At 39.6% G+C, this 53,082-nt stretch overlaps 1 protein-coding gene across 1 annotated transcript; it reads right to left on the bottom strand.

The window, feature by feature from the left end:
• Window positions 1–3,380: 3,380 nt before the first annotated feature.
• Window positions 3,381–36,750, bottom strand: LOC146449808 (uncharacterized). The gene is made up of 11 exons (XM_085101071.1): window positions 36,629–36,750; window positions 27,736–28,085; window positions 16,959–17,123; window positions 15,633–15,746; window positions 14,841–14,963; window positions 13,619–13,715; window positions 12,774–12,992; window positions 11,975–12,351; window positions 11,469–11,636; window positions 8,936–9,046; window positions 3,381–3,512 (listed from the first exon to the last, which is right to left on the bottom strand). Exons 1-11 carry the CDS (start codon window positions 36,699–36,701, stop codon window positions 3,381–3,383), a joined length of 1,929 nt encoding a protein of 642 aa, XP_084957197.1. The 5' UTR covers window positions 36,702–36,750.
• Window positions 36,751–53,082: the final 16,332 nt, after the last annotated feature.

Here is a 53,082-nt window from a genome sequence, read left to right as displayed (position 1 = left end):
AAATTGCTTATCGAAAGTTCGGGTGAAAATTCGCTCTTGAATGAACGTCCCAAATTGCTAATGCTGCAAATAGGAAACAAGTATCCGTTTGATGCTTGTAAGAAAATGTTTAAACGGAGCCTTTTAAAAGAGTTGACTCCATTTAACGCTTTGGAAATTACCGTAATACAGTAGTCTTTGTGAAAACGCTACATGCAAAAACGGCGGCTTTCCCTTTACTAGTTATCATATAGCGACGGCCGACGTGAGAAAAGATCAAGACACAGGATATGATTCTTAGAAAACGCATTCTTGACAAAATCAATTCTTCTTCTGTTTCAACTCCGGAAATTTTAAGGACTTCGTTGTGATGTTTTGTATGCTTGTTACACTGCTTGAGTGGTGTGACGGAAGTTCAGGAGCTAGCGCATTTGTCTGCGCCGCAAATTCCTCCGACAACAGTAATAAACGAACAGGACATCGCTGTTCTGTATGTCTGTAAACTTGCCCAACAATAGCCCTTTTTTTTAGAGATACAGTCGAACCTGTATATAAAGGCCACCCTCGGGACTTGAGTAACTGGCCGCTTAATACAGGTGGCCGCTTAATACAGGATCATTAAAAATACTCACGGGGCGTGGTCTAATGTCAATTTTAATGGCGTATCATACATAAAAAACTTCATGCAAGGAAACAATAGGACAATCAACACTCTTTCAAGTGATCAATACCTTAAAGAAAGTTCAGTGTCAACTTGTAACTTAACGGTATAATAATACGTCACATTGTGTAAAAGTACTATACACTGATAAATTGTTCTCTACTCTTCTACGGTGTACAGGGCTCTATTTCTATGACTTACAGTTCACAGTTGTTACGCTCAATGTTCAATGTGACATGGCTGAAGTACAAGTTAATTAAAGAGGAATTTCTTGCTAAAGAGTGAAGCATATTCAAAACAAACATTTTTTTACCGTTCGTGATATGGTACTGTACTTCAGCACATTGCGGACATCTGAAAAGCGGTAACTATATTAAACGGCCGAGTATCAGCTTACAGTAGCTTTGCACATGTTATTTCTTTATAGTGGATCGCATTTTAAACACAATAAAATACCGCATAAAATAACATATGGCTTAGTTTCCATTCAACGGTGGCCGCTTAATACAGATAAAAATAACAAAGAAAGACAAACATAGACCTGCCGCAGGGTGGCCGCGGCCGCTTAATAGAGGTTGCCGCCTAATACAGGTAACAAAAACAGCGTTTGTATGAGCAAACAACCGTGGCCGCTTAATACAGGGCCGTTATATATACAGGTTCGACTGTACAGTCGAAACTCTCGCAAGCGACCACCTCGTGAATTGGGAAAAGTGGTCGTAACTAGAGCTGGTCGCTTTCGAGAATGTACTCTCGTAAGCGACCAATACTAAAACAATAGAAGCTGGTCCCTCACCGGAGCTGTAATCATAAAACTTTCTACCTCGGTCTCGAAGTAACAATCTTGATCCATTCGTAAACCGTCTTGAATTTGAGATTCGAGATCTTTTATCTACGAGGATATTTAGGCAGTGCCACATTACTGTAAATGTGACCACGAAGAAAATAGTTTTGTTTAAAAGTTGCCGCAATAAGTGTCAGAATCTTTAAGTGGTCGCTTGCAAGAGCTTAAGGACAAGGGAAAAGACCAGTTGTTAATTCCCAATAGTGGTCGCGGTCGCTTATGGGAGTGGTCGCTTACGAGAGTTTTTGATTACAGAGTTTAAGTGACAATTCAAACGGGGTTTCACAGTGCTGGTCGTGACTAGAGCTGGTCGCTTACGAGAGTGGTCGCAAGGAGAGCTTCGACTGTATGGAAAAGTAGGTTTGGTTATTTAGAGAACGATGCAATATTGGCTTTTCGTGGGAACAGTTACTTTCGATTCGCTAAGGATGAAACCTTTTCATCCTTTATATAATTAATTTTTAATTATTCCAGGTTCTATTGCTATTAAGCTACTTTCTATTTCTTCATTGGCCTGGAAATCTGGCACATAGTTAAGTAAGATATTTTAAAATATGCATTATTTAAATCCAGGGATGTGAATATCTGTTTGCTATTGCAGCCAAGTCACTCGTGCGTGACACAGACTGCAGGGAGCCGGAGTGAGGTTTAATTGAATCCTGAGTTTTTTTGGTGTTTGTTCGTTTGTTGTAGCCGTGTAAACAATATTTAACATCAACACATTTTTTAAAAACTTTTTAAGGGTTTAAAATAGCTTAAAGCCTTTTTCATACAACTTTGACCGAGGAATTAATTTATTCTACAATGTCTTGTTTTGTAGAGTTAAAAATTTCAGTGGCGCTGAATCGTAATTTTTTCAAACTTTGATCGGCGTTCGTGCAAAACTTCTGCTAGATCCTAGAGAATTTAAACCGTTCATCGAAAATGTAATGACTGCACTGTCTTTCGTCAAAGTATCATAGGATTTCAGTCACTACCAGTCAGCTTTTTTTTTTCTCGCTGAATTTGGATTATTTTAGACTTTTGCCTGATAGAGAAAAGTATGTCTATATCACCTGAGCCCAGTTCGCTCACAAACGAGCAGAAATGAAAAAAATTCTATGGTTTGACCGAGGAAGTATTAATGTATTAAATTATACTAAAGAAAGATTCACAGCTATGCAAATGTATGTGCAGCGAGAAGCTAAAAAAAGTAAAATTTCGAGTTCGCGCGCGATGAAATCCGAGCTTCTGGTAGGGTGACCGTTTTTCGTGGTTTTTCTGCTGTTATTTGTAATATTTCAAAAAAACTAACCTTATATCCTCTATTTACTTCCGTAGGCCTTCAAACTGGCAAAGAATGGGCGAAATCGATTTTTTGACCGTGGCCACATTTTTCTTAGTTTTCTTCGATTTTTTATTGACTTTAAGCAGTTGCGAAAAGAAAGCCTGAAAAAAAAAAAAAAAAAAAAAATATCAAGCTTGAACGGGATTCGAACTCATGACCTCCGAACCCAACTCCAGGTTGGCTTGATAGCTCAGTTGGTAGAGCAGTGCACCGGCCTCGCAGAGGTTATGTGTTCAAATCCCTTTCAATCCTCAATTTTTTATTCAGGTTTTCTTTTCATAGCTGCTTAAGTTGCTTACCATCTGCGAGGATATTTCTTCTATTTGAACAGGAAAATGTGGAAGACACTGTAAATGAAAATTCTATGGACAAAAATGATAAGCGAGAATACCGTATTTTTCGATAAAAACGACGCACGCTGTAAAGGTCAGACATAACTAATGCGAAAATGGGAACTTCTTCAAGCCTTGACTAACTTTTCTTAAGCTTAGGTAAGCAGTGCTGAGTAAGTTGGTATAGATAGTAGAATTTAAAAAAAAAAGGGCCTAAGTCTGTTTTAACGTGCACTCTTAGAATGTACCTACCTCAATCCAGGTTACAATTCCATTACATTCTGGTTTAGCATTTTCTTCGCTAGTTGAATGTTTGGCTGTTAGTAGCACCGTCGGATACTTGGTGTAACTTCGATCAAACCTCACATCCTTTAAACATAATAGCACCGGTCAGTTTCGTATACTCGGCTCTGTACTGCAAGGTACGGCCCCCCTTCTTTCGCTGAATTTATTTAATTGGGAAATAAACTGTGCAAAAGAAGCATGGGATCCAAACTTAAACAAAAGACCCAGTTTACGAAGCCAACTAAATATTTATTTAATCTGTAAATCGTAGAAAATTGATAATTTCTGAGTAAAAGTGGAAACGGTGTAATATCACGTACATGCGTGTTGCAAGATGAGTCAAATCCTGCGTTGCGATTGGCTACCCGAGCAGGCAAGAAGGAGCTATCTATCCGTTCATTCGGCTTCGCAAGTTTAGTCTACGAACACTGCAAGTTTTTTTTTTCTTTGTTTACGAGTGTTGAGTCCGGAAAAGTACCAAGACCACAGGCATAAACACAACATGATTTAATACGATCGATTCATACCGCATGCACAAATCAATGCACAACAACTCCCTGATCGCTATCGTCGGTCAGCGGTCAGTTAGGACTTCATGTTACTACATCTTCCTTTTTTTAAACTTAACTAAATGTCAATAAGCACATCAGTTCCACAGTCATAAATAAATACTAATCTTAGCATTGCTCAATAAGTCTTTCTGGTCTTCTAAGAGCTCCTTTTGGTCTAAGGCGGGTCAGCAGCGGTTTAGGCTGTAAGGGCTCATTTACTGCTTGTTGGTCCTCAGGGACAGGCAGTTCTCCGAAGTCTTCTTGCCCCTCTGGGCTCATCTCTCTTGTTGGTGGTGCTTCGTGACTCTCACAGCCCTCATTCTGGGGTGAGGCTGGAGGCCTTCCATCAAGAACTCTTCGTGTCATCCTCCGGTTCCTTCTCACTTGTCCATTTGAGGTCTGTATGACTACGGACCTTGGAGATTCGTGTTGTGTAATTACTGTCCCTTCTGCTTTCAGGTCAGGGATCCAAACGCGGTCACCAGATGACAGCTCCTCTCCATCTACTACTCTGTGCCTCCGGTCATAATGGAACTTCATTTTTACTCGGTATTCCTTCTCTTTTCTTCTGACGTGATTATAGTTAGGGGTCTCTGGCTTCAGCTTATCTGGGTGACAGGGGACTCTAGTACGTAGTTTCCGACCCATGCTTAATTGTGCTGGAGAGTAACCGTGATGCAACAGAGTATCTCTGTAATTCAGGAGAGCCAAGTATTCGTCACTACTCTTATTTAAGACCATCTTCATAGTTTGGACTGCCCTTTCCACTTCTCCATTGGCCTGGGGATATCTTGGAGAAGAGGTTACGTGCTGAAACTGCCAGTCAGTGGAGAAGGCGGTGAACTCACGTGAATCAAACTGGGGGCCATTGTCGGTAAATAAGATGTCTGGAATCCCGTGACGACTGAAAACCCTTTTAAGCTGCAGGATAGTCTGGGCAGAGTTCACATCCTTGGACACTCGACATATCTCTACATCTCTTGAAAAGTAATCTACAGCCAGGAGGTAATGTTTATCCTTGTGCTGGAAGAAGTCTACGCCGACTCTGCTCCACGGTCGATCCGGAAATTCAGTACCTTTCATTGGCTCAATGCGTTCTCTGCGATATTTCTCACACATGGCACAGTTTTGCACGACATTTGTGATGTCTTGGGAGATCCCGGGCCACCACACCGAAGAGGCCGCATTCGCACGCGTTTTGGTAATCCCTTGATGACCATCATGTAGACGCCTTAGCACATCCGCTCTTAACCTTGGAGGTATAATGATTCGTTGTCCTCTCAGGAGTAGCCCGTTGTGAAGGGATATGTTGCCACGCTCACTCCAGTATTTAGCTATTGGCCCATGGACTCTTCGTTTCTCTTCCGGCTACCCATGCTGAACATACTGCATCACGGTTTTGAGTGTGTCGTCGTTCTTCAGCTAAGAACGTATCTTATCTAACCGCTGCTCCGAGGCAGGTAAGGTTAGTAATACAGCATTCACATAGCACTCGACTTCGTCATGAAGGTCCTTCCATGCCTTGAACTCCTGGGCTTTACCTTCCTGGGGGGATCGTGACAATGAATCAGCTGTGTACAGGAGTTTACCAGGAACATGCGCGATGGCAAAGTCAAACCTCATGAGTCTCATCCTGAAACGTTGTATGCGCACCGGAAGCTCGTCTATCAATTTAGTGGGAAACAAAGGAATCAGTGGCTTTTGATCTGTTTCTACTTTAAATCTCATTCCGATCAAGAATTCTAACCAGTGTTCAAGTGCCCATGTGATAGCCAAAGCCTCTTTTCAAATTTGGGCATAACGACGCTCTGTCTCAGTCATTGATCTGCTAGCATAGGCCACTGGCCTCATTTCGCCGGATGGCTGCTTCTGCATAAGAACTGCACCTATTCTAAAACTGCTGGCATCAGATGAGACCATGGTATCCTTTTCTGGATCGTACAGTGCAAGAACTTGCTCGGATGCCATGTCTGCTTTCAACTGTTGAAAGGCCACTTGTTGGGCTGGGCCCCATACCCAGGCACTCTCTTTCTTGAGCAAGTCTCGTAAGGGTTTCGTCTTCTCAGCCAGATCTGGACAGAACTTCATTAGGTGGTTGACCAATCCTAAGAAACGTCGCAGGTCTGCAATGTTCTGGGGTTCTGTCATGTTGGTGATAGCTTTAACCTTTGAGGGATCTTTCCTGATTCCTTCACTGTCAATGATCTGGCCCAAGTGTTGCAGCCTGGTTTGAGAAAATAAGCACTTCTTAAGGTTGAGCGTGAGTTTCCTCTCCACTAGCCTGTCAAGGACTCGCTTAAATCGCTGATCATGTTCCGCTTGGTCTCTTCCAATGACTAGAATATCGTCCATGCGGCACTTGACCCCCTCTATTCCAGAGAAGTCTTTATCCAACCTATTCTGGAAGTACTTGGGAGCTGATGATATGCCGAAGGGAAGACGCTTAAACATGTAACGGCCAAAAGGCGTAATAAAGGTCGTTAGCTTGGCACTTTCTGGGTTTAGGACTATCTGGTGGAACCCTGAGTTAGCATCAAGCTTGGAGAATACTGATCCTTCTGTAAGGCGTCCCAGCGTTTCTTCAACTGTTGGCATTTGATAGACTTCTCGGCGAACTGCTTGGTTAAGCCGTGTGAGGTCAACACATATCCGTACCCTTCTGTCGGCCTTTGGCACTACCACAATCGGCGAACACCATTCTGTCGGCTCGTCTACTGGTTCAATAACATCCAGTTGTTCCATACGTCTGATCTCTTCCTGCACCTTTTTCATAAGTGCCAGTGGTACTCGCCTGGGAGTGGTCAGACAAAAGGGTGTGGCCCCTTCCTTTAAATGAATTGTATGTTCACCCTCCAGTTTGCCGAGGCCTTGAAAGAGTGTTGGGTACTGCTTGATAATGTCCTCCTTTGTCCCTGATCGGAGTGCATGGTTATCAGGCGTCAGATGAACAGCATTGACACTGTATGTCCCTGGGATTTCATGGATAAGGCCAAGACTTCGGATGGCAGGTATCCCAAGAAGCAACTTGGATGCCCCTCTGACTATGAACACTTGTTCCTTGATGACTGTTCCAGTTAGAGTGAGGTTCATGACTGCACATCCAAGGGTCGCCAGAGGAACATCCCCTGCTCCGAAAAGTTCTCTGTCGGATTTTGAAAGCGGCCCATATGATGACAAGTAGATGGCTTCAGGCATCACAGACACTTGTGCTCCTGTGTCAATGCACCATGTTAGCATGTCTTGGCCTTGGACCTTGAGCCGGACATGCCATCCGGCGTCGGACCTACCGGTTTGAGGGTTTGCAGCTGGTTCTGATTTGGAAATATTGGAACATGTGGGTGTGGTTACCCCTCCAACAAATGTGGGGCTTAGGTCATTCTCAGCTTTGAGAACCTGGTTGACTTTTACACTCTTACATATGATAGGGAAATGCCCCATTTTATTGCATTTGCTGCATCGTGTATCTGCGGCTGGGCAGTTTCTCCTTCCAGGGGGGGTGCTGGCGGTTGCAATAACTACAGTTTCGGCCAGCTGTTTGGAAGGGCTTCCTTTTAGATTCTCGCTGGTTCCTTTGCTCTGTAACTTGATCAGAGTTAGGGCCTGACCTGTTCCCTCGCGGTGTGACACTCTCAATATCTGCAGTTTTTGATTCTTGTAACTCGCGTTTTGTTGCTTCCTTCAAAGACAGGATCTTTACCGCCTTTTCGAGTGAAAGGGCTGCTCCTTCGTCATAGAGCTTTAGCTTGTAATTGTCTTCCTTGCAGGAAAAGGTAAGTTTGTCTCTGACTGCTTGCTCACAGAAATCGGCTGGAAACTTGCACTCGGCGGCCCTTTCTTTGACAGTCACGACCCACGAATCAAAGGTCTGCGTCGGCTCTCGTTTAAGGTGAATCCAAAATTTCTCTCGCAGCATGAGTTGAGGGTCCCGTTTCTGAAAGTATTCATCAAACTTTGCCGTAACGGTCGCGTAGTTTTCGGAATTTTCGGCTGGAAGTTTGTCTTTTCCTCCCGCGGGGTCGTCACGCTCGGGTAAGTAGGTAAAATTTGAGTAAATCTCCAAACACGGCTCGCTGATGTGGTTTAAAAGCAGCCCCACCTTCATTTCATCGGGTTTCTTTGAAGCTCCAATTGCCTTGAGGTAAATTTCGAATTTTGTTTCCATTTCCCCCACGAGTGAGCAGGATTTCCCGTCGAAATTTCCAGCGGTTCCGGCGGTCTGGCGAATGGCATGCTTTCCGCCATCTTGTTTGAAACCACGTGCACTTTGACCGATTAAGCCGTCTATTCGATCGTTTCTTCGACTGGTATGATCTCAGCAGCTGAGGCTAAAAGGAAGATCTCGCTTCTGACACCATGTTGAGTCCAGAAAAGTACCAAGACCAAGGCATAAACACAACATGATTTAATACGATCGATTCATACCGCATGCACAAATCAATCCACAACAACTCCCTGATCGCTATCGCCGGTCAGCGGTCAGTTAGGACTTCATGTTACTACAACGAGCAAACGAGCAATAAAACGTTCCGAAATCTTCCTTGCCTGAGGAAAAAAGGGACATGAACTCACCTCGGTGCAGTGTAAAGTTTGTTTTTACTCCATTCAGTGTTCTGTTGAATCCGTGAGTTTATTTGTTAATTTTTATTTTATTTAAAATGTTCTGACGCTTACACTGAAGTTTTTATAGATCTTTCTAACTGGATATCCAGAATCCAGTTTCTGGAGCGTTTTATAAAACTACGATCACCTAATAAAAATCGGCCAAAGAAAGCGCTTTTAAGGTAAAAACAACTTGCCTCAACTTCTCTTATTATTATACATTATTATAATTCTTTAGAGTGTGTTGAGGTATTTGCCTCAGGCTTTACTGAGTGACGCCTGAAGTGGATTGCGTTAACTGTGTTTCATTTCCGTCTTTCAATGAATAATGTTTTTTGTGAAGTTTGTTATACGTACCTTGCAGAAGGCAAAGTTTTGATTCTTAGAGGGCAAGTTCCTGTTTTGAAAGCTGACATCATTATGTTCAGAAAACAGCGGCCGATGGAGGGCGTTAAACGCCAGCCAATTCTGAAATGAAACAAAAATCAGCGATTAACGTTATATGAAACTGAGCTTACAAGACAAGACTGTGAGGAAATAGGGGTAATATTCAAGACGTAGCCATCACTCGGCCATACAGAAATAAAAGAGTAATGTTTTATGGAATCATTCGACCATACAGGAATAAAAGAGTAATGTCTTATGGAATCTTCTGCTATCGTGTGACAAATCAAAGGCTCCTGTGGGCCAACTCGAGAATGCAGAAGTGGTAACCTTAAAGCACTACAAGGCTTAATATTGGTCCTTTATTATTCTGTATTCTGTGCCTCTCAGATTTTTAGCCGTTACTCTCAGCAAGATTGCATATAAGCTGCTTGAATAGTTTTGCATTCTTTAAGAAAGCTTTTAAATTTTGAAAATTGCTTGGAGCCTTTGGAGTGGTTGGCTTTTAAAGGCGAAAAAGAAATAGAAATAAATGAGTCTCCGTTATCTCGAAAAGTTTGAACCTTGGACCATCCGCCTCAAAAGGCAGCGCACCGTGCCTCTGCGCCACATAAGCACGACTTTCAAGGGAGGCGTTAATTTTCTGTATTTAATTGTTGTTTCGGGTGTAGAGCTATTTGGCACCCGAGCCGCAGCGGTTTTAACAGGTAAATGAATTCGGACTGGCAAAAAATAATACTCGAATTAGCACGGAACACCCTTAGACGTTTTTCCATCGTATTTTCTCCTTCCATTTTGCGCGAAATCCCTGTTGACTTTAGCGAAAATCTTGATCTGCTTGAGTGGCTTTCAACATGTCGCTTTTCTCTTCAAAATAATAAAAAGTTATGAAGGCCTTACATCAGTTTTGTGATCTTAAGGCTATTTCTTTTCATTTCGAATCCCAAAAAACGTAAAATTTTATAATTGAAGGAGGAGAGAAACTTAAGCGAGCCGTAACAGTACGCCATATTTGAAAGTTTACGACCCATCGACCTCAACGGGCATTAAACTTTACTCAAGAGCCCAATGACTGTTTCATCGCCCATCTGTTGAACCCAATTATTTTGTTTAATCTGTGTGCGTTGTTCAAATGGAGACCTTTCGATTTTAGTTCTAGTACGAATGCAAGATTGGGTTGGATTCCTCCACGCTCCTTTCCGTTGATTAGCCACACATACAGACAGACAGACAAACAGTAGATCAAAGAAACAATATCTGTGTGACAGCTGATCATATTTGAAGTACGCAATGACTAGATTTGGAAAGTCGTAGTTATACTAAATCTAATGCTTGCTTATGGCTCTGGATTCCTCGAGGAACATAGGGCCGCAACGACACTCCTCCAACGCACTCGGTTTTGGCTCGTCCTCTTCAGTTCGGCCCACGACATTCCGGTAGACTTCGTCTCGGCTTCAATGCTTCTCCGCCAGGTCTGCTTCGGGCGACCAACTTTGCGCTTCCCCTGTGGATTCCAGTCTAAAGCCTGTCTGGTGATGTTGGTTTCAGGCTTCCGCAAAGTATGGCCAATCCAGCTCCATTTTCTCTTCTTGATTTCAGTCTCCATTGGGGTCTGATTTGTTGTTGCCCACAGCTGTTCGTTGGAGATAGTCTCTGGCCATCTGATGTTGAGGATGTTTCTGAGGCATCTGTTGGTAAAAGTCTGAAGTTTGTGGGTGCTGGTCTTGGTCACTCTCCACGTTTCTGAGCCATAAAGCAGGACTGACTTCACGTTGGTGTTGAAAATGCGGATCTTGTTGCGGAGTGAGAGGGCTGTTGATCTCCAGATTGGTCTCAAGGTGTTGAAGGCGTGTCTGGCTTTGTTGATTCGGCACTTGATGTCTTCGTCTGTCCCCCCGTCTTTACTCACGACGCTGCCCAGGTAAACAAACTTGTCAACTTCTTTGATGTTCTCTTGGTTTAGCTGTAGTGGATCTTGCTGCTTGTTGTTCACTCTCATGGCCTCAGTCTTTCCAATGTTGATTTGGAGTCCAGTCTTTACTGCTTCTTCTGCCACACGACAGAGCTTCTCTTGTGCGTCTTGATGCCTATGGGAGAGAAGGCCCAAATCTAATAATATTTAATAAATTAAGTACTTAATTATTAAGTAATACTTAAAAAAATTCCCCTAACTCGGTTCCTAAACTCAAGATAAAGAGAACAGTTTTCAATTTGAATATGTAATAAGGTTTGGGAGCATGGAATGGATGACATCAAATAAGGTGCGATAAACGCCAGGAACGAGTAAAAAAACAACAACACAGGCTAAGAATGGATTGGATAAGATTGGATTAGATTACATAACAAACAAGGTTTGACATCAGATAATGTGAAGTGATGAAATGGCATTACATAAAAAGGGTTGATGATGGTGCGGGATAGGCTGGCATGGGATAAAGAGTCGAGAACCGAAAGAAAGTATTAATGGTTCGCAGTGTGGCAATTGACCTACCACACTAATACTTACCACAGAGATGTCGTCATGAACTCCTGCAAAGTTTTGAAGTTCCCGGATACAAATCTTAAACGAACTGGCCGAGACGTCTTCGAGCCATACAGTCGCTGCATCATGTTTCAAACTAGATCTTTGGTGCTCTGCTGTTACGAATATCGTCGGCGAAGCAAGAAACTTCCCCTACAAAGTTTAAAGGTAACAGGTAATAGAGCTTGATTGTTTTTTGACACGGATGAATAAGGTAATTTGTTATTTCAAACAAAACTAGTTTTGACATGACGCATACTTGTGTTCGATAATTCTTTTTAAGCTGTAGTTGTTTAATACTTCATTAGCATGTTAACAATCAATTCTTAGTGCACCGAGGTGCAGAGGAATTTCGTAAACTATCACCTGGGAGGAAGCTAAATCTTAATTGCAGGATCAATTAAACCAATAAATGGAAATGTACCTTTAAGAGCGTATGACCTTTTTCTAGGCTAGAATGGAAAAGGCACAAATGCTGTGAAAGCACTCACGTTTGGCATGGTCACTGTCTGACAGCTGGTGCCTGTCCACCAACGAGAAAACTTTTCCTCTCCAGCCACTCCACCAGAGGGGGCACCCTGGTAAGCGACCCAGTCGACGGTAGCAAAACTATCTGCTGGGTAATCATTCCTGCCTGCTCGAGTTACACAGGCGGTAAACTGAATGTTATTAACGCTTTCAACCCACGGTGTAGTGGCCTCATGAACAAAGGCTGCATCAGAGTAGTTTACATGGTTCACGGTAAGCTGTATGAAAATTTTTTGGTGAGGGTAAAATATGAACGGTTCAAAATAAATGGTTTCACACTGATCTTCCGCCCAGGATGGATGGTTTTGAAACTGGTGTCTTCCTTTCTGCAGTGGAAAGCCTGCAAGTAAAAATAAATTCAGAAACATTGAAAAGGCACTTACAGTCCATTTCAACTTTAGAGCAAACAAAAAATTGCAATGTTGCGAGGTGAATAAGCGTAAATACGACTGATACTTCTAAATTTAAAGGTCTTGTTTTTATGTATTTATTTGTTTATTGTTTTTTTTTTCTTTGCGCGTTCATGACGAATTCTTTGTCTGTGTGAAAAAACACGGCTTGGGGTTTGAGGAAAATACTACACCAGAACGTTTTGAGAGCATAAATTAAAAAAAATGAAATACTCTCAGTATTGCATGAAAATCTCTTTGTGGGGCTGGCAGCCCTCTCAACGCTAACTGTATATCCACTCTGCTCGAAGAATAGAATACAGGCGTGGTTCATCAAATAACACTCTCGGAGTGTTTAACTAAATCAGCATACCTGTGCAGCTTCCAGGGTGATATTCTGTATAGTTTCCACGTGTGTCACAAATCTCTTTTTTCAATAAACACAGGTTTCTGAAAGTGCGTCCGTCAGAAGCGCACATCTGTTCTTGGTATGATGGACAGCTGCTTTCACATACACAGGCAAATTGTTGCGGGGACGAAGCTTCGCAGTGACTGTAGTATTTGCAGCTAACGTTATTACAGGGATCAAGATCTTAAAAAGAGTGCAAAAGAAAATGAGAGACGTACAACTTATAATGACCTTTCACCATTAAAGGACAATTAGATTATTGCAATATTCGTTTGATGGGTAGGCTGGGTAGGTCAAAGATGTAAAAATACCGCTTCTAATGGATAATTCCTTTGAACATTGTGCATACTGAAGAATATAAGCTGAGTGTTGGTAAATGGACTTCGTTAAAGCTGCGCGATTGATGATAACATAAAACGCTGACGTGTGTGTACATGTTTAGCTGTGGATATGCCTTCACATTTCCTCCGATCCTATTTTTAGGCGAAAACCAACCCCCGTCTGGCCAAGGAAGGCGCCGAGATATTTCGCATAAGAAAAGTTCAAGGGCGTTCAAAAACGGGAGCCTTTACTTAGCTAAATGGTCCTGATCCAACACCGATGCTCCTCGTGAGACATTTGTACTCGTTAAACTCGACTCCCCATTTTTCTAAAAAATCTCATTACTTTAGGTGTTAAAATGGTTCCTTGTCCTTTTTTTAATCAAACTGGCTTCAGTTGTATTGATTTCTCTGAACTTTCTATTTCATTTTTGTCAAATCACGTCCCCAAACCTAAATACAAATTAGCCACCTTTTTTCCACAATTACCTCCAACAACCAGGTAGTCCACGGCTACCCTGCTTCTCTGACCATCATATCCAGCATAATCTTTAATGCACACACGAAAATGGGTCTTAGTTACCTCCTGCAACAGATATGATCATGCGTAAGTGATCTCAATGGTGTGAATTACATGTAATAGCCTGCAGTATAAATACAATCGCTCAACTATTGCAACCAAAATAATTTATACGATCATTTTAATAGTTTATTGTTACCATAAATGACGCTCGAACGTCAAACTCAATGCTTGACTAAACTGTAACGTTTTTTTTTTTTTTTATGAAAGTTGATGAATGTTTACTGTTAAATTTATTGCAGGCAGTGAAAATTTTCCACGAGGGAGACTTCACGTATATAGTGAACTGTACTGAAAGGTTCCGACCAAAGGGGTCCTTATGTTACTTCTTATCTCCTTATAGTATACGAAAGAATAACGAGCCTCAAAATTTAACTATTTTAAGGGGGTCGAAAAAACAGACCCCGAAATAAAATAATAATTAAAGGTTAGAAAAAACATTTTCTGAAGCTCAAAAAAACGAATTGAATTTCCTGGTAGAAACTTGAAACGCAAAATAAACAATTGCCGCAAAAAAAGCCAAGGATTTTATAATACCTTCTAGCTATAAGAAATGTGTGCTTTTTTGGTTGTTTGGTTGTTAGTAAGTGTTGGTTTAGTTTGATTTGTTTGATGTACGTAAAAAGAGCACCATTTCAGTGAAAGTTAATGTGTAAGAAAATTGCGGCGAACCTTTCATTTCAAAACAAAAACAAAACAAAACAAAAACACTGAGTATTCCCCGGGAACTTGCACTGTCAGGTGCTGAGTCTTTGGTTACATTTATTAGAATTCTTTCTCAGATAATCATTTTGTTTCTTGTTTTCATTAGCTTAATAGGCTTCTAAAGTGTGACGTCACAAATATTAGAATTTTTGAAATTATGGGATTTGCCGGTGTCACCGCAGCATAACAGAGCAAAATTCTCGCCCCAAAATTGAAACAACGTGCTGATTTTTGGCAAGTAGGCATTCTTTATCATGCTCTTTCCAAATATACTAACAAATCCCACAATTTCAAAAATTCAAATATTTGTGACGTCACACTTTAGAACTCTATACAAAGGTTATGATCTAGAAATAAACATTTTTATTTTATTGACATTAGAATTGACGGGATCGTGTGCTTCAATATTGTAAAGGAATTTTCTACCTCCACCCAACTGCTCAGTGGCCCCTTAATTGCGCACGCTCTGTTGTGGGTCTTAGTCCCGTTATTGACTGAGGTTGTGAGTATCACTGGTGCCATGTAAAATGCTTTTAGAAAGTTGATAGTCTGCAATACAATAACAATAACAATGATTACCATGACACTTACAACTCGTATTGTACATTTTTGTATTTATTAGCCCTCATTTCATTATTGCCGGCTTTCACTGTCGCGCCATTGCCGTGTGCGTGAAAAAAAAAAAAAATTAAAACCGCGGCATTCCATGAATGAAGTCAACAAATTGACATGTCATAGATGATAAGTATCAGGTCTATATACGTTATACGTTGAAAACAACCGAACGATTGTTGAAAGCTTATACCTTTTTACTTAACCAGAGAACGTTTTAAAATTTTAAAACAAATGTAAAATTGTTCAATGGAAGGTTAGCCAAAGTTTTTCAATTTTTTTGGGAATGTAGAAAAATCGATTACGACACCACTCTATGCTTAGTTTGTCATAGACTCATTCTTAAAGGACTCGTTCTTAAAGGGTAAAAATGTACTTTCTGTCCTACGCTCTGACAAAAAAAAAAAAACACACCGCCTTGAGACAAAGGGAAAACAGTACTTTAGGGAAAAATATTCCATTTTTTGTGACGAACAAATAGTTTTGAAACCAAAAGTGAAAGACTCTTTTAGAAATAGTAAATAAAACAATAGGATTGGACAGTAATAGTTGTTCAGGGCAACTAAATTAAAAAGAAAACACACAATACATATTATGGTGACATACTTTACACAAAGCGTAATTGTCTTGGGCAGTTGGAATCTCGTATTCAGAAAAGAGAACCTTTGAAGACTCTTTAGCATCCCAGGTCGACGGAAAATGTTCATATGCCATCCAGTTCTAAAACCACATAAATGATAAACCGTACAAGTCAGAAAAACTTAGAATTATAAAACCTAGGGGAGAAGTATTTATAATAGTTTGTTTTCAGGGTTTTAATTATCAGTAAACTTGAATAAAGTTATACCGTCTTACGCTATCTAGTTTGCGCGTGAACCCTTTAAGGCTCCAACAGCATTAAAGTTATGGCAACGAAAACTAGAGGGTCAATAGGACGTCCGAGTATGTCTCTCAGAGGCTGGAAAGTGGTGAAATCACATGACATGGAAATTGCGTTATGATTTCCAATCATGGACCATTTTAGATTTCTCATCAACATCATCATCAGCCAACTGTACTGCAGTGGGTCACTAGCTTTCTCCACGCCTTCTGGTCGTTTAGCATGCTTCGAATCTCTTCTGGCGTTGGCGGGTGTGCCTGGCTGATTACGCTGGCAATTTACTGGTGAAACATCAGCTTTGGGCGACCGGGCTTACGTTTGCCATGTTTAGGGTGGAAAAGGGCGTACCTGTTGACCAATTCTTTCCCTTGTTTCGTGAGGATATGCTCTAAGAAGTGAAGCTGTCGTTGATGAATCAGCTGGATGAGCAGATCTTGTTTCACTCTCTTAAGGACTTCTTCATTCGAGATGAAGTCCATTCTCTTAACACGCGGGATTATTCTACAGCAGCTGGTGGTGAAGCTGTTGAGTTTGTCTTAAAGCTTTTTCGTTAATGTCCACTCTTAACATCCGTAGAGAAGGATCGATAGACAGTTTGATTTTAAGCTCCACGGGGATAGTTTTGGATGGCCACAGCCTCTCTAGCTTCCAGAATGCTGACCAGGCGAGGCTAAGGCGCCGTTCATGCGTAGGCAAAAAGCCATTGGCCATCGACAGACCATTCCTGGTCGAGGTCCTTGTTGGTAATCAAATGTTGTTCTTGGATATCAATTATGTCGATACTTTGTTCACTGCAGCCAGTTATAAGTTGGTGAAACTTTCCCTTTTTCACTTTGGATTTCTAGTCTTGCCAAAAACTTTAAAAAGCCACCAAAATTAACAGACACCAACAAAATAACGGTAAAACGACCAAGCACATTAAAGGCAATGAACAAAAGTTAATAACGATAAAAGATAAATTTTCTTGTTATAAAATTTGAAAGTCCCCTGGCAAGCAGAATCCCCCCCTCCCCTCTTGTTAACCCCGTTTTAATTATAATTTATTCGCATACCACTTTAAGGTTACTGTGAGGTCCATCAAATGTTCTTGATTCTCGTAAGCAGACTTCAAACTGTCTACTGGAGATACTTTCTATCCAAACATCCATTGCGTCTTTCCTTTCATTAAGAGTTCCATGCTGAACAGTAACATGGACTGCAGGAATCGTTGAAAAGGCCTGTACCAAAAAAAAAAAAGTAACAAATAAATAGTATTTAGAGGGGACGACATGGTCCGTAGCTAATCATAGACACGGATATCGAAGACGTGATCAAAATGGACCAATCAAAAAGCCGGATTTTTAAATTCCATTTTAGCGCCATCTTTAATACTGCCAAGAACTCTGGTCGAGTTTGGAAATAATGAATGTATGGCTTCACGGATAATTTATGCCGCTTGGTCAGTAGCCAAAACGGCGCTTCCTTTACGGTGGGGTAAAAATGATTATAATAAAGTTCCGATATAACGTGCGTTCTGATTGGCTGCAACACCGTGCTTTTTCAGATTACAGAAGCACGGCATAAAGGTGTAACGCCATCGCCCCCTTAGTAAAATGGCCGACCAATTCCCGAACTTCTCTCTCGGGGTTTGTGACACAAGACACGCGTTACAAGTAGTTCAAATCTGGTACAATAACAAGCATCTCGGAGTCAACTGACTTGGAGGAAAACTGATAAAGGAAATTTCCCAACTGGTGTCTCTGTCAATAATTTACACCAACCATAGCATCAGAACGACTGCAATCTGCAATTAAGTACCAGCCACAAGCTTTAAGCAGTTTCTAAGTGTCATGTTAATAACGTCCAGCTTTTCATGAGCCACAATTCGGCTAGATTTCATTAAACATTTTTCTTTTCGACCCCGAGTTTTAGACTGAAAAACTATAAAGAAGCACTCGTGTTACATTCGAACTAGATGTATTTTAGCCTATCTCAGTTTGTGAACTTTTATTGGGGGATTGTTTTCCCTGTGCTCACGTCAATCTAATTGTATGCTAGGTCCCAGGAACTAATGTGTGGTTTCAGTGGAAGCATTCATGGATTTTTTTTTTTTGTTGTTGTTGTTTCTATTCTTTGGCGATGGCGACATTAGCACTACTGTCATCATCAAGAGAATCACAGTCATCGCTGTCGGGTAGGGGAAATGTTTTAGAGTGGACGTTGGGTATTATTTGCCAAGTCTTTCAGGAAATGTGCTATCGTATTTGTCAAGGGTTTGTAAAAACCAAACATGTTAGTTAATTTTGCGTGTCCACTGTCTTGGTCACATTATATACAAACATCAAGTCGCATTAAGTCTCCAATGGAATCTGTTAATGGCGTTAAAGTTCAATAGTCAGGGTGCACAGTGAATTCATTTATGGGAGGGTCCATATCTTTGTTATCGATGTCGTTGACGTCAACTTTAATCACATCAAAGAATTGAAAGTCTTACTGATGGGAACATGAACCAGATTGATGGGTTGAAAAATGTGCGATTTGGTGGTGTGATTTCTCGAGGCATGCTTTGTAGACGTTTCCAATAATTTGGGGTTGCACTAAATCTGAATAAATGAACTTGTGTTTGTGCTCTTCTCCGGGTCTGGTCAGTCGTCTTTTTTCTTCCGGTCGATTTCAATGTTTGTTTTACTCAAATGAGGTCCAATGAGATATTGGGTATGCATTAAGGACTTTTAGGGATTGCTAAACCTTTAACGGCTAGGCTAGGAACTAAGCCTCCACTTTTATCCGCGAGGCCCAGTGGTTTGGCAAAATCTCGGGTGCGACTGAGTCTCATGTTCTGGGCATATCCGCAATGACACCGATCATAGAGGTCCAGGTGTGATTGGTGATTATCTTTCCATACGCCCCCTCGTTCCATCGTTTTAGCACATTGCTCGTTAAATAAGGCTAAAAAGAGTTCTTTCATGATTCTATCTCAATATATATCGATTTTGGGGTGAGAGATGTTGACCAAAGCCATTTCTCAGCCTTTTCCCGTAAACTACAGAAAGTAGGGGAGTTCATCAGTGAATCACAAGGCCCTTCCCCTTTTGAGCCCCTCGTTATTCACAAGGGTCACGTAAATGCCCATGGTTCTAATGATACACACAGACCTCTTCCTTCTTTTCATCTCTTTCTCATTTTCTCTCATTTTTTTTTTCATCACAACATCACATTAACATCCGTAGATTTGTATCTAGATCAACATTTTAACATCTGCATTGGTTAAACAATAATGTGGTTTCCAGGATAAAGGACTCAAGCTAGATGTATTTGAAACGTGTATATATTAAATCGAAATCTGAAAACCACCGAAACTTGGAAGGAAAAACAAATATATCGTTCCGTGTGCATAAAAAATACCGTCTTTCAGAATGATATGTATGGGAGCCGTATGAACGCACGAGTGATGTTTTGAAAGTTTTCATAATTGCACGAGCCGTAGGCGAGTGCAATTTGAGAACTTTCAAAACATCACGAGTGACCATAAATCACAAAATGCCCGAGCAGGCTCAAACTATTTTTTATTTATTATATTCTCAACAAAATTACTCCATCGCACTACTTTGCATCCCTTATGTACTACAAAAAACACTCCAATGGGTTCCAAAATGCTCACATGTTTATTTGAACCAATCAAAAAATGTAATGTTGTGACAGGTAAATGAAGCGTGAAGGTTTTGAAAGTTTCTCAAAAAATATTACAACCCGAACTCAAAGGCTAAACTTCAGTTATTGAAAGCGGCGGGAGTACTTAAGCCCGCTGATCTGTTTTCAAATGTTTGATCTCAATCAGCTACAGGGAATAATATTCCGACTTGTAGACTTTAATGAACTGCATTGCCCCTGAATCACGTTAAATGTGACTTGACAGTTGTGAAAGTTGCTCACCTGCGTTCACCCGCTTGTTTTCACTTGTTCACATGTTGAAGTCGTCGAAGGAGAAGAACACATTGGTAGACCAGGAAAACTGCTGGAGGCTGCTGACCGTGGAGTCATGCTGATAATTTTTGAAAAATCTATCGCTGTTCCTTCTCACTACCTTCATCGTGATCGTTAAGAACCTTTTCACTTCGTGGCCGGTCACCTGGATTATCGACTGACTCTCAACGCTTACCTCTCTGAGTTTCTTCACAACTGTCTTCCTTGCGGTGTGGTAAGTCAATTTCTTCTTGCTTGTTTCCAGAGCTGTGTTCTTGACGACGCTTTTAATCATCTTGTGGATGCTGTTTACGCCGAGCCGCTGCTTCTTGTACCAAACATTTGTTTTGGGATTTTCGACTTTGGCAAGGTAAAAAGGACGTTTGTCTCGCATCTTTTGAGGACGTCTACTAAAGTATTGTTTCAGTAACTCAACGGGACATCTCTGACCACCAGCAGCGACAATTTTTGGCAGAACACTACAATGTTTTGTGTTCAGTCCTCCCTGCCTCGTCTTTGTAGGATTTTCTTTAAATGTGACGTACTCTGTGCCGCTGTCGTCTACACAAAAACTGAAGTCCTCGATTTCCATTGAATGGTGTTCCTGTCTTCCCCTCAGGCCAAAATGTTGAGTCAAGATCCACCACATCGTCTGGGAAAGAACTCTTGGACTGCAGTCGCCGAGACTTTGTTCACTCCATAGCTTTTTTTCTTCTTCGGCTGTCAGTGCATTTGCGGCGTTGGGTCTCTTGCCTTTCCCTTGTTGACGGAGACACTTCACTTTTCCTTCGAGTACCAACTTCGACTGGTAAAACGTTCGGTTTCGTTAAATAGAGTACTTGTAGTCATGCTCTTTTAAAAAGCGGTCGAGGGATGTTAGCATGGATTTTAAACTCTCAGGTTCGTACTCAAATCCGTCTTTTGTGCGTATTTCTCTGTAGAAGATTTCCAATATTTTATCGAGTTGTTCGTGCTCGTATTCTTCCATTTTTATGTTTACTTTTCGTTGAGTCGCCCATGTTTGCCAGACATTTAACCAGGTCTGTGTAGCTTTCAACGTGTTTCTGTTATTCGCATTTTCTTTAAGTTGGTCAATGATGTTTTGGTTTGACAAAGCTAATCGACTTTCAGCCATTTTTTATAATTTGATGTTCAAATTTGGGGCTTCCCCGGTTTTTCCATGGCAACTTCTCTGCATTGCACTCTATAACATATTTATGCATTCATCATTGACCAATCAGAAACGCGATATTTTGTTCAGTATATAATAAGGCCTGTTTATCTTCGAAATAACTTAAAATAGCACTGGATTCCAAGTGGTGTGGGGCAACCACTCTTAAAATAAAAAATAAATAAATAAATAAATAAATAAATAAATCACTTTATTAAAGTGTCAATGTATTTAGCGCAGAACACTAATTGGGGACACTTTCCAGATCGGATTGGAATTTAGAAGTGTTGGTTTTAGAGGAGACGGGAAAACCGGAGTACCCGGAGAAAAACCTCTCGGAGCAAGAACGAGAACCAACAACAAACTCAACCCATGTATAACGCCGAGTCCGGGAATCGAACCCGGGCCACAATGGTTGGAGGCGAGGGCTCTCACCACTGCACCATCCCTGCTCCCCCAAGTATTCAGCAAAAGTCGTCTCACCGCATGAAGGGCATTAAAATTAAATAAATCACTTTATTTCAGTGTCAATGTAATAAGCGCAGAGCTTTAATAGGCGACACGATCCAGATTTAGAAATGATGGTTTCTGAGGTAGATGGGAAAACCGGAGTACCCGGAGAAAAACGTCTCGGAGCAAGGACGAGAACCTGAACAACAAACTCAACCCACATATAACGCGAGTCCAGTAATCGAACCTGGGCCACATTGGTGGGAGGCGAGTCCTCTCACCACTGCGGCATCCCTGCCCCTTCTCCTCATTGATGATTTGAAATACATGATTTTCAAGTAAATAAAATGTACAATTGTGGTTGCACGTTATGAATCCCTATGTAAAGTGTGCAGGTGAATTCCGTGATTATTTCTATCAAGGTTTTTTAAAACAAACATGAATTTGTGAAATTTTGTCCAAAACTGCTCAAAATTGAGCATCACCAGGTCCCATGATTGCACATGTTACAAAAATGAATGAGGAAACAATCTTTCTCCCTCCATATGGACTTAATATTTCTTTAAGTCTATTTTAAGGGATTTTCTGTATGAGTCTGCATGGTTCTTGAAGGAAAAAAACAATCGAGTAGATTTTATAAAAGTGTTGAATTCTACGTACGGTACTTTTGAGTATCAAACTCTGAGTTGTCACTTAAAAGAGCTTACAAAAAAAAATTAAGCACGGGAGCTTTAATTAGAGAAGTGTTGATGGAAGTCAAAAAGGGTTTCGTAGTGTCGGTCATAACTTAGAGCTGAAGAGAGCGGTCGCAAGGAGCGCTTCGATTGACATTCTTTTGGTATATATTGCGAAAACAATATATATTGCCTTGACAAAATCGCCGCAGTAATCCAAAATTAAAAGATATCTACGAGCTGGTATAACAAAATCCACAAAGTCATTAAGGACCGTATATACCTTTTGATCAGTGCAACAATGAACTGAAATTGTTATGTAGATGCAAGATTGAGTATAATCTGGTCTCTAATTGAGATCCAAATGGTCCTTGATGGAAATCTGTCATCCTTCCGATATTACGCCGATTCTGAAACTTGTGACTACTGCTTTGCAAAAGGGGGAACCCAAAACCTACACGAATTGATTCTTGTTTGATAATAGGGTTATCAATTATTTTACAAAATGCGTTGCGGTCCGGACTTCTCTAGATCCAAAATGAAGCAAAAATAAAAGATGTTTAAAGAAATTAAAACCATTGATAAAAATTAGATGTTAGAAGTGGCTTGTATCCTTTGGGGGGTACGAAAACAATAATCATTGCATTGTCGCAAATCGTCATGGTACGTCAAAGCTAAATGATGCAGATAAGTTGGTTTTCAACAAGTCATAAAGTAATTGATGTCCATAAACACGTGACACGTGATACATGAATGACCTTGGATTGTTGTGTTCATACCTAATGAAGGCATGAGCGGTCTTTGGTAATAACTTTCTGACAAAAGGTTCAAACCTTTCAAAATGTCGTTAAAAGTAATATTGATCCATACCGCTCGATTTGGCTCATCGATCACCAATTTATTGGATGAGCAAGTGAAAAAGAATTAAATAACCATCTATTCTATCCACATTTAAATCCTTGAATATGATCGTTAAATCATTTGGGATCACATCGTCAACTAACGTATTGGCAAAACCAGCATTCATCACATTTAAATGATTGTCGTTTATCAATTGCATGACAAGGGCCAGGTAATGAGAGATGACAAAATTACTCATCAGCACAGAATGAAGACGCAGGAGCTGTGGCCACTAAGGTGCGAGAAGTGATTGTCTGTAAAGTCCGCACGTACTGAGAGTTTCCTTCCATTGCTTTTCACATCGAGAGTGAACATGTTGGTTACAGCAACACAACCAGATGACGTAAGAACCGCAGGTAGTAAACAGCTCGGCGTACAAATCAAGAAAAATTTAATTATGTGTTGTTTGGTGGTTCTAATCGCAATTGCTTGCTTCGTCTGAGGCTGGCAATCTTTGTTGACAAATTATTAATGTCCTTTATTGCTATGGCATTTGGCAAGGATAAATTTAAAGGATGTTCAAAAAAGGATTTCAATGAACGAAGGTATACCCAATTTTAGACAGTTGGCTCGGTGGTTTGGAGGAAAACGAGGAGGCATTATCGCGTTATATGATATCATGAATGATAGAAGCAATGGCAAACGGGTCCTCAATTAATCTACCACAGATTCACATCATCGAAATGCAACCATCTTTTACTTGTGTCAATACATACTTCCTACGGCAAATATGCAAGTACAATTTCCAGAAATGCTCACTAGGTCATAACCTTTAAAACTCGTTGATCAATAGCATGTACGCTATTAAGCACTGTAATCCTTTCTAACTGATTAAGAAGACGTTCTGCAAATCTATTTTGAAGCCACTCATCAACCCTACTGACATTTAGGGTTTGATTTATTCCCAACATTGACTAACATTTAAAAGGAAATTTCCTAAGGAGCGAAGTTTTTACAACCGTGTACAAGCGATGATCAACGTATCTTATACCACGGACGAGCTTTTGCAACAGTATCAGAGAGATGGAGATCAAAATTCCAAGATAGTCTCATGCAAAACATTAAACAAAACCTTAGAGTTCCTAATATTTCGTCTCCGGAAGAGTATGATGAATTGTCACGAAAACAACATCCAGAAAATATCATTCGCGTTTAATTTCGACACCCATTGGTGCCTCAACGAGTAGAACAAGAACCTCAACTTGCAAATTATCTCACGCGGGTGTCAGTGCCATTTTCATTAGTACCACTCCACCCATGTCAGGAAGTCAAAGCGATACGGACTGGTTGCAAGAGTGGCCAACACCAACTGTATCGATCTCTTCGCATGCAACGGGAGGACATTCTGGAGGCGGAGGATGGATCGCCTGAAGCATTTTCACCCAGTAGAAGAGAAAATAGCGTAGACGAGAAAGACTACAGTAAAGAGAATAGTTCCACCCATGGATCGTCCGGAGAAGGTCCATCCAGCGGATCACCCGGAAGGAGGTCCAGCCACCGGATAACTCCAACTTCCAGTGACACCCCTCCAAGAAGAAATAGACTACAAAGACGCATTCTTTAAGCGAATGTCATGAAAGAGTCAGATTGATTAAATAAAGAGAAGTTGCACAATTTAAGATCCTCAAGGAGACTTGTAGCCAATGGCACTCACACAAACACCATCACAACCACCTACAAAGATGATCGTTATAATCCTGAAATCACCTGCACGTCATTTTCTTCTCGTTGAGATGGATATGGATCGAGAGAAAGTGGAATAAGAAGCAGCAATCTATTGGCGGCTGGTGTGAGAGGTAGTGGCGCACAGCTAGGTCTACGATGCGGACGAGTGTAAAAAAACCCTTGTCATTGATAAAATATGGTGAGAAAAACATTACCCAATCCATAACTCGTGGTCGTCGACGAACTCTTGCTAACAAGACTTTTTTTATCAGTACAGAGAAGCGATGCCTCCCATATTACTCAAATCCGGTCAGGCCTTGCCTTTAAAAGTAGCTGCGTTTGTATAAAAGAAAGAAGTCGTTAAAGAGTCAAAAACAAAAACAAGACAAGAAAGAATACGGCGGAACTTGCCGTTTTTTCGGCCCCTTCCAAATTCAGCCAACATGCGTCAAAGAAATGATCTTCTTCGTTAAGCCAACAAACATCAAATCGACTCCATGAGCAACATGATTATGAACTTACTGAATCACAACATGCTAGTGAAAATCGCCAGACTTCATCTACATTGAGGAGCACTAAGAATGTCACCCGATAACTGGAACCTCGCGCAAACTCGAACCAAAATCGAATTCCCCTGGATTTCCGTCATACGTTTACCGCTGTAATTTTACCCTCGGTAACTCGAACTTGCAGCTAACTCGAAGCAATTTCTGTTTCCCTTCAGGTTATTTTCTATAAAATTTTACCCTCGATAACTCGAACCATGTTTGTCAAGACGTGACAAAGAGCACTGTAGGCCAAAACATTGCATATATTTAGAAGGGGCCTTAAGTTTCAGTTTACTTTAGGTTTCGCTGGTTTAGGGTACAGTAGCCCGACGCTGTTCTCTTTGAAACCTGCAAAGTTCGCGGTACTTAGTCTTCTCCTAGTGCCTTGATTTTTTTTCACGTTACGTTAAGTTCTGATTTATAAATTAGAAATATTGTTCCATTTCTTATTTGTTTTTCTTCTGGACAATAGTGTTGACCCAGCGTAGAAAATCTTGTAGTTTGGGTGGACATTCTTTCAACTTAAACAGGGAAATATAGTATTTAGAATATAAGCAACACAAATTAGTCTGCATTTTGTATTCGAGTTATTAGATTTTAAGCTCAGAGCTGTACCGAGTTGTAACAGGTTTTTCTTTTCGCAATAACTTTGCTTGACTACAGCCTTGGAGACAAACTGATCCAGAATGACTGACTTTTTGGACATTCCCAGAACAAATGTATCAGTTTTTCTGTTTTAGAAAGTTGTTAGTCGATTGTCTTCTGTGTAAAAAGTTAAAATTGAAACCTTGTGCTCTTTGTACATTGGAAGGATAATTGTATAAACAGTTTTCCAGTTGATCGTTATATTAATATCCCCAAGCCATTTTCATTTGACATGAGGGTAATCTTTAACGAGGAAGCCAACATCACGAAAGTGGTTTACAGAAGGGTCCTTTTTTTAACACTAATTTCAAGTGTGACCTGTGCAAGCACATCGTGACCAATGGACTCATCCACAACAACCGATTTGCCTACTCACACATTGAGGAAGCAGAACGCGATAAACCCCACCAGGCAGAGAAAATCACCCACACCTGTCGTTACAAGAATGATGAAGAAAAGATAGATGATCATTTGTTTCTGTCAAAGTTATTTGACACGAGTCAATCGGTCATGTCCAAGGTGAACAAAATCAAAGCCCACAGGCTAACGTCTATCAGAATGCGAGCGCCAATCTGTACATCAATCAGTGCAATCTCCTGGCGTGGGACAGTCAATTCCTATTGGCAAGTAACGGCATCAAAAGGAAACGCGAGTGCATTTTTTCTGATTGAATGGGCCACTCTCATGACGATAAAGAACAAAAAAGGAGACCCACCCACACTTGTATCACCCCCTTGGTCCAGTCTACCTGGCTGCCTTATAAAAAGGAGAGAGAGACCCAAGCTAAACGAGAACAAGCTAAAAAAAAAAAGAAAACTCTATTTGGACATGGTACACATCATGCGTCATATTACCCTGGATTGAAAGAAACAAGCTAGACTTGATGCGCTCTCAGAAACCTGGACCAAACGACACTGGGTCAAACACCAACTCTTAAAACGCTATATCAAACCCTCTACTGTGTACCCAGATTTCAGACTTACGAGAGACAATCACATAGTGGTCATCCGTTGCCATACGGAGAACTTGCTAACCCATAACTCTGCTGTCATCAACATGGAATATACCTACAGCTTCGTCCACGCCTGGTACCGATGCCACAGTTAGGACCCAGCAGCCGAACTAAAGAAATCATTATCCCAGCTTACTGAATGTGACCTACTACTCAAACAGTCTCTTGGACTGTGAACACAACAGTATTGTTATTGCTTTGTTTCACGTTAAATTAAAAGTTTTTTATCGTTTCTAAACGCCGCTTGGCTAATGAACCCACCCACCCATGACGTGAAGCATATAATATCTACAAACTCGGCCCGAGTCCTTTGCGTTATCCAAGATGGCGCTATAATGTAATGAGAAAATCTGACTTTCCCATTGGTCTATTTTGATCACGTGTTCGAATTCAGGCTCTGTGATTGGCAATGGACCATATCGATTCCTTTTAATACTATTTATTCTTTTGAAACAATAACATTCTAGATGGATTTCAAATTTAGGTTGCCTAAATTTAGAAGTTAGTTTGCTGTAAAATCTATTTGAATTGACCTCTGGAATTCAATTAGTTTTCAAATAAAAACGCTTCTAGGTGCTCAAGTTCAAATCAGGGGAAGCTTATTAGCTGCCTTGATTGAAGAAACGAGCATTCGGAGGGCGGTACATTCCATGATAAAGTGGCTCCTTCTCTTGTTCTGAAGACCTGTTAGGATCCGCAAATGCAATTAAAACACGACTGGTATTGCTGAAGGTATCCAGTATCACTTTAATTTCCTAAAGAAATATTACTGAAACCAAACAAATAGAATCGAAATAATTATAACATAAAATAGGATCTAACCTGAGAAAACGAAATCTGGTTGCATTTTGTCCCAGTCGTAAAGAGAGTAAATCTTGTTTCCCCATGTTGAACGCCTGACTGAGAACCCTGAAAAGCGAACCAATCAATGGTGATGTTGCCATGGGAGCCCTGACCGCCTATCACAACACACGCCTTGAAACGCCTGATTGTGATCTCTTCAACCCACACAAGAGCAGAATCGTGGACTTGGGATGATTCGTTGCCTTGATTAACTGATGCAAAGACTCTCACGGGAATTCCACTGGAAAAACTGCCGCCAAATGAAGCATATTCGCAATGGTAAGCATCGTTCCCCGCTGGTTGGATGTCAATTTTCCCTCGCTCAGCTCCTGTTGAATAAAACAAAAAAAAATTTTAACCAGCTAATTTTCCTTATCAATCGGTCTATTAAAGTGCCTATCATGATCACCCTTACACGGTTTTAATGAATTTCAGAAATATATGCATGGCTAAGACCCTTTGCGAAGAAACAAATCGTATTCCATGTTTCGTTTTGTTTTTATCAGACGACAAAATCTCCCAAAATAGGCCGTTTTCCACAATATTGAATACAAAAAAGAGCAGTTGAGAGACTGGGAACTAACAAGCTTGTGACGTCGACCCGGTATTTCGGCCACAGAGCATTTCTCATTTATCACTACATTCTCTCTGGTAGGTGAATGTGCTGCCTTCTCAGATATGTAGAAAGGTATAGTTCTGCACGCTATACCCTTCGATAATGATGAAGAAAGGATTGGCAGAAAGAAGTAGATCGATTTCGTGAAACAAAAAGCGGGCTAAATGGGAGTTAAACCGGAAACTCGTCAATATGCTCCAAGCACTTCACGAACGATGACTTCATGCGTCGTTTCTGATTTATTGATGAAGTGAGTAACAAGCCAATCATCCCAAGACTGAACGAGATCGGGAATGATATCGGTAAAAATGTAACGCCAACTGCCCATGCTAAAGGGGTGACTACAAGTCCAGGTGTACCGATTTCGACTAGTGCCAAACATCACCGCGAACGAGCGGTAAGAAATGTTTCCTTTTTTTTAAGCTTATAGTACAGCCAAAACAAACCTACTGAGATAGTAAACTTATTTAAATTAATAATTGGTCTGGACTCTCAAGAATGCGAAGAGGCGAATTGGGCCTTTTACTTCTGAGAGTGCTGTCTGTTGGCGAGTGGATGAACGGCTACAATGACATGATAAAGCTAGTTCTTCTCCTTTCTCAATTCCACATGTATAAATTTGAGAGTAGGCTTTCCAAGGAGAATGCATCATTCTTTTTAAAAAAAGCTTCAGTCTTGAATTTGTCTGTGAAGAACGAGGTTAAGAGTCAATCGAACATGTCGGTCGATTGACATGTTCGAAATACTGCTCCAAAAGGTTGGCTTTTCTTAACTGGAAATCAAAATATTTTGAAAAATAACAAACGCAACGGCTTTCAAATTGTTGTGCGGTTTTACTTCTCCTACTACCAGACCAATTTCAGCTAATAAACAGTTTGAACATTTTAAAAATGATAAAAATATCAACTGGACACGCTTATATTTACGCCACGAAAAATGCAACCCTTCGAGCTGTTTCCTCAGCGGTCCGCATGTTGTCGCGAAGTAAAATTTTTGCATCACGATGTGGTGGTTTCGTTGACAAAAGGTAAGCCTCTAGTTCATAGAAAAAATCTTGCTTATTTACACTTCCCTCGGCAACAGTAAAATATTCTTTAAAAAAAAAAAAAGATTTCAAATATTTAGAAAATAGCAAGCTCCCGCAACACAAACCTCAGAGCGGAGCGAAGCGAGGCAATGAAAAAACGAAGCCGTAACTAAACAAACTTTTAAAAGCCCTTAATTTCACGCATTGCATAGCTCTCGAAGAAATCTACAATGTTAAAAGAAAGGATCAAAAGCAATGATCAGAGACACAACCCCCTGCCACAAAAACAAACGGCCGGGCCCTGCAATACAAAAACTGTAAGAAGATAAAGATGTAATAACACAGTTCAAATCCTAACAAAGATAACAACAATAGCGGTCGCTTTCGGAGGTTAAAGATTATCATACGGTTCAATCCTAACTAGAAGCTGTACTGTCACCGGACCGCGAACTAGAACGAGCCAAACTAAACCTAAATACTAGTAAAATGAAATGGCATAAGAACGACAGTCGCTAAACAGAAGCAACAGGTGAAATAAACAGGCACTAAACGCAGAACTCAAAGCCCAGAAATGTCCTTTGAGATCAAAATACAAAACATGCTACAGTTAAGTACATGGTTTTGTTCAATGGTTATCATAAAAATCATTTAAATCGTCATGGCAGGCTGCTGTAAACATATAAGAAGCTACACTGATCAAAAGACTGAGATAAAAGCGCTAAACATGCGAGCAGGAGTTGTGTAGGCCTCCCATTCCTATTTTACGTGCTTGATCGTCGCGTCAATTACGCAGCCGGGATTGTACTTAAATTCTGAATCATCTGAGTTGTAGCTTTGCTCGGATTCGGAGTCAGTGTTCGGCTTTTGGGCTAAAAAAATCGGCCAGAAACCCAAACAGCTCGCGTAGAATTCACTCCGATTCATTGCTGTTTAGTTGTGTGCTTGTTATGCGTGGTTCAATTCTACCTGTTACCATCCCCCCCCCCCCCCCCCCCGGGCACACCCCCGGGAAAACTCGGCCCGTCTGGCCCGGGGGTCGGGAATTTCCTCAAGCGGTCTTGCCCGGGGGTAGGGGGCGGGGCAAATCGAAATAACTACTCACCCAAGGACTTATCGGGTGATAATGGCGGCTAACTACGCGGAAAAGGTCACGTTTTTCGCTGGCAAGTCCATTGAGTACGTTAGCGAATAGCTGAACCAGAGTAATCTGTCGAAGCTGGAAGCTCTGTTTGAATTTAAGTGTTATTGGTAATTTGTTGCAGTTTATAAAATGAAAATACATTTTTTTTTATCGATCTGATGGAGGCGATGTGATTTATATTTTCATTCATTACTTTAAAAGCTTATCCCAGAGCTTGATTTGACTTAAGTATCCGAATTTAGTAGCTTTATTTCGTATATTCAAGGCTGTTTCATTTTTATACTTTTATCTTTAAGGCTAGGTATACGTTTTGGGTAAATGTTTCGGTTCCCAGGTTTGTTCTCACATTTTACAGTTGGTTTTCTGCATGCAATGCGTACGCGTCGCTTCGAATTCAACTCGAATCTGCGGCAATCAGCTTTGACTTCTTTAAATATGTATACGCGTTCGTTCTAAAAGTTTAGGATTTTTAGGTTCCTGGTTTTGTTTAAATAAAGAAATAAATCATCAAAACGAAGCAGTTTATTTTTAGTCCATGTCATGAGTCCCGGGGGTGGGGAATTGTCTCTTTCTGTGCGCCCGGGGGTGGGGAATAGGACGTCAAGTACACAAATGCCCGGGGGTGTGCCCGGGGGGGAGATGGTAACAGGTAGAATTGAAGCACGCATTATCGAGATACCGGGTCGACGTCACAACTCACTAGTGCCAGTCCTCTAATGGCGCGGTTTTAACTTCGGAAATTGTGATTTCGATCGCGTTTTAAAAATCGAGAATAACTTCAAATCTCATTAATTTGCTTGTTTTGGCTTCCTTTCTACGTCAACTTTTGAGAATAAAAGGAATTGGGTAAGGGTGATAGGCACTTTAAGGCTACTAAAGGAAATAGGCTGTGGATCGTGATTAATGCGTACGTCACTAAGGGCTGTTGCGTAATTTAAAAAAGTTACAAAACAGTGCAGCTTACAAAACAATACAACTTACAGAATAGTTCGAGATTTAAAAAGAGAAATAACGTTCATCGAGCGGCGCTGTTTATGGCAATCTTTCATTATCTTTATTGAAAAGTAGACTTTTGGGCGATAAAGAATAACAAGAACCGTTTCTGAAATTAAAAGCTATGGATTAGTGCTATCAACCGGCGCAGTTTATTTTGATCACAACCATTCATAATCTTTATTGTTTTCAATCGGTTTATGAAATCCTGTCGAAGGACCTTCCAGTTAGAGGCTTGTAAGCTAAAAAAATCGAACGTATTTTCCAAAGCGCCTCACAAAAGCTGTAAGACGATCACGCAAAAACTGTGAGGTAACTGCGTGTAGTAATAAACTCCCTTTTAAAAAACATGAACGACTGTATTTCCTAGTATGGATGCAAAGTTCTTGCCCCACTTGCGCTAGTTTTTTTTTTTTTTTTTTTTTTTTTTTTCCATATTCAACCAATCTGGTTCGTGTTTAAGAGCGGCTGCCTGTAAGAATCGGGAACTGCATTTCAGCGACCACTTTGTCGAATTTCTTATATTTCACCTGAAGATACCCTTGGGTTAAATATTTTCGAAAATTCTATTTTAAAGTTCCAAGGTATTTTATTTTTTGAGAAAACTGCAAGAGTTTGAAATGCGGCCTAAGAGCGGTCACGGGCCGATGAAAACCGCGAAGATTTAAGTCAAAGGACGGAGCCCGGTTCACAGTGTAAAATAACCCAATGAACTTAAAACTTTACACAAACCTAGCCCAACCATCTCAAAAGGAAACTAATACAATAAACATTCCAAACTCGCTGGCTGCTTTCTAAAGCATGCAGATTTGTACGTTACTCAAAATGGCCTTGAAACTAGTGTCTATTTTCATTCAAATAAAAGTGAAAGTTTCTCTAAATTATATCTCATCTCTCGAAATAGGAAGAAAAGAACTTTATTCCTTCCAAGTTTCAAGCTCTGATTAAAATTCTTTCCCACTCAAGGAAGATCGAATATGCGTGCGATACTTGCGGCTCGCAATTCACGTCACGAATTATGAGATCAGAACCGATTCACAAACACTTGACATCTGGAGCCCGTGAATATTTCCAAACATCACATACTCAAGCAGTTTAAGGCCTGGGTTTGAAGGGTGTTCAGAAATTATTAATGATCCCTTATATCTTCGGTTTGTCTGCCAAGAAGAGGATGAAATTTTCCCTCAATATTAAAATTGATGTTTTCTTTTGCCTTAACGTATAATTTTGATCACGTGACACATCACGTGACCAAAAAATGAAAATTTTGTAAATCGGCGATATGGTGGCGAATTTTCTTTATATAGATAACTGAATTAGTGTTTCCAAAGCAGATTATAAATATTTAACTTTCTACGTTTGGAATGACTGTCCTTAAGTTTTTAAATTGGAGAAATTAACAATCAAAGGTTGAATTATGGACAAAAAATGACCTTTGTCCTGATAATTTTTTTTCTGGAGAACAATGGACGATCATTCCAAACGTGAAGCGATGTAGATATTTAATCTTTATTAGAAACGCGTTTTTGTTTGATGTTTTCTCTTAAAACCGTCGCCTACCTGTCAAATCTTTGCTTTTTTCGCAAAAACGATCACGTGACATGTCACGTGATCTATAACACTACTTATTGTGCTTAGAAATTTTCAGAATGATAAGATCTTTTTATCTTCCAAATTTCAGTTCAGTGCCATTGAATTTGTTCAAGTTATCTAGAATAAACCATTTTTCCTCTTAAAAGCCCTTAACCCAGGCCTTAAACTGCTTGAGATTGGGCCCTAAAACTAATCAGACTGCCTGAAGACAGCCATTCCATGTTTTTCGATCCCAGATTTCTTTCCTATTCTGCTCTAAAGTAATATAGTTATTCAGCTCAATTAGCCTACGAAACATGTGCAACAAATTTGCATACCATTTCGATGTCACAGGAAAAAGTAGTGCAAATCAAACTTCACAGCTCCTTTATCCTCTTAAATGAAGCAGTCGATCAGTAAAATGGAGAAAAACGTGTGACTTTGTTCCTGTCGTGTTGTTATTAGTGTTCGTTTTTAGCAGCGACGGCTCAAATCAATAAGCCAGTGTGACAGAACAACTGTAACTCGTTATGTGGGTAACGCGCACGTGATGCTGGTCAGGCATTCCGACCTGTCACGCAAAAACGTGACTTTGGAAATTTGACAACACAGCGACTACTTTGTCTAGATTATAACTCTCTTAGATTTTCAGTGACACCCATTTTTTTTTTCAAGTGATCACTTTCTTTATCGATTGTCTACGTTTTAGGGAAAAATGAAAAAATCTATGGGGCAGAACTTTGATTATTTTCTATATTTTTCTGTCCACGCACCATCGGATTGCTCTTCTTTTTTGGCTGTGTGACGATCGGGAATGTCATCTTTTAAGGGTTACATTTAATTGCAAGGATGACACCAGTTGAACTAATTTACGAAACATATACCCTTAGATAAAATTTGACTAAGATAATTTGCCTCCAGTTAGTCATCTTGAATATTTTTAACTTAGAACTATGGAGATCATTTTGAGTTACGAAGGCCCAACTTTTCAAAATCAGGGTATTTTTTCCAGCGCTATATCTCTGAAACGAAGTCGGTGACCCCCATTTTTTTTTTTGCCTTTCTGACATCAATGACTTATTAGCTGTCACCATTCATTCTTGGAGTAAAACACCCACGTCAATTTTATACGGGATTTCCCCGATAAATTGCTCAGAGGTGTAGTTCAAGTTATTGTGTTGTATTAAAAACCTTATATTCCTTTTTAAAAACTATCACATTGCTGACGATAAAATCAAAGCGGTCTGTGAGCGAACTTCGTGAATTGAACAGGTAAATGAAATGATGTTTCGGATTATGTCTACATGACCGAAATCCTGTCGGCGTTTTTGGCTGCTCCTTTCTACGTCCAAACGACGGCTACTGTCAACGCTGTATAACATCGGGAGGGGTTTTCAATTTTGTTAATTATAAGTTGCTATTTTGGCTTTATGTAACATAAATATAGAAATGCGTGAAGCGTTGCAATACTTGACAAATACGACGTTTCTGTTTAGTTGATGGGTCGGTCAACACCTTAAATACTGCACCTAAGGGATTCCAACATTCTTTTAAAAACCGAGAAAACAAATTGTTAAACAAGACGGAAAATTCACGGTTTTCAATAACAGATGGCAAATCGTGTAAATCTTCCAACCGTGTTACAGCATTGTTTTTGGCGACATTTGAATTAGATTTGACGCCAATGGTATACATCGGTATTTTCCGACAATTAAAGATATAGTAAAGGTCAGTGGTTTTGGTAAATCGGAATTGAATGGAACAAAATCCATCTTAATAAGGAAGCAGTTTAATCCCCTTAACGATATTCATAAAATGATATACTAAATGGTACTCTTAATTGTTGTGTCTTGACTTGAAAACCTTGTAAGCCTTAATTTCGATGTTTTCAAGGATATCTCCTGTTTGAAAGATATGACAATTTGCGTCTGGATATCCATTGCCCGAACTTGACACTTTTCTACGTGGGAAGAGATTAGCTATCCATAAAAATTAAGACTTTTAGCGTTATTTTTTTTAATCTCTTAGGTCAATTCACAGTCTTCTGGCAAAATGTTTTACATTGGGTGCATTTCATTTATAGTAACAAAAACCATTGAGCAAGATTTGTACAAGGTTAGTATTTTTTTAAATAAAAATACTTCGATCAAATCGAAGAAAGATCCTTGCACTTAGTAAGGCCCGGTTCAGACGCCGAACTTTTCATGAGCCGAACCTAATACCTCGAATTAAGTACACGAAAAGTTCGGCGTCTGAATCAGTTGAGAACGGCTGTTTCAATTTGGAACGGCTCAGCCGTTCTTCCCGCCTGGCTCAGCCGGGAATTTCGGCTTTGGAACGGCTTTGATTCAGACGTCGAACTTTTCATGAGCCAAACATAATGCATAAATTGTTATAACGTATTTCAACTAAAAAAAATAAAAAAATAAAAGAAAAACGGCTAACATTTCGGTTGGTTTTGCTTCAAGTAAATTAAGTTCGGCTAATTAAGTTCGGCGTCTGAATCAAAAGGCGCGATTTTCGTGATTTGGGCCGACCTTAATTTGAATTAAGTTCGACTCATGAAAAGTTCGGCGTCTGAACTGGGCCTAAGAAACTTAAGCAGTTGCGAAAAGGAAGCCTAAAAAAATTCAGGCCTTCGACACGGTATCTTGAAATCAAGACGCTACACTCTACGCCGGCTTATAACCGACCGTCAATCAATTGTCTCAGGGCTCTTGTGAAAATAGTTTGAAATCAGCGACCTTAATTTGTTAGAGGTTAAAAATGATGTTTCTCAGTGTTCCTTTCACTTTCCAGTCTTGTAAATATAGACAACAACGCAGGGTGTGCAGTCTAGGGTTTTTGTTTTTGTTTGTTTGTTTTAACAAAGTCAGTTCAAAAACGTTTTGAAATGGCTCTCGATCTGAGGCACAAGGCTTAAAAGTTATTTATCATAAAAATAAAAATAAAAAAACAGAAAAAGAAGGGGTCAATCCCTGGCCAGTTGCTTGTGGGCGTATTTTCACCCGCAACGGACTTGTTTTATCACGTTATGAAAACATCGTTTGTCAGCTATCAACTATCCCACAACGTATGCTGTTAACTCAATCACAGAGCATTCTCATGGTTGCCGCTTCAATTAAAAAAAATGCCTATGAGTTACTTCTTTCTTTTTAGAAGCTTTCTGAGCAATTCAAAGATACGTTTTTACAGAATATGTTTACAGTAGACCACTAAAGACATCAAATATTGACTCAAACAGTCCTTTGTCTTCCTAATAGCAAGTCAAAAGTCCGTAAACTATGAGCGAAATTTAAAGCCAAACTATCGAATAGGACGTTCCTCTTCAGTTTATGGGTCGGTCATCACCTTAAATACTGCACCGGAGTAATTTCAACATCCTTTTGAAAAAACTGAGCAAATAAATTGCTTGACAGTTTCTGAAGTAGCAAACTGTAGTCATCTTGAAAAAAAAGGGTTCAACAGCTTTACAAAATCTTATAACATTAAAGTGTATCAAAATTGATTAAAATTTAATTACCTTGAACACCTTGGAAGCATAAGAGGCAACAGCTAAGCAACAGAAGAAGTAGACTTCCTTGACTCAATCCCATGATTTGGATGTCTTGGAGTGATTATCACCTCCGACATCAAGTAAAGGCCACATTCTGGCAGGTGAGCTATAAAAACATTTTCCAATTGTAAAATGCAAGGTATTCAATAACAGGTATCAAATCGTGGAAAGGTACCAAATGTGTTGCCAGCATTGTTTTCCGCGGCATTTAAACTAGATTTGATGCTAATCTTATATAGAGCGGTATTTTTCGGATGTTCCTTACTGTTCCTTTCACTTTCCAGTCTTGAATAATAACAAAACAAAAACCAAAATCAAAATTAACAAAAATCAGTTCAAACACATTTTTAAATGGCTCCCTCGATCTGAGGCACAAGGCTTTTAAGTTATTTTTCATAGAAAAACAACGGGAAAGAACGCGTCAATCCGCACCAGTTGCGTGTGGGCGTATTTTTCACCCGCTACTTGTTTAATCAGCCTTTAACTAAAAATCGTTCGTCAGCTATCAACCATCCAACAACTTATGCTGTTGATTGAATCACAGAGCATTCTCGTGGTTTCCGCTTCCATAAAAAAATGCCTATGAGTTACCTCTTTCATTTTCGAAGTTTGCTGAGAAATTCAAAGATACGTCTTTACTGGACCATTTGACTTCGAGGTAAATGGTACAGAATATGTTTATAGCAGACTGAAATCCAGGACCAGTAAAGACACCAAATATTGATTCAAAAATTCCTTGTCTTCCAAATATCAAGTCAAAAGTCATAAAATCTGAGCGAAATTCAAAGCCAAACTATCGAATACGACTTACTTTTTCAGTTTAAGGGTCGGTCATCTTCTTAAGTACTACAACAGAGTAATTTCAACGTCCTTTAAAAAAACTGAGCAAATAAATTGCTAGAAAATTCCTGAAGGAGCAAAATATTTTTACCTTGAAGAAAAAAACTGTTATGCAGCTTTCTTAAAATCATATAAGTTTAGCCGTTTGGATACTAAAAACGCATGCTTGCGTTGAAAACACCGATCTTGCTTATTACAGCGTCATGATAATGTATGAATGGCACCAACTCGTGAATTTTGCCATCACCACAACCAAAATACCGACTACATCTCCCGATTTTCGTTATATATCACTGTCCGTTAGGCAAAAAAGCCCCAAATGCAAAATTTTCGTCCAAAGAACAACACCAAAAATTACATTTATTTATAGTCAATTTTTAATCCAAATATTTGTTCAAAAATGAAAAGCGGTCTACATTGTTTTACAGCTCCAGGTCATACCTTAGTATCTGACTGGAAGTTTTCCTCTCAACGTTTTCCGCGGGGTATACTTCAGCCATTTTATCGGACCCAGCCTTACGTATCTCAAGTTCCCTTGTTCACGCCCCAAAAGAATTCTGGGTAATTCAGCCATGGCGAGAGCATATAGAACATTTGAACTAGATTTCACGCTAATGTTATAGAATTGTATTTTTCCGACAATTAAAGGCATTCAATTCACGAAAAAAGTATGCTAAATACACTAAGCTCTTTTAAAGAAAAAGACTAGTTGGTGACAAGCGTTCTTTTGTGTGATGCGTGGAATAAAACTGGGGCCAGGGAACGGGATACCTCAACTCTGGGAATAGATACGGAATACAAATTCAAAACAGAGAATGGAATGATAATAATGTCTTTCTTAAATGAGAGAAGACGTTAGAAATGGTGTTCAGTCAAGAGTAGCACATTTCAACCCCATCGCGAGATCCTCGTATCTCCAAAAAGAGATAGGGAGACGAATGGAAATCTAGTGATATCAAGAGAAGCATGGATCTTCACTTGTCCCCTGGCGCCAAGATGGCTCATAGGGCCTCATAATAGCATAGAAAATCCAGGCATAACATTCAATAGTACCATATCACACTGCGTAAGTACAAAAGGTTACCCCAAGATGTTAACTCGAAACCAGTTATAATGAGATCGAGGCGTGGGCTTCTGGTGAATAAAGTTTTTTTTTTTAGGTTTAGTTCTCAACTGTAGTTTTCTTACTTCTTTCAGAAAACTATCACATCTCTAAATTGAACATAACTTCCAGGTACGCCGCTATTTACTTTACAGTTCTGTGAACGTAATCTGTCTTTTCCAACCAATACTTTAGACATAGGATGCTGGGGGTAGGGGGTAGAGGGAGGGGAAAGGTATTCCGTGTTTTTTCTGTCATTCCAAAATAATACTAGAAATTGAGTTTATAAAAAGAAATTGATGTTTTATTTTTTCTTTCTTTCTTTCTTTTAGTGCAAAATGTAAGTGAAGCTTCCTACAATTTTCTTAGTCTACCAGTGACTGTACACACTTTTGCAACTCTTGTCAATTCAGTCTTTCCTGCTTCAATCAAAATAATTAGCCTGGGTCTATCTACAGTTTATAAAAGGGTTAAGCAGGATTTTTTACGAAGTTAGTGATTTAAATAACAACAATACTTCAGCACGGTATCTCAAATCAAGGACCTTATCCTCTGCTACGTGACTGAGGCGGAGCTTCTGTTCAAATAATTTGGGTTCAGCGACCTTAAAGTAATAGTGATACTCCTTGGTGTCGCTTTCGGTTTTCAGTCTTGTAAAAATAAACAACAACGTGGGGTACGCAGTCTAGATTCTTTTGTGTTAACCGAAATCAGTTCCAAAACCTCTTTACAAATAGCTCCCTTGATCTGAGGCACAAGCCTTTAAAGTTACTTTTGACAGATAAAAACGAGCCTATCTCAATTGCGTGTGAGTGTATTTTTTTTTTCGCGACATGTTTCATCAGCTTACCGGCAATTAAAAATTCTTCATCATATTATTCCGGACATGTCTAATTAGGACAAAACACTTCTGTTTCTGGCTGATCCACTTTCATTGCGTCAACTGAATTCAAGTATCATCGACAAACAAGATTCCCGTCTCTCCCGCCAGGATGGTGATAGAAAGCAAAAATCTTACGGAGCTCATTCGACCAAGTTGCTTTTTTCCAAAGTGATTAATGTTCAATGGGCAGGCCACTCCGAGAGTGAAGCTTGTATTTTCTATCAAGAACATAGCCTCTGTTTAAGATTTCAGAGGCCTTAAAACGACATGGTTTTAAACTTCATGAATTGTAGTTATCAGACTTTCTCTGTGTCATACGTACGAGTCAGTGCAATCAAAATTAATCTCTGGCTTTTCCAAACGTCCCTGCAGGACCACGGAAATGTTTACCTTGTAGGCTAGAATTCAGTTAATCTACTAGATAGGTAAGAATGCGGTCATCTACTAAATTTCAATAGGTTGCTTCTTGCTGATACATTTCTCAGAAATCTGATCAGCTTTCTGATAATTTACTCTTCCGGTTCCAGTCCAGTTGTTCCACAGGGCAGCCAGTGGTTAAAAAAAATGTAGTGTTTACGATTTCCCCAGAGTCCAAAAAGCTCTCTTGCCCTGAGGCACAAGCCCAATAGCGTATGAGGATATTTCCATCTCGTATTTGTTTAAAGGGCTAATAAATATAAATTGCTCGTCTTTTTCCCGATAAAATCTATTACACAAAACATTTCTGATCCCCTTCCGTGGTGTCAACTGAATTAAATAAAACATCATTGTCCAACAGCAACTCTCTCTTTGACTTTCAAAGATTGCACAGGCGGTCTCTCGTTACGTTGACAAAACGTTGAGAAATTGCTTCTTTTCGTACCATGACTTTGCATCCTTTTTTAAAATCTTAGTGACTCCGGCTGAATTGTTTGGAGTCATCATGCGTGACGCTATCTGATCGTAACAGACGTCACATTTTACGGGGAGAGGAGGGAAAAATATTTTCGTTCGTATTTCCTCCCCCCTCCCCCTCCCCCTCAGCCTCCTTCAAATACGCGAACTAAACTTATTATTCAGCACTCGCCCATGAAAAACGCCTGCACTGCAGGCTATCAACTTATTTGACAAAATAGTTTGGCCATCATAAGGACATATGAAAGCTGGCCTTACGAGCTTTAGCCCTTCTTCAGAGCGAATTAAGGAATGATGGGTTCTGTGTGGTTTATACACTGAGCAGTGCTGCTACGCTATTGATCGAAGCATGGAAAAAGTGAAAACAAGAATAAATTAGCCGAATGAATAGCGCTGGTGATTTGGAAAATGAATCTTTGTCCTCAACTTTTGAGGCTCAAAAGAAAAATGCCAAAGAACGTCTTCGTCTTTTCCATGGCGTTTGGCTCGACTCGATGCGATTCTGGAAACAGTTATTTCCGGTTAATGAGGTTTTACTAGGAAGATTGAAAACGGTCAGTATAAAAGAAGGCTGCAGATTGCAAACTTCCCTTGGAGATGATATCGTAATGGAGATTGCGTGACACTAGCGTAAGTTGAAAATTGAAAATATATCGTGTATTTGACGAAGAGATGGTTTTGGGCTCAGTCTGCATTTTATAATGACAGATTTGAAAAGCTGTCTAATAACAAGTGAGCACGTAGCAGTTAAATGAGGACCGCTTTGCTTATTTTGGGGGATTGAAGTTAGTTATATCGCAGTGAGGGAACTACATGACAGAAGCGTTAAAGTAGGTTGAAAAAACAAATGAACTTGTGTGACAACATGCGATCGAAATAGAGTGACAGCGAAAATCTTCCGATTATAATTTCCGAATTTTCCTTTTGTCAAATGGAGCGGTATTTTCCACTTCAAAGGGCCAGTTATCGTCCTCGACAGGTATCGATAGAATAGTAAGTACACTTTCATAGTGACTATCTATATTAAGCTTTAAAATACATGCAATAAATATTATCGATTCGTTTTCGGGATTATTCAGATGCTAAGATTTGGGTACAAATTTAGTTCTCGAGTGATTATTCTTTGTTTTCGACTCATCCGTCAAATGATCAATGGGAGGTGCAACGTTTTCTTTGTTATCAACGCGAAGAGATTCTCGAAAGTATTCTAAATTCAGTGTGAGGTGAGGTAAGAGAAACACACTGCAATTTGTAAACAACACCGATCACCGCTGGAATATAAGATCTCGTTAAGCCAAGTATACTTTTAGCAAGAGCAATAATCATGTTGGATTTCACGGGTTTGATTCAACGCGATCGTACGCCCAGAAGAATACCAGTGAAAAATAAGGTTATTTGTGGGGAAATGTTGGCGCAAAAATGCGCCTTTGTTGTCAAAAGTAATGCCTTAGACTCTCAGCAAGTCTTTCATCGCTCTAAACTAACGTGCATGCTCAAATACGCCTAGGACGACGAATCCCAAGTATGCGCTCCCACAGCGTCTTGTTTTCCTCAGTCAAATTTGGATTTTTGCTCTCTGTGTGACAAACTTTAAAGGGAATCTCTGATCCAAAAACAAATGGACGGTAAATTGTTCGAAATAGTGTCTCAATTCTAAATTTTCGTTCAAGAAGTAGAAATAACATTCAAGTGTGCATAAAATTAGATATGGTCTTCGCTTTTAAATTTCCCGGGCGCGGCCATCTTGGATTTCTTGACGTAATACAGTTTCCCTTTTGTTTCACACAAAAGAAAATAATGGTGGCAACGTAATGACGACATAAAATCCACGCAACTAGGTGACAATCATGTCTAATTTTAATCAAACTTGAATGTTATTTGTTTTTTACTTCTTAAACTAAAATTTAGAATTTAGACACTATTTCCAACAATTTACCGTCCATTTCGTATCAAATTTTGGGTTCACTTTTTGGGTTGACAATAGGACATATTTTCGCTCCTTTCATGGTCTTTATTAATGTTTAAGGGAAAGAGCCTCTATGGATCGTAAAATAAAGGTTGCGATAACCGAAGCGTAGCCTAATCACCGAAAGCGAAATTTAAATATCTTCGTAAGCGACTCTTGCGTTACAATGCCTCCTTTGGGGTAGTGGGGTGTGAAGGCATCTGTTGCAAAAACAATCTTGCAGGAAAAGGCTGCGGAATTTGTGATATGAAGAGTTGATTCTTTCGCGCAAATGTCTCAAGGCTTCCAAGAGTTTTCCTTCATGCAAACTAACCGAGTCTTTGCAAAATTGTCAGCTCTAAAAATTTACGGCCCTCTCTGATAACCATTTTCAACAATGAGAATACTCAGAGCACAAGAATGCATGCCATGATCCCACTGGCCAAAAACCTTCCCTGTATAAAGATAAGTTTACCCTTGAAGTCAGAGGCCAGTCTTGATGTCTACTCTCACCATGCCTGCAGCATTGTGGTTCTTGATGACATGGATATGACAGCAATTTTAAAAAAAAAAACCACACACACACAGTCTGCATGCATTACCAGCACCTACTTGTCATATTGATATGATATCAATGCTAAATATTGCAAAAATTTGTTGGTAGTTCTCCTCCTCTCCCTTCCATTTATAAATTTGCACATTATGTACAATGTAAACCTAAGTGTAAGATCCTGGCCCATTCTTTTGGACAAGGTATCTTCTGTAACTGTGAAAAATGCCTTCATGCTTCCCTAAACTAACCCTAATAATTAAGATCCCAATATTTTAAGGTTCAGGAAGTGTCGTTGACAGATCTAAACTAAAAGCTAAGTGAGATTTACTATGGCATTATTTACCATGGTGTGCTTTGGTGACCTTGTTGACGCCTTTTTACTGTCTCTGGTATTTACCAAAACAGTGCAATGCGTTTGTTAGAAATTTATTATGTTGTACAAAAATGCTATAAAATTAGCTGTCCATATAACAAACTTTGCCAAGAAAACAAAAGAAGGCATAAATACAAAATTAATAATTCAAACACAAAGACGAAATTTACCAAGCACTGGTAGTTTTCCACACTCTTTGGAATAGGGTATTGTACAAAATACTGTCTCATAATTTTGTCAGTTTGGTTCATTTGTTCTCTTTAGTACAAACTAATATTGTTTAAATTGTAGATATTTTCTTGACTTGTCCCAGAAGATAACTTTCATGCATAATATTCACTGCAAGTCTGCACAAAGGTGCAGTCAAAGCATATTTACAAGTGACGTTTAAAACATTGCTCAATAATAGTATTATAATTATAGTTAATAACACAGACCGAATAGGATTGCCACGAGACCTTCTTGACTCACAGTAATCAGTGATGGTTACATTAGAGAATTTTACAAGTTGGAGTGTCAGCAGGTCCACATCAGCTGGAAAGTTGCCTGCAAATTTCTTCTGACCTGTACTTTCATATATTATGTGATTGTTTCAATATATAGAGATGAATTTTTCATGTCAATGTCACGATCAGTTTAATTACAATTGCTCATTTAATACAGATCAAAAATCTCGCCTTGCTGTGTATTCTACAGTCGGCATACAAGTCTTTAAGAAATGTAATGTGCTTTGTACGAAGAGAGCATTAGAAAAACTCGAGGCAGTTGATTGTCAATATTATACCACAAGCATTTATTATTATTATTATTGTTTGTGAATAACATGGAGTATCTATGCACTTTTATTTTACCAAAGCATGACAATTATAGGAAGTAGACGTAATGAACACTAGACAAACAAAGCATTACAATGAGCTATAAACAAAAAATACACACCACCATTCGGCGCCACTTGCTTTCATTGCACGCATTCACGAAAACAGTTCATTTCCGATCACTTATCTTGGCGGCCTAATCGCTTTACTTGGTCCCTCGCTTTACCCTGGAAAAGTAAGCATCGAGGCAGTAGCATTGTATGGCAGTCCTTGCGTTTGAGTTTCCCTCGAAGCAGCTGTCGAAGTCGTCGAGAGGATATGTCTTAAGTACTTCGGTGCGATGTACAAAAAGACGATTTGTCTGAAGAAATTACCCCCTTTTGACGTATTCCAGAACCATAAATGTTCAAACAACCACCATTAGGTTTCTTTCGGGTGCCCACAATACGTGTGCGTTGTAAAGACGGCCCTTGAGCCACTAAAATAAAAAGAAGTGGCTTCTTTCAGCGAGATCGAACACTCGAAAGCAGGCCATGTTGTTGTGCGCGTATGATGTCATATTCCTGTCGGTGCAACTAGATCCAGCTCTCAATGTATTTCACGGCCATTTGTCGTTCGAGTAATGGCTGCACAGTAAAGCTGAACTTCGCGTTTAAAATAACTGGTTCTCCCGTCGGAATTTCGATGTAAAATTTGGCGTGGTAAGTATTCATCACTCGTACTTTACAAAGCTAAAGAAAAAAAAGGGATGCAAAATTTTGATCGTGGTGGCACTTTAAAAGAAAAAGCCTCCTGACAGGGCAGCCGCTAAAAGCTGACGTGCTATCACGCCTTCCGTAATAGGACCTGTTGAGGTCTGAACGTTCACTACCACCACTATCATAGAAAACAGTTATAGTCGAACGGCCCCAAAATAATTCGTCTCGGTTACGGTGAACTAAACTAAAATGAGCCATTGAGCGTTGTTCCTTGAATTGCTTTCAAAGTTTGCGCCCTATGACGCTACTGTCTTTTACCACTTTCCACTTTTCATGCAAACTTCAATTTAAATTCACTCACCAGTCGCTCAACATTAATTGAGAACACATACGCAATACTTACCACTAAGGATTGCTTTGTAAAGTTACATTTATAGAACGTTGAATATAACAGTGAAAACAAGTTAATATCTCTAATGGATTCCAACTACCGCCGCTATCATACAAAGTTGTAATAAATTACACACAAAGACAAACCTGGAAAAAATTATTTCGGGATAATGCAAACCTGTTAAACACACCAACCACATCGGAATGTAATGGTTGAGGTTGGTTTGTGTTTTCCTCGGTGCTGTTTTATTGACAAGTAAAAAATTGGCAAAATATCTGACGAATACCTTATAGCTGCCTTGTCAGCATAGGTTATATCGAAGGCATTTCTTCTATTGGAAATTCTGTGAGCGTAGTTACTGTGTAATCGGGGTGCAGTTCTCCGGGGATGCTGCACAATTGAGGCGCATTTGCTGCGCAATTGGGGCGCAGTTGCTGCATAATTGGTGCGCAGTTTCTATGCAGTTGCTGCGCAATTAGGGTGCAGTTTCTGCGCAAATGCGTCTCAGTTACTGCACAGTTGAGACGCATTTGTACCTCGCAATCTGGGTACCTCGGGCTGGGGGCTTCAGGAGAATAATAAGGCCAGCAGACAGACAAATAACACTTCTTCCTCAACGGAGTTGCGGTCAGTTTCGAACGACACAGGGAGGGAAGTGGGAAGAAAAACGACTTGAGAGGGTCAGAAGAGAGAAAAACGACGATGAGGAAAAAGTGTTCTTTTTGTCCGATACCGACCATACTACTGGTGTGAAGTGGAAACAAACGGTTATAAGAAAAGAGTTGATAACTTAATTTGGCCAATGTTAAGAGATTCGAGTTATGATACTTTAAATGTTAGCACTTCGTCAGAGCCAATTTGCTCTAACGTTCAAAAAGTGAACACTCGAATCGCTTAACAGTGGCAAAGTTACCTTATTAATTTTTTTGATAAAACCAAACATTCGTCAGTAAAAATACTTGTACCTTCTGTTTTAGATGCAGGGGCGAAATTGAAATCCCCACGTTACCCCTTTTAAGAAAACGTTTTTCTGACCTTAATAAGGCTGTGTTTTAATTTTACTTTGCTTTAAATTTCTTTTTCTTTCGTATACAACCGTAAACTAACCCTAGCTACAGATTACTTGCAACATCAAGAACAATAACGTGCAGGGAGACCTGTGCTCATACATATCTTTTGGCAAGTGTTTCAAATAACTTAAGCGAACACGGTAGCTTCATGTCCAGAGCTCAGGATGAAAACTTAAGCCACAATTTCATTTATTGCGGGCTAAGGGAGAGACCGCAACCCTATTTTGCAAGCAAGATGTCGATCTTGGATCAAAATTGTTCTGCTAAAATCGATCGATAAATCATCGTAAACCAATCAGAATCCATTTCCACACGAATAAGAATATTTTTAAAGATGGCTGCCGCGTCGGCCAGTTTACTCGATTTTCACAGCCAAAGTCTCGCATCATTGGAGTGTTAACGTACATTTAAAAGGTTGAAATTGAAAGAAACAGTTTTTTAAAACTCAATTTTCGCTATGATGTCTAAACAAGAGCAGCCAGCGCTAAAAACATGTTTCGACGAACTTTATTTGAGATTCGATGCGAACCGACGGTGGAATCGTAGATGATAACATCTACCATGTTCTTTTCACCTGAATACTCTACAAATATGGCAAATATAAGACTTTGGTTGGGCGTTTGCTTCACAATTTCTTCACATGAACACTCGACAGATTTCGCAATGGGACTCGACATGTGCGATAGTATTATCACTGGATTCCAAAGCGCAAGTGTTAACATACTTGTACCTACAATTTTGCCACAGAATAAGATATTAGACATTCTTTTGCATTTTGGAGGCTCTATTTAAGCAGTGCTGGCATGATTGGCTTAATAAATTCAATTCAGAGCAGCCGTCCAATCGATCGACTCTTACATTGGAGCACGTGGACAAGATAGACCCAAGATTGCTGCTTTTTCGCGAAATATAGCACGATCTCTTCTGAAATATCTTCGTTGTGCAAGATTATGCTTGATTGTACGGCTTTGTTATTTATCCTTAAAGGATCCCCAGCAAGGATGTTAAGGCATCTCTATTCTCTGTTGTTAAAAGAATCCACACGAACAAAGGAAATTCATTCACTATAAACTGCCTGACTTTCTTGAGCAAACGGAAGTCTTCCTAATTCCTCGGTTGATGACGTCACGTAACTTGCTTTTGAAAATGGAGAACATTTATACTCCAAAATTTTGAAAACGTTTGGCATTAAAATGTTTAGTACAACTCTCCCTACTTAATTCTGCATTTTTATGTGGTACTCCTTATTTACCTTTTAAGATATATAGACATTTATCATGCCAGGTGACCTATTTTCCTTAATGCACCGTTACTGTTAAGATGTGGATATTATTAAACGGCGGGATAATGAAACCCTTGAAAGGGGTAATCGAGTAAGCAAGAAACAAAATTGATATAATGTAGCTTTCTGTACCTGATTTTTGAGTAAAGATTATAATTGTCATATGTCGTTTTCAGGTTACGTGAACAAAATATGATACAACGAATTTTGGAAAATTAACAAGGATACCGGTAACAAACTGTTTGCCAAGTTTCCCAGCGATTGGACAAATGCGTCCCCTTCAAATATAAATATGCATAATAATAAGGCTGGTCAAGAACTTCGATTCTTTAAACATGTTTCAGAGTTAAAAAGCATAAATAAAAATGACGACAGCGTGTGAAAATGAAGGATACCAAAGCCAAAGTGTAGTGGATGTGCATGTCATTTAACGATTATCCTGTCCAATCTTATGGTACTTAACTGGTGATGCCGTAGCCCGAGTTGGCTAAAATCTGCCGATTTTGCGCAAGATTGAGCAAGCAAATTGTTATATTATTCAACATATTGTTGAAAAAACATAGTATGATTGTCAGAAGAGCTGGAAACGGCATTTACTCGTTACGTTAATTCTCCTCCTCGACACACAATATTACGCTTGTCGCAGGACATATGTAGTCTACAGACCACCAATACGGCCTTAATTGAACAGTGTTAATATGCTTTCGATAATAAATATATATCTATATGTTTACAAGCATTCCCTCTGAAATACCTATCATGCATAAGAGGCTAGCAGGGCGTCAAGCACATACCTTACGGTTCTGAATACCCGCCGGAGAGCAGATTTAGAGGAGTACAGCAGTACGATCTGTAGAGCTGATCACTCCGCCGCGCCGCTTAAAGATTGTGAAATAGTGAAGCCTAAATTTTTCACGTCTGTCGCGAACTTTAGTCTGAGCTATACATCGTTCTTCATCTTCTCCATCCATAAAGTTAATTAATGGCGCCAGGTTATTAATGGCTTAGTAAAGTCCTAGCTGACTTCCCTCGGGGTACATTTTCAGTCGAGCATTCGCCGTTTTCTCTTTCACCAATTGCAAATACCCCATCGTATTGCTTAAGTAAAGAGGAAGATGTCCCGTTCATGGGACAATGCTAACATTATACTTTCTAGAAAACCAGCGAAAATTCTCCATTCCAAGCAGAAAATGACTGCTTGAACTTATACGGTTGACTTAAAACTTGAACTTCGTCAACAACAGAACTAGTATGTTGCTTTTTCTAAACAAGAGCTCGAGAGTGAGACTTGCTACTTTTAAATTTAATCAAGCCCATAACCTTTGTGATGCCGGTGCAGTGCTTCAGCAACTGAGCTATCAAGTCAGCTTAGAGCAGGCCATTTTAATGCAGACTAACATGTTGATGTGGCTGCACGGCCGTGCGAAAGTCTGATGGTCTTCGATATATTTAAATCTTAGTAACGGTAGCTCAAGTATAGCCCACTCGTCATGTTCGCTCCTAACTATACGTTCTACAGGCTTCGGTTCTTTTCAAAGCTGCTGGGCCTAAGTTGCTTGACTCCGTCGCTCCTCTATCATTTTAAACGTATCTTATATTTCGGTGGAGGGGACGGGGAGTACCGCCGGCATCTCGAAAGCTTGATTGTACAATGAAACCCCGCTTCACGGGCACCCGAATAATACACTCGTTGTTATGGACAGTGTTCTTGGTCCTTTCCATACATTTTCCTTAAAATTACCCGCTTATAGGACACTCTAATACAGATACTTTTTCTTGTTCTAACAGTGTTTGTAATAACGGGAATTGATTGTATTTCCGACCAATATACATCCATTGATAGTCGTTTTCAGACCTGGCTTGTGAAATCTACACCAAGTCCATTTTCAAGCATTTGTCTTTTTCAGAGATGGATTCTGATGTGGTATAAACTTAGCTTTACCCCCATCAAAAATAATCTTTTGGATTCTTTCTTTCTTTCTTTCTTTCTTCTCATTTTATAGTTTGAAGACGAAAGAAGAGACAATGAAAAATGCAATCAATTATAAAATCTGTGAAAACAAACTGTTACGATATTTCCAACGCGAATATAATAAAATAACATTAAAGTGGGATCCATACTGTTGGCAAGTCTTAGCTACGACATCCAACTAATCAACTAATACTGTTGGATTTTTCAATCCTGTGTTTATTACTAAAAGTTAATCTTTTCAACTGCCAGCGGCGCGCTCAATGTAATATCACTTTATTAGACTCGACTGTGCTTCAGTTACAAGTGAGCAAGGTCCCCATGTAATAAAACTATTCGTCCATTTCCTGAACTTCAGAGGCTAAAGGAGTCCATAAATTAAAGTGATTCCTTCAAAATAACAGCGTTGGATTCTTTATGTTTTTTTTTTAAATTTGTTTTTATCTGTTACTGATTATCGTAGTGAGGGGGGGGGGGGGGGGGACACCAGTTAGGCCGGATTTTTGAGGGGGGATCTCTTTAACTTGAGGGGGATAAATCAACGACGATGACGTCATCGCCTTTTGTCTTGATCACTCATTATAAGATGACGTCATATTTTATTTTAGTCTTACCAACAGGTTATGAACTGGTTTGGAAGGTTAATCAATGATGTCATGCTCTATTTTTAACTTATGGCAGTCATGGGCAGTATTACCGGTTTGACAGGTTTTTGAGGTTATTTTTAGATACATGACATATAGCACATACATAAATACTAAATTGTATAGCTTTACTTTGGAGGCCCTTCCGCCATACGTAAAAATAATAATAATAATAATAATAATAATAATAACAATAATAATAATAACAATAATAATAATAATGAAAACTATTTACATTTAGATGAAAAAATAGAGAAAAAAATTACGATAAAAAATATATGAATTGTAAAGGTTCTTAAAAAAGTCTTTTTTTCAAAACGCTAAGACTTTCCGTGTCTCTGTAATGCTTCGATAAATTATTGTAGATTTTTCCTCCACAGAAGGCGAAAGCCCTTTGGCCAGTCGCAAGCTCCAGGATCTGCAATCTCTAAGCTAAAGAATCTGCATTCGGAAGTCTTTTTAAAAAAAAAAAAAAAACAAATACGCGCGACACCCACGCGTGTGTCTGAGATAAATAAAGACACATAACAACAAATGGACCGTTTGTCTCCTTTTGTCCTTTTTGGCGTGGTTTTGGCCTTTCAGGCCTGGTTATGGACTTTCTGGCCTGTGTTTGGCCTTTTCTGACACTCTATATAACCTGACTTTTCCCGAAAACTCGGAAATAATGAAAAATATTTCTCGTGTGTGTTTCAAGCCTAAATTAACTAAGCGGCTTTCCCGCCTAATGACTAAAAAAGGATTCGTTTCAGGTTGAGCTTTGTTGAGGATTAAAGAGTTAAAACAGTCTTTTGTTGTCTTTGTTTATTACAGTGCTCGGAATAAGAATTTTTCGGTTCATAGATTCCTTGCTCCTAAATTAGAGATTTCACAATATGGAATCCACTGTCAAATGACTGTCCACCTTTACTTATAACAAGGGTCAACGCGCTTTTTGCTTTCAGATCAGAGACTTAAGCTCTTGTGTAACCTCTCTTCACGGTCCGTTAGCCACTAATTATGCAAGTAGCAGTAATCCGACTAAAACATAAATTTGCATAAGAACTCTACGGAACCTCTACTTTTTTTATCAAAAATAATAGACAGCTTAAGTTCATAGAAATAATCAATTAAAACACGCGACTAATTAAATAATTGCTATTAAACAAGACACGTTTCTCGAGAAACCTGAAAAGAAGTTTATTGCCTTTAAGGACGGTGCGTACTAATACCGAAGTATTTTTGCGCGGTTTATGACTATGCTAGAAAAGCAGATCTTAGCAAGGGCTATTGGAATCTTAAAAGTAAATTGGGGATAGCCATGAATTTTTCAGAGATAACTAAGCAATAATATCTCTAAAAAGCGCCAAAATATAAAGCAATGTATGGGATTTTTTTCGTAAATTGAAGCTTAATTATCTCTGAAAAATGCATGGTTACCCCCAATTTTCTTTTGAGATAACAAAAGCATTTGCTAAGTTCTGCTTTCTCCGTATAGTTTTAAACCGCGCAAAAATATTCCTGTACTAGTAGGCACCACCCAGATGAAACCCGAATATCATGAGATGCGCAGAACGTATGCACAGTAACAATAGTGGGAACCGTCCTTAAATAGAGAATAAAAAAAATATAAAATTGTTTAACTACTAGAGATTTTGAAGGAATTAAGGTAACTCTCAACTCTATATTTGAATCGCCGAGTTTGCATCATAAATTTATGATAATCATGCGGAGCTTAATATTTCTGTTTTTGCTGACCTTACGTCCTCCTCATTCTCATTTATATTTTGGCTCGTTTCTCCCTTATTTTTATTCCCCTCCTCCTCATTTCTATTTTTCTCCTCCTTTTTTTTTTTGTTTCCCCACCCCCCCCCCCCTCCTCCTCCTCTGTATCTTCGCTCCTGTCCCCTTCATTTCTATTTTCTCCTCCTTTACCACCAACACCTCCACCACCAACACCTCCACCACCACCACCTCCTCCACCACCTCCACCTCCACCACCACCACCAGGCAATAAAGCTCTTTTCAGGTTTCTCGAGAAACGTGTCTTGTTTAATAGCAAGTATTTAATTAGTCGCGCGTATTAATTGATTATTTCTATGAACTTAAGCTGTCTATTATTTTTGATAAAAAAGTAGAGGTTCCGTAGAGTTTTTATGCAAATTTAGGTTTTAGTCGGATTACTGCTACTTGCATAATTAGTGGCTAACGGACCGTGAAGAGAGGTTACACAAGAGCTTGAGAGCATGTCCATGGGAGGACCAGGCAGTGGTGATACATGCCATCTCACCGATTTCAATGAAACTTGGCCAGATTGAAGGGCCCACCTAATAACTTCAAAAGCCAAAGTGGTTTGATATTTGGAATTTTCCGGGGGAGAGTTAGACCACCCCCTGCTTTTTTACAAAAATTCCCATAAAAATTACTCTAAAAAAGGGTAAAGTGAGGGGCTCCTAAAGCTTGTAGAATTTATCTAATTCTATTGTGGCTCCACATGAGCATGAGTACATCCTTTATGAGTTATGTGCAGGAGTCTCAGATTATTTGATTAATTACCTGTCAATCAATGCAAGTTAATAATTAGCTAGGTAAAATAGCATATCAAAATATGGTGATTTTGTGGCCAAATATCTCCAATGGCAAAATCCTCCCCAAAAAGATACAACTATCATGGTTCAGTTCTATCTTTGGCCTAAACAAATTAATAACAAGATGCCTGCTATACTGGCATTACGCGTGATGCTGGGGCTGATTCATTTATTCCAACTGTATGTTTCGCCGATTGATAAAACTATCCTTGCTAATGGAATAGTTTGAGTCACGACGATCACGTTACGTTGTTTCCCTTGTGTTACGCGACTTAGACTTTCACCGGAAATTTTTGAAATTCTATTACGATAACGTAAGCTTCTCAATGACCTCTTTTCAGTCTCGCGTCGTGGTCTAAGACTGTCAAACAAAGCGCGATTCCTTCGCCATGAAC

Source organism: Pavona decussata, unplaced genomic scaffold, assembly GCF_977016875.1.
Source record: "Pavona decussata unplaced genomic scaffold, jaPavDecu1.1 SCAFFOLD_576, whole genome shotgun sequence".
Taxonomy (NCBI): Eukaryota; Metazoa; Cnidaria; class Anthozoa; order Scleractinia; family Agariciidae; genus Pavona; species Pavona decussata.
Note: the sequence above shows the minus strand (reverse complement) of the source record. Positions and strands in the feature narration are given on the sequence as shown.

Bases quoted from the DNA above. Each gene is read 5' to 3' on its own strand.
- LOC146449808 (XM_085101071.1), bottom strand. From the start codon at position 36,701: ATGGGATTGAGTCAAGGAAGTCTACTTCTTCTGTTGCTTAGCTGTTGC. The intron at 28,086-36,628 runs GTAATTAAATTT...TTTATTCAACAG, and splicing joins ATGCTTCCAAGGTGTTCAAG to GAGCTGAGCGAGGGAAAATT. The intron at 17,124-27,735 runs GTTAGATCCTAT...TTTTTGGTACAG, and splicing joins ACCAGATTTCGTTTTCTCAG to GCCTTTTCAACGATTCCTGC.